This window comes from Apium graveolens, chromosome 7, assembly GCF_009905375.1.
Source record: "Apium graveolens cultivar Ventura chromosome 7, ASM990537v1, whole genome shotgun sequence".
Taxonomy (NCBI): domain Eukaryota; kingdom Viridiplantae; phylum Streptophyta; class Magnoliopsida; order Apiales; family Apiaceae; genus Apium; species Apium graveolens.
The window spans coordinates 94,030,824-94,102,912 of record NC_133653.1 but is presented as its reverse complement, the minus strand read 5'-3'; the positions used below and the strand labels follow the sequence as shown (position 1 = coordinate 94,102,912).

The 72,089-nt window shown below is 34.3% G+C and overlaps 2 protein-coding genes across 4 annotated transcripts in view; both read right to left on the bottom strand.

Moving 5' to 3' along the window:
* Positions 1–1,191, bottom strand: part of LOC141672923 (uncharacterized) — a 2,047-nt gene extending 856 nt beyond the window's left edge. Inside the window, exon 1 of the mRNA XM_074479623.1 lies at positions 1,055–1,191. The gene's annotated coding sequence lies outside the window, so the exon portion shown is untranslated. The remainder of the gene's footprint in view (positions 1–1,054) is intronic.
* A 44,886-nt stretch (positions 1,192–46,077) lies between these two features.
* On the bottom strand, positions 46,078–64,850 carry LOC141673021 (protein NAP1). Of its 3 annotated transcripts, none has more exons than XM_074479754.1 (24): positions 64,635–64,850; positions 63,634–64,059; positions 63,468–63,542; positions 62,674–62,754; positions 62,340–62,420; positions 62,140–62,222; positions 61,412–61,496; positions 60,528–60,653; positions 60,184–60,291; positions 60,050–60,094; positions 59,780–59,922; positions 56,048–56,180; positions 54,962–55,072; positions 54,750–54,828; positions 54,044–54,237; positions 53,257–53,402; positions 51,250–51,331; positions 51,025–51,135; positions 50,580–50,705; positions 50,348–50,490; positions 50,144–50,240; positions 48,661–49,652; positions 47,622–47,834; positions 46,078–46,707 (listed from the first exon to the last, which is right to left on the bottom strand). In XM_074479754.1, the coding sequence occupies exons 2-24, from the start codon at positions 64,024–64,026 to the stop codon at positions 46,218–46,220; spliced, it is 4,137 nt and encodes a 1,378-aa protein (XP_074335855.1). In that variant the 5' UTR covers positions 64,027–64,059; positions 64,635–64,850; the 3' UTR covers positions 46,078–46,217. The 3 variants fall into 3 exon arrangements, with proteins under 3 accessions (XP_074335855.1, XP_074335854.1, XP_074335856.1); XM_074479753.1 differs by having other exon boundaries at positions 63,634–64,030; positions 64,635–64,849; XM_074479755.1 differs by lacking the exons at positions 63,468–63,542; positions 63,634–64,059; positions 64,635–64,850 and having other exon boundaries at positions 62,340–62,436; positions 62,674–62,728.
* Positions 64,851–72,089: the final 7,239 nt, after the last annotated feature.

The window sequence follows — 72,089 nt, the reverse complement described above, 5'->3', positions numbered from 1 at the left end:
TGATCGAAAAACTAGGTGAGATAAAAATGTTCCATGTTCCCTAAGATAGTGCAAAAATATTTTGCTAGCTTTTGTGACTGAAAAGCTAGGAAAGATTTTCAAACAATCAAAAGAATGGAATCCTATGGGAAAGCTTCAATGACCGCATACAGTGTAGAACCTCCTAATTAACAGATTTTAACATGGAAAAATGTCAATTTTCAAATTGCCCGCAGTACTCCACACCCATAGATCACAAAATCTACAGTTTTCAGAAGTTGGTTTAAGGGATTAGCCTCAATAAAAAGCCTTTGGAAATCATTAAACTCTAGCCAAGAAGAAACACGTACAGAAGGGTACAATGCTTACAAAAGGAGTAAAAGCATATAGGAATGATCAGTAAGCTAAACGTAATTAGGCCACCCCATAACTACAATTGCAGACCACATAAAACCAAGTTCATAAGAAAAACAAGACAATTTATAACAGTAGAATATTGATACGAGACAACAGACAATGAGCCAATTACATCACTGTTTTTTGCTCACTTCACTCATTTTCCCGACTTATCTCCAATCTCCTTCATCAACACCCCCCCCCCCTACTTAAAACACAAACTCTCAGTCTAAATTAAAATTTCTAAAATTTCTGATAATGTAATCTCTGCAATTTCTGAACTATACTTCATATTAAATTCCCGACATTTCAAGAAAATTTCCACTCAAAACTCAGCAATTTCTCAAACATAGTTTGAACTAATATCACGATTCCATTCCTAAAAAATCTCGTAAAAAGTACACACAAGTACTCATTTAGACATAACATCAAACAGACAGAGTACCAACATAAAAAGGCTTAATTTCAACCAACAATCTTCATCATATAATGTATAAATATATAGATGAATATAATAACTTGTTATTAACATCTACAAAACCTAAAAATCAAGAAAAGAAACTAAACAATCAATACAAATTTACGAGAAAACTGAGCGAAGCAAACCAAAATACAAACCAAGAAATATTAAATTAAAACTAAATATAAACACAGACATATACGATTATGTACAAAATACCTGGCGGTGAGTGTAGGCAAAGAAAGTTTGAGGAGGCAGAGGCTGTTGTATTTATATATGTGTGTATATAATGTCTTAAGCCCCTCCCCAAAACCCCAAACCCTAATAACTACACCCCTTCTATTATTGTTTATTTATTTATTCTTACTTTTTAACATCCTTAAAAAAAACCTTCTTTATTTACTTATTCTTACTTTTTAACATCCTCAAAAAAATCTTACTTATTAACATTATTACTCACTTTACATTGTATTTTATTTTAATAAATTTGGGAAGTTATTCCAAAATAACTTTATTTTAAAATTTAAAAAATACCGACGATTCCAAAGTTAACTTCATAAATATTGTAATACCTATTACGCAATTTAATTTTAATTTTTGAAATTTTTTATTATGAGATTGTATTTATGTTTTAAGGTTACAACCGAATTAATTTTAAAATCAATTTTTGAAAAAAGAAATTTATTTCATAAATTGGATATTTTAAATTTTAAGACAATTATAAATTATAGTCCTATAATTAATTTTTATTTTTTTTCATTAAAATTTTTTAACATTATATATTTAGTTATAAAGTAAAATATGAAACTATACTTTAAGGAGCATTTCAATGCGTTTTGAATCCCCGCCTCTGAATATAAAAAAAATTAGAGGAAGTACAATTTAGTTAGTATAAGTTGCAAAGGTCTAGTCAAGTTGTAAACTCTATTTTTGAAAATAAAACTTACATGTTACTTATAATTATCCTCTCATAATACTTTTTGTTTACTATTTATAATTATTTGTTCAGTAGCTATTTGAGAAGCCAGCAGAATGAAATAATTTTGAAAATGAACTTCTGGAAAATTTAAGGATAATATTAAAAATAAGATTTGGTATCAATTTTACAAGTTAGTTGTTGAACCGCAATTAAATTGCATCAGCCGCAAATTTAAGGTTGAAAATGTCGCAAATAATTGTAACCACAATCACCATTTTGACTGGGATTTTTTTACTAGGGTTGCAATTGAACAGATTCAATCGAATCCGAACAAAACTCGGGATCAGTTTATTTAAGTGAATTTGATTCGTAGTTTACTCAATCTTGAACATGAAAATGAGTTTTGATAAGTAAACGAGTCGAGTCGAGTAAAGCCGAACTTTTAGTCTATTTGGCTCTAACTCAGCTTATTTTGTTTAAAATTGACTAACTTGACATGAATCGGACGAAATTTATATGAATGTGTATTATAAATAATAAATTATTACTAATCATATTTTTAATACATTTTTCTTATCATTTATTAATAAATTGTCATTTATTAATAAGTTAAGAATAGTGCATTATGTGTACGTGTATAATATATGTACCTCTTGAAATACTAAAATTTAAAAACTCTTATTTTATATACTTCAAATTCAATCATTCTTGCAATTTACGTATTTCCGTCAAATATATCTAATCCCATTAACTTTTTCTAATGTCATTTCATTCGCTATAATTTCCTAACCGTTGTTTTTTATTCGGTGTTTAATTAATATTCCACGGTTGATATGAATCATGGATGTAACGCCCCCAAATCCGGGGTAAAGGGATTTGGTCGTCACTATGAAACCTCAATCCAAATTAACCTGTTAAATCAATAAATAAATGTCAACGAAAGATATTTAATATAAATGACCCCAACTAATCCAAGATCTTTTAAGGTTACATTTCTAAAAACAAGATATCCAAATTCCCCAAATAAATTTTTCACTTTCTTTTAAAACTCTTTGCAACAATTCTTAATCTCAAAACTTAACCCACTAGTATAACTTCGAAAAGAAGTATACTAGGCCCAACTATAAAATACACAATTATAATATAATATAATATAAACAACTTTATACAATAAAACTTACACTAGTTCGCAAACCCTGGACCAACCACCTTCCAAAAACTTCTTCTTTGCTTCCTCGTATTACGAAGCTAAACAACGCAAGCTAATCCTCACTGGAGGTTAAATTTAAAAACAGGCAAGTATGAGCGAAAGAAATGCGCAGCAAGATCATTATGACATATATAGGGTCTTTTGATATAAAACCGACATCTGCATTAGAGCAGAACATTTAAAGTCATAATTGTTGTATCATAAAATTTTAGTTGAGGAATCCCAGAATTGATTCCTTAATTGTATTCAAAACCATTTTGATATTTTTTTAGCGAAATGCTTCAACAATACTTTGAATCTTGACGAGAATAAAACTCGTAAAACAGTGTTTACAGAAATATCGTAAACAACACTAACATGAAACAATGATTATGGATTGAATTACTTTTCTCAAAACCGAACTCTTCAAATTAATACTTATTTTGTTGTCATATCAAATTAAATATCAATACGAACTTTGATGCTCACAACATCCATACTGAAGCCAACATCAATCATCTATACTAATACCACCTTTGATATTTAACAACAACGTAAGTATCAGCATAAATTAGAATCTGAATCAAAATCGCAATTCACTTTTAATCCAAAACAGAATTATTTGATAAATCATTTATTCTATGAATATCAAAAATGATATGATAATTTAGATTAGGATCATCCTCCAACGGACGTACTATCACATGCTGATTAGCCCGTGTGATAGCACAAGGTCATGATTCGTAGAAACGTGACCCCAGAAAAACACGAGTACTCAAACAAAAGGCAATATACCTTCCTGTGGCAAAAATTGTGTCATAATATTCCAGATGGCACTTAGAAATAGCCCTCCGCTGGACCGTCTGTCCCGGTCATTTACGCAATTATGATCCAATCTTAAAACCTTTTATTGAAATGGGGTCATAATAACCGACATCCGAAATAATTTTATTCCCCCAATTATTGGGTAGGAATATTCGCAACCAAATCACTTTTCTCAAAATCCAAAACATTTATAAATCCGATAATTGGATAAGTAAAATCACTTGACTATTCTGAACATAATAGCAGATGAGTGTTTGCATAAACAGAATTATTTAATTCAGCGATATGTAAAACATTTATCTATTTTGAACAGAGAATAAGAAAAGTAATACTTGCATAATAGGAATCAAGATGAATATCACTTGAACAATAAGTGATGATAGGGATACCTGCCTTTGGGATTTAGTAGTTAGTCACACTCGCAAAGACGCATCTAGTCTGACATTCTGTCTCAAAACATCACCGCCTTTATTCTACTAATCCTTTGGCCTGCTGCTTATGCAGTGCTGCAACTTAACATTCCATACTATTCAACTCTAGCCTTTATCCACTTCATCTGGCCCTGATCGTCTGGAAAGACTCGTATCTATAATTAGAAAATAACATTTTAATCGTCTACGCGATAATTACTCGACGAACTGCGCGTCAAAACCCTATCGTCTACTCATACGATAGCCCGCACATAAGAAAATAGCCAAACACATGACTCTTGACCCATGTACGCACGTAATTCACATAACATATAAACATGTAACTCACATATGTTATTTCCAGTGGACTTACAATGAGATTTACAGAAGGGGGGTTGAATGTAAATCTCAAAAAATTTTCAAGTTTTGAGCAGTTTCTAAGGCTAAGTGTTTTAGTAAGCAAATGTGTGTGAATTGCTTAAAGCTAATACAGACAGATATATATATTCAAACACAAATATAAAGAACACAAAGAACTTAAAAACTTTTCTGGTGGATTTGTTGTTACACCAGAGATGTGTTATTTCAGAAAATCTGTGATTCAAGGAATTAAATCACAGCTGCGTCCTAGTACAAACTAGATGATTTTCTCTCTGGATTTTTCTAAACAGCTCTGGAAAATTCACCATCTAATTACTAGCTGCTACTTGGTTTATATATCACCAAGTTTACAAGTGAAGACAAAACTGTAAAATATAATTAAAAGATTCTTCACATGTTTCTTCTTTATTTCTCTATCCAATGCAATTTAGGTTTAGCTGTGAATCTTTGAATACTTCCTTGTTTGCACCAGAATGGAAATGCTGCATTTTCTTAATTCCTCCTAGAGGCTGCCACATTCCAGTTTGTCTCTATCAACCCATGTGTCTCTGTCAGCTTATGAATTGTCACTATCAACTACTATTGAACTAAGCATCCGTTGAAGCTTTTATCCGTTGATGACTTTATCCGTTGAAGCTTTATCCGTTGATGCATTAGCAATTGAAGCTTTATCCGTTGAAGCACTCATCTGTTGATGGATGTTATCCGTTGAAGATTTAGAGACATCCGTTGAAGCTTTGTTTCTCATCCGTTGAAGGCCTTTAATATCAGTTGATACTACTTCACTTATACAAAATTACAAGGCATGAAATATTTACAATTAGCCCTCCTATTTGCATATCCATTAGTAGTCAACATGACTGATAATTTCCCACAACATCTAAGAATTATAACTTAAATACAGAGAATGAAATGTGCTACTATACTAAACTTATTTCTAAGTAAAGCTACTCCTTCAACGGATAGCCAAAATGGTCTTATCCGTTGAGGCTACTATCACTAGATTTCTACTTAAGTGTTTTGTTTAACTTATCATCAAACTAATATACATATTCCTAACAATCTCCCCCTATTTATGTCTACTAGAACTGTAGGCATAAATTTGGGTTTAACTTGATGATAACAAAACACTTATCAAACATATGAACTAAAATAAAGTAGAAATTCAAAAGTGCTGCAAAAGTGTGCATACTGAGATAGAATTGAAGAATTACATTGTTTCCAAGGGTGCTCCTTTAGCCTGAGTAGATTAATTTCTTTTCCTTTGATCCCTTGATTTCTTCCCTAGCCTCCTCTCATTCTCCTCTATTTGGAGTTGGAGTTGTCTGTAGAATTCAGCTTCATCTTCTTCATTGATGTCCAACTTAGATTACATATCCTTGAGAGTTTCATTACTGGCAATCTTGAGCTGATCTTCAAGTCTGAAAAATCTTCTGACTCCTTTATTGTCTCTGAACTCCATCAACCAATGAGGTGATTTATGAACTGTAATTCCTCTCTCTGGGATGAGTAATGTTCTAGGCAAGGCATTGGGCTCCCACCAAGTTTTCCTTATACTGGCAATCTTGTTGAGAATCTCAGTTTTGGCAGTCCTGGTAAAGCCAGAATCCCTTTTTATAGCTGAGTAGATTCTAACCAAGGTAGAATAGCCTTCATTCAGAATTCTGTAAAGAGGCCAAGTCATTTCCCCACTTCCTTTATATTTGAACACTAGTCTTTCTGGAAGCTGTCTGTAGGCATCTATTCCCCTTACTTCCTCCAGCTCATTCAGATAGAGTTCAATGTCTGTAAATTCCTTTATGTCACAAATGTGAACATAATCATCCTTTGAGGCTTGTGGTTTAGGCTTAGGCTTCTGAGTGAATTTGATTGAGGTTAGAGGAGGTGTTGATTTGATTTTTCTTTTCTGTTTCTTTGATGGTGGAGAAGTGGTTAAGAAAGTGGGCAATTTGATGGTATCCCAATCAATTGGTTCCTCTTTAGGAGTGATTGTTTCATCATGGATGTTTATGAAGGGGTCAGGCACAATGGGTTCAAGAATAGAAGGTAGTGGTTTGGATTTTGATTGGGTTTCATCAGTTTCATCTACAGTCTTCCTTTTTGCATTGGCCTTCTTTCTGTTCCCTTTCTGCCATTCCTTTCTTTCCTTACTGCTTTCTTCCACATCCTCACTAAGCATGTCCCCCATACCTACATCTTCACCCTTGTCTTCAATTTCTTTCTTTTCTTCAGCTTGACTTGACTTTAGATGTTTTTCAAGCTTTGCTTGTGCTCTTTTGTCATCCTTTAGCTTTTTAGCTTCTTCCTTCAACCTTCTGGCTTCTTCCCTCTTGGCTATTGAGAATTTGGGATGTCCTTATATCACACATATACTATTTCCCTCTCTAAAGATAATAGCCATGTTCATTCTTTCAACCACATCCTTGGTCTCCTTGTGCTTCATGATATTACCACCCAAAACCTTGTCTTCATCAGGCTTTGAAAGAGGAAAATCTACTCTTTTCAACTGAGAAAGGCTTAGAGGGTTCTTTGTAGAGTCCTTATTGGATCTGTTGTTGGGCTTGAAAACCATAGGTTTCAGATTCTTGGAAGAAGTCTCTCCAACCTTATTCCTCCTTTCTGGCTTGAGCTCCATAATGATTGGCTCCACCTTTGTGCTATGCTTCACAGATTGTGATTTTGAAGTTGTAGAACCAAAAATTTGTTGCATCCTTTCATCAAATCTCCTCCTTTGCTCTTTGACTTTCATCTCAGCTGCTGCCATCTGGATTAGATCAATTCCATCAAGCTTTCCTTTGATTTGAAGTGTTGGAGAAGTGGTGATGGCAGGAACTAGCACTTTAGATATTTGAACTTTTGGTGATGGCTCTCCTTCCCCTTCCCCTTTATTCTCCCCCTTTTTGTTATCATCAAGGATAGGGGTCAAGCCTTGTGCTTTTTCCAGCTGCAATAGTAGATTTGTCTGAGATTGTTGATTTTGAAGAATGGTGACCACAGAGGCTTCAATGACTTGAACTCTGTTTTCCAACTTGGCCAGCCTCTTGTCAGCATCAGATTCTCTCCTCGATCTCAGCAACAAATCTTGCGTTGTACCATAAGGCATGACTGAATTCAACTTCTCAGAATTGTAGGATTTCAGATCAGCAATATCCTTTTTGAGTTCATCCACACTCAAATTCTGTCTGATGTGCTGCAACTGCAAGAGATGCAGAGAGTCTAGATGAGCTTGAAGAATAGCCTTGGTACCAGCATCTGTAGTCTCCTGAAGGGCCTTTTGAATAGCCATAACTTGCTTGACCAAAGCTACACTAAACTGTCCTGGTGTAGATTTCTTTGTCCATGCCCATTCAGGTAAATCTGGAACAGAATTTGGGCCTGCATCTCCCCCTAAGTTCATGCTCCCATCCAAAGAAATAGAGTCATCATCATTAGAATTTACTTCAAATTCTTCAGATGGCTCACCAGCTTGAGAAGGCATCCTATTAACAACAGTTTTATCTCTTTGAAGAGATTCTGAAGTGTGCACTATGTTCAAAGTCTGCTCTACCTCCACATTGCCCTGAGCAGCCAACAGTTGATAGGCTGAAACAGGATGAGTAAAAGTGTCAGCATCCAAGGAAATGTTATCAATTTCAGCTTTCTAATGTTACTGAAATTGTCTTCCCTTTTCAGCATCATCCACAATCATTGACTCACTAGCAATGGCTGGATCCACCCTTATAGCTTCTGTACCTATTTTTCTCTCATTTTCTCTATATTCTTGCATCAGGGGCTCCCCCTGGCTCACACACACCCTTACACCCTCACCCTCACCTACTAAGGTGGCACTCCCCTCACTCACTTTTGCCATGCTGGACGAAATAACACGCATATTTTGACTCTCAACCTCTCCTTTTGCCTGGGAGCAACCCAGCCTCTCACTCAAATTATCACTCCCTTCCCTCAATCCTAGAAGTGATTGTACAGTAACTGTAAGTCATATGTCATAGACCTATTTGTATATTCGAGGATTCAACTCAACTCAAATAAGAATGTAATAAGTAAATAGTGGATCGACCGTCAGAGAGATCTCGCAAAGTAATATCTGTCAAAGAATTCAGAAACAAGGTTCATCTACAGACTTGAGGAGTTAATTCACTGGAAGAAGTTCAAGAAGTTGATCATGCCTCAGTGATATAAATCAAGATCGTGGATTTAATCAAGTGACAGAGATCTCGTCAGAGTATCATTAATTACAAGGATTTAATCTGAAGAAAATCAAAGCGTCAAAGTCAAGACATGAAGAAACGTCACGGAAGTTAGTCACTCATGAACCAGACAGTACATCGAGTGTCAACGTTGAAGTGGTGGAATTGATTCATAATTTTCAGTGATTTTCAGAAGATTTGCAGAAGAATGGTTGCTGCTCAAGACTAGAATTAATTCTCTATTAATTAATTAAGTCATCTAGTTTAATTAAGAAAATAAATTATATCTGTGAAGAATAATTTATTTATTAATTGAATTAATTGATTAATTAATTCTGAATTAATTTTAGGAATTTTCAGAATTTAAATTGGATTAAAATCTGCATTAAATCAACAAGACAATTGAAAATGAACTAGCATGACAATCAGGATTGTCATACCGATTGTCATGCTAGGCCATTTTTAATAGTCTCACCGAAAGTTACACTAGGAGGAGGATTGTCTTGCTAGTTCATTCTGATTGTCATGCTAGTTCATTCTGATTGTCATGCTAGTTCATTCAGATTGTCTTGCTAGTTCAATCCATTGTCCTACCGATTGTCTTGCTGAGCTCAGGATTGTCTTGCCAGTTCAATTCTATTCTGTTGATTAAAAAGAAGCAGACAAGCAGCAGATCTTTTTATCCATCCAATACACAAGTCAAAAAAACAAGAACAGAGCAGCCGCAACAAATATTTTATTCTTCTCTGCAAAACTTCAAGATCAATTTCTAGATTGTAAAGTTAAATCCAATCAACTAGAAATCTTTATCTTGTTCTTGTGTAACAATCTAGCGGATCAAAATCCCTAGAACTTAATCTCAAATCGCGTTTAGCATTTGATTCTAATTATTGTAAAAATAGAAAAAGTTCATGTCGAATTTATTCTAGATTTGTGATAATTGATTTGAGATTAATTCCTTGTAATCGATACAGTTGTTGTAACACCTTTCAAGTTTAATAATATTTTTATTTAACTTGAATTTTGTTTCACATTTTTTATTCCGCATTTATTCGATTATTTGGTACTGTTTGTATTCAACCCCCCTTCTACAAACACATTGGGACCCAACAATTGGTATCAGAGCCTTCTGATTAACGAACAAATCAAGATCCTAGACTTTTGTGATTTTTCAACTCCTTGAATTTTTATTTATTCAAAAATTCATAATGACTTCACATAAAGTTGGAACCGTTAAAATTCCACAATTTGATAAAGAGAATTATATCATGTGGAAGAAGAAGATGCTATTATTTTTACAAGTTGCAAATCCCAAATATTCAAACTTGTTAAAGAAGGGTATAAAAACTCCGATGGTTATTGAACCGGAGGTAATAATAGATGGTGTGGTGACTACTGAAGCTAGAACCTATCCAAAAGAGCCTGAAGATTTTACTCCTGCTGAGAAGGAAGAAGCCTCCTTGGATGCCAGCCTTCAATTAATATTAATTGATTCCCTTGATCCCTTGATGAACAGACATGTGATGAACTGTAAAAATTCCAAACACATGTGGGAAACTATTGAGGTGATTAATGAAGGCACAGAGGAAGTTAGGGAGAACAAGTTGGAAATCCTTACCTCTGAATATGAACATTTCAAATCAAATCCAGGAGAAGGAATTACTGAAGTGTTTGAGAGGTACAATGCGTTGATCAACAACCTGAACATCAATGGAAAGTATTATTCAATCAGGGAGGTCAACAAAAAGTTCCTTTTAACACTGCCAGCTCATCTTGAACATAGAATCACTGCCATTAGAGAAGCTAGAGATCTGAGTGAGATTTCTTTGGACAGGCTCTATGGAGTGTTAAAAACTTATGAGTTGGAGCAGATTCAACAGAAGGAAGTCTACGGGAAGGATAGAATGGTCAGCACATCTAATGCACTTGTAGCTGAAGGTCAACAACAACAACAATCTCAACAGTTAGAAAGAATGGTACAGTTTTCCAAGGGTGAGGAAAATGAGTTAGTAGCAGAATATGATCCTCCTACTACAAATCAATCAAGTGATGATTTTTATTCCTTGGAAGAGCTGGAGCAATTGGAAGATGAATCAATGGCCCAAATTGTCAAGAGATTCTCCCATGTCAGATTCAGGAGGAATCCCAAGCTTAAGTACAAGTCCAACTACAACAAATTCCAGAAAGGTGGATCTTCATCCTCTAACACCAGCAGTGGTGGGTACAAAACAGGGATGGTTGATCGAAGCACCATTAGATGCTATAACTGCAATGAGTTGGGACACTTTGCCACAGAATGTAGGAAGCCAAAGCAAGTAAGAAAGAACTCTGAAAGGGCTTATCTGGCAAAGGGAAGAAGCTGGGATGATACTGACAGTGAAGATGAAGATGAAGGAAATCTTGCTCTTATGGCTATTGATGGAAAAGCTTCATCGTCAAGAATAGAAGTAAAACTTTCTGATGCTGAAATGGTTTATCATCTAAGAGGTAACTTAGATTGTGCACGTCGTGATAATGAACTGTTAAGTTTACAGATCACAGACCTTGAGAAAGAGGTCAATGAATTAAGACTTGTGCACATTAATCAAGACAAATTAAAAGAACAGGTATCTTTTCTAGAGAATAGAGTTGACTGTTATAGAAAACTCGAAACTATTCTCAAAGACAAGATCACCGGTCTTGAGACTAAGGTTAGAGCCTACTTCAATTCTTGTTCGAAGGCTAAAGAGTTCTACAGTAAGCAAGCTGTTAATCAAACATCTGGAATAGGTTATGATTACAATGCTGCTATTGGAGAATTAGGCATAAACTCCCCTCCTCATGTCTGTGCTAAAGGGAGGGAAGTACCACATGTGCTTAAGGGTGTTGATGAACCCCTCTATAAAGCATCAATTGCTGAACCATTTGATGCGACCTCTTCTGTTATTCATGAAGAAATACGTGCTGAAGATCATGCTAATGAGAAGATTGTTTCCAAGTTAAGTGAGTCGAAAGTTCCAGTCAAAGTTGTGAAAGCAACTGAGACTAACTCAGACACACATGAGTTGGATAACAATAATTCCATGTCTACCATGCATAAATTACCTGCTGTTAATCACTCTCATAAAGCATGTAGTGTTGCTAATTGTATGTCTTGTGCTTTTAATATGATGTATGTTTATTTTAATGGTAAGCATGTGTCTAATGATAAGAGTACTACTCGTCAGCATGTGAATAACAAGAAGCATGATAGGTCTAAGACTGCTAGTCCTTCTAAGGCTAGAAAGGAGACATTTGTGCCTAAGCTTAAACAGAAATTTGTTAAGGTTGTTTACAAGGTCAAATGTTCAGTCATTGAGGATGTTGAGATCGTTAAAATTAAAAATGTTGTTTTGCCTGACAAAGGACAATTCTACAAGTATGCCGGGCCCAACCAAGTTTGGGTTCCGAAGAAGGTCTAATCCATTTGAAGTGCAGGGCAGTATACAGGTGTAACCGGTAGTGTGGATTCTTGACAGTGGATCATCAAGACATATGACCGGAGATAGAGCCCTGCTATCAAATGAGGATTGAGAAAGCTGGCTCCCTGATTACCTTTGGAGATAACAGCAAAGGTTTATCTGAGGGATATGGCTGTTTGCAAGCTGGGAATGTTATCATTGTAATTTTGTATATTGTGCTAGGTTATTATCAGGAAGCAGTATCTAACATATAGCACCAGTGACGAGATTTGAGAATATTACGACATATCAGACACCTGCTGCACATTACACTTGGAATTGTACTCTAGTAAGATGTGTACAAGTGTACTCCTGGTTGGTAAGTCAAAAGAGGAAGTCAATGCACCACAGTTCATGGACTTTGCAGCTGCAAATCTATTAGACTATGCAATTTCTTCTTCACAATCTCACTTCAGGTTGGTATGAACTAGTATATTGCTCAAGCAATCGTCAAGGACATGGTATGGCACTCTAACAGAAGTTATAATTTTATATGAATAAGTAGAGTCGTCATATTAATAACTATTTTATCACTAGGCACAATCATATTGTTTTATATGTGCAGTGGTATATTGATAATGCAACATAACAATTAGTATCTAAAGTACTTGACAAGTATCGGTCAATGATATGTTGTTAACATTATGTTGCAGATATTTGTAAGCTTTTGACATGAATGAGAATTACTTAGACTTTACCCTAAGTGATCAATGTTTTATCAAAAACTCATTCATAGTGAAAAATAAAAATTAAACTTCTTTCTACATTAGTGATTTCTTATTTCATGTAAAATCTTTTGAAATCACTATTGTAAATCATTTTCTCTCTATTACCATATATTCTGTGTTACAGGTTCAGTCTCCAATGACTTTCTTTCATTAACAGTCATGAGGTTGAAAACCCACAACGTCTATCCCAGACTGTAAAGACAAACACAAAAACAGAACCAACCAACACTCTCTTACCACTAAATGTAGTATGAATGAGCGTGAGGGAGATAGTGCCTAGTGCACCACATAAGGAAGGTTCTGTAGTCAACCCAGCAGCTCTGTCTCCTACATAGATGAGTAGTATTTAAACCGAGACAACTGCTAGCCCCCATACATCTTCTCAAAAAGATGTAATGGCTGAAAAGGCACAAAAACAGTTACTAGATTCATTCTCTCAACAGGGTGCGTCTATTGAATTTTGCCTGTCGGTCAAGGTATCTGATGTAGTGTCACCACTTCAAACATAATCAATTCTTGATGCACAAGGAGAGGTTACACACACAAAGGATGAGTTGACGGAAACAAGAGTTTCGACCATTTTAAGGTCAGATTCGATTGTTCAAGGTTTGTTAGTGGACCAATTGCCTTTACAGGTGTTAGGAGAGGATACTGATCCAAAAGCCATATGTCAGTGGTCAGTGTCTACCTCCCCAGGCTTAAATCCCATGGATGCATCTGCGGATAGTGGATCTGACATAGGTGCAGATCGGCAACTTGTTGACAATGATTCAGATATTACCTGATAAGTCACAAGGAAATGTCTTCACAGACATTAGAAGGGAACTTTGATCTTTATGCTAAAATCGTTGGATCATTGTTTACCTTCCCAGAATTCAAATCTGGAACCCTAAAAGGGAAACTAGCAACTTGTAGATTATGACTCAGATTTATCTGACGAGTTTAACAAGGATGGGGATTTGTGAACTCCCATTGCACCACCTGTGACCTCCTTAAGGATGGCTAAGGTGATTTTCCTTGCAGGTACAGCTGGATTATGGAGCTATGAGAGAAGAGTGATACACTTGTGAGAAAGAGTGTAAACACGAGTGGAGAGAAGAGTGAAACACATGTGAGGTACACTAAACAGAATCACACACTCACAGTGAGGTAGAAAAAGAAACTACTTGTTATTTCTTTTCCAACCAAGTGAAATATGAGAACTCCTTCAGACGACGGCATACATTCCTTCTTTAAGGGGGAGATAAAAGCTTAAGTAATAGTTTGGAGGATTCCTCAACTAAGGGGGAGAAATAGCAGGGAGGAAGAAAAAGATCCTACATGTACACTACACCACACCATTGTTGTTTCTAACTACGGATCCTATTGTACGGGAGAGGTGGTAAAACGAAGGTGATCTTCTTTAATCAGTTGATTCTCATAGGGGGAGAAGCAAGAGATATGGGCTTCTCAACAGGAAATGTGGTTGTACAAATGAAGATGGAACTACTTGAAGATATGTTCAGTCTAGAGGAACATCTACCTGGAATCTGGAAAATGTTAAATCTCATCCAGAACTTTTCTGCTATTTACTTTACATGTATGTTTATATCTTTTTCTTATTTGTTAGTTGAGTTATCCTCTAGGTATTTGTGTGTTATTGTCTAACAAACAAATAGGGGGAGATTGTAAGTCATATGTCATAGACCTATTTGTATATTCGAGGATTCAACTCAACTCAAATAAGAATGTAATAAGTAAATAGTGGATCGACCGTCAGAGAGATCTCGCAAAGTAATATCTGTCAAAGGATTCAGAAACAAGGTCCATCTACAGACTTGAGGAGTTAATTCACTGGAAGAAGTTCAAGAAGTTGATCATGCCTCAGTGATATAAATCAAGATCGTGGATTTAATCAAGTGACAGAGATCTCGTCAGAGTATCATTAATTACAAGGATTTAATCTGAAGAAAATCAAAGCGTCAAAGTCAAGACATGAAGAAACGTCACGGAAGTTAGTCACTCATGAACCAGACAGTACATCGAGTGTCAACGTTGAAGTGGTGGAATTGATTCATAATTTTCAGTGATTTTCAGAAGATTTGCAGAAGAATGGTTGCTGCTCAAGACTAGAATTAATTCTCTATTAATTAATTAAGTCATCTAGTTTAATTAAGAAAATAAATTATATCTGCGAAGAATAATTTATTTATTAATTGAATTAATTGATTAATTAATTCTGAATTAATTTTAGGAATTTTCAGAATTTAAATTGGATTAAAATCTGGATTAAATCAGCAAGACAATTGAAAATGAACTAGCATGACAATCAGGATTGTCATACCGATTGTCATGCTAGGCCATTTTCAATAGTCTCACCGAAAGTTACACTAGGAGGAGGATTGTCTTGCTAGTTCATTCTGATTGTCATGCTAGTTCATTCTGATTGTCATGCTAGTTCATTCAGATTGTCTTGCTAGTTCAATCCATTGTCCTACCGATTGTCTTGCTGAGCTCAGGATTGTCTTGCCAGTTCAATTCTATTCTGTTGATTAAAAAGAAGCAGACAAGCAGCAGATCTTTTTATCCATCCAATACACAAGTCAAAAAAACAAGAACAGAGCAGCCGCAACAAATATTTTATTCTTCTCTGCAAAACTTCAAGATCAATTTCTAGATTGTAAAGTTAAATCCAATCAACTAGAAATCTTTATCTTGTTCTTGTGTAACAATCTAGCGGATCAAAATCCCTAGAACTTAATCTCAAATCGCGTTTAGCATTTGATTCTAATTATTGCAAAAATAGAAAAAGTTCATGTCGAATTTATTCTAGATTTGTGATAATTGATTTGAGATTAATTCCTTGTAATCGATACAGTTGTTGTAACACCTTTCAAGTTTAATAATATTTTTATTTAACTTGAATTTTGTTTCACATTTTTTATTCCGCATTTATTCGATTATTTGGTACTGTTTGTATTCAACCCCCCTTCTACAAACACATTGGGACCCAACAGTAACCATGTCTTATACACTTGGAATTGATTCAGTTATATGTGTAGAGACCATCAACGGATAGGGAGTATCCGTTGAAGTGGAAACTGATGATATCAACGGATAACTGCTGTTAAACTTATCCGTCGAAGAACAACCACTTGTCAACGGATGAGAGATATCCGTTGAAGAAGGAAAAGATGTAGATTTTGAAAGTGACATAATTGTTAAATCTGTGTGAATTGATTTTAAGTGAGGTGACACAGATTCTTCAACTAAGTCTGAAAGAATTTGCTAATGATCCAACAAATCATCTAAAAGATGATGATCACCAGGATTTGAGTGGGGCTCCTCCCTGAGTTTTAAAGAGGGAGAATCAAGAATTGATGTGAATATCATATCCACATCCAGAGATGGTGATGGAGAATTTGGTGATTGATGTGTGTCTATTATGAGAGAATGGGGTTGTGACTCCACATTTGCTGGAGCCACATCAAGCTAAATTTGAGAAGGCAAAGATACAGGTGGATGTATCTGTACAGTGTGTGCCCCCTGTGTTGAAACTAGGGTTTTAGCCTTCTTTCTTCTTGAAAAGGCTTTGATAGGTGAATGTGTGGCTTCAGTGTCCCTCCCTCTTTTGTTCTGTGTCCCTGGTTGGGGACTATTTTTAATAGCTGCATCCTTTTGGGAGGATGCAACTAGGGATGTGTTTGACTCCTTTTGAACCACCACAGTCTTTTGAGAAACTGTGGCTTGGCTGGCTAGGGTACCACTCACCTCTCCCACCTTATCCTGGGGGGTTTCTTGATGTTCACCCCTCCCCTCACCACTCACACCCTGTTCACTCCCTTCAGGGTTTATGGTAGTTGTTACAACTGTTGTCTTTTGAGAAACAACAGAGGTGATTTTCTTTGACTTGTGTTTTGGAATTTTAGGTTTGGTGGCTTTGGTAGGAATCTGTTAGGACAAAGACACAGATTCCATTGCCACACTAGAAGGTAAAGAAACAATGGGGTTGGAAGAGGTAGGAGTTGCAGAAGTATTTACCTCACTTACTTGAGGTGCATTCATTATTGGTAAATATACCAATGGCACCTGGCTGTTGAGGTTAATTCTCAAAAGGTCTGCAAGGACCCTTTTCTCGTGCCCAACATTTGAGTTTATTGCTCTCATTAGTTATGACCAAATCTTCAGCAACATGGTTAGCCAATAACATAAAAAATCTAGCATAGTAGATGTTATGAGGTATATTAGCTTTGTTACCTAACCTGGAACCTAATTCTAGCATGACATAGTTGCTAAAATTAAAGTACCTATCAGAAACTAGCATATAGAGCATATTAACAAGAGATGAAGTTATGGCATCAAAATTGTTAATATTCCCATAGAAAACCTTGATAAAGGCATCTCCAAGAAAACTCCATTCTTTCCTAAGGCCCTTCCTTCTAATGCTCCCTAAACTAGCAGAATCAAAAGAATAGCCTATGGAATCTAACATAGCAGATACATCATTATCAGTGTGTGGTGTCATGGCATTATTCTCGGGTAGCTTAAAGCAAGACTGTATATCATCACAGTTAATACAGTAATCCTTACCTTTGAGAGAGAAAGCAATGGTCATATCTGTGGAGTTGAACTCTGCAGTTGTCCAAATCTCCTCAATTACCTTACAATAGATAGTTGGGGCTTCCAGCATTGCATAGCTTAGTTTGCAGTTCTTGATGAAGTCCATCATCTTGTGATAATCTGAGTGGGCTTCATTCTTTTCCACCAAAGCTAAGAAATTGTTCTTTTCATAAACAAAGCCAGACTGAGACATAATCTTGACTACTGGTGCCATTGTTGTGAGTAGAGGTTGCAGAGAAAAGATTGAGAGTTTTGGGAGAGAAAGAGAGTAAAAATTACAAGAAAGCGTAAAGTGAAAATAAGAATTCAATGGGCTTTTATACTTTCTCGAATTAAAACGTAAATAAAATGATTAAATGATACTTTTAAGTAAATTACAGCCGTTTAAGAATAAAGAAAACTGTAAAAATTCTGAAAACTGCCTTTAATACAAATACATACAACTGTGTATATATGTATCAACGGTTAAGTAAACGAATCAACGGCTGTGACTCACTTAAAGTAACTGATGTGACACTTCAACGGATGAGGTAAATAGTTATCCGTTGAAGATTAACACTGTTTTTATCCGTTGAAGGATAAAATTACCAGAAATATATTTTTCTTTCAACGGATAATGAACATCTGTTGATAGAACAATTTTGGCTTTCAACGGATAGGGAATATCCATTGATAGAATAAACTTTACTTAAAGCCAACTTTGTTCTTGCCACAAATTCATTTCAGGCTTCAAAGCAGATTATAATGAGGACGTGAATTTATGAATAATTAAGCATACCTAGCTCACTTACTAATCTTGTGAATGTTGATTCATCAAGTGGCTTGGTAAATATGTCTGCAATCTGCTTTTCACTTGGAACAAAATGAAGTTCCACTGTACCTTTCATTACATATTCCCTTATGAAGTGGTACTTGATGTCAATGTGCTTGGTTCTTGAGTGTTGCACTGAATTTTCAGTAATGGCAATGGCACTTGTGTTGTCACAGAATATAGGAATTTTGTCAACAGTTAGACCATAGTCAAATAGTTGATTCCTCATCCACAGTATCTGTGCACAGCAACTACGAGCAACAATGTACTCAACTTCAGCTGTTGATTTTGAAACAGAATTTTGCTTCTTGCTGAACCATGACACAAGCTTATTCCCTAGAAATTGACAGGTGCCAGTTGTGCTTTTCCTGTCTATTTTGCAACCTGCATAATTTGCATCTGAGTAGCCAATTAGATCAAAACCAGACTCTCTAGGGTACCAAATTCCTAGATTTGGAGTCCCTTTGAGATATCTGAAAATCCTTTAAATAGCCACTAAGTGAGACTCTTTAGGGTCAGCTTGAAATCTAGCACAGAGACATGTAGAAAACATTATATCAGGTCTACTAGCAGTTAAATATAAAAGTGAGCCAACCATGCCTCTATAACTTGAAATGTCTACAGACATTTCAGCCTTGTTTAATTCAAGCTTGGTGGCAGTGGCCATGGGAGTTTTTGCAGATGAACAATCCATTAAGTCAAACTTCTTTAAAAGATCATAAATGTATTTAGTTTGACTAATGAAAATTCCACCACTAACTTGTTTGACTTGTAAACCAAGAAAATAAGTTAGCTCTCCCATCATGCTCATTTCATATTTACTTTGCATTAACTTAGCAAATTTTTTACAAAGCTTATCATCTGTAGAACCAAATATAATATCATCTACATAAATTTGAACAAGTATTGTAGAGCCATTAACATTTCTAAAGAAAAGAGTTTTGTCAACAGTACCTCTTGTGAAGTGATTATCTAGAAGAAATTTTGACAAAGTCTCATACCAGGCTCTAGGTGCTTGCTTTAGTCCATAGAGTGCTTTCAATAGATAATACACATAGTCTGGAAAATTTGGATCTTCAAATCCTGGAGGTTGGCTTACATAAACTTCTTCCTCCAATTCCCCATTCAGAAATGCACTCTTGACATCCATTTGATAGACCTTGAAATTGGCATGGGCTAGAAAGATTCTGATGGCTTCAAGTCTGGCAACTGGAGCAAATATCTCATCAAAATATATTCCCTCTTGTTGAGAATAGCCTTTAGCAACCAATCCGGCTTTATTCCTTATGACAATGCCATTTTCATCCATCTTATTTCTGAATACCCATTTTGTGTCAATAAAACTCTTGTTCTTTGGCTTGGGTACCAGCTTCCATACTTTGATCTTTTCAAATTGGTTTAGCTCATCTTGCATTGCTAAAATCCAATCTGGATCCAATAGAGCTTCTTCCACTCTCTTAGGTTCCTCCTGTGATAGAAAGCTACTATACAGACATTCATCTTGAGTAGCCCTTCTAGTTTGCACTTTAGATGTAGCATCACCAATGATCAGTTCAAAAGGGTGATTCTTGGTCCATTTCCTTTGAGGTGGTAGATTAGCTCTAGATGAGGTTGCCTCAGTATTGTCATGATGTGAGATAGAATATTGATTGGTTGAAACTCCCCCTGAGTTGCTGATCCTTTGAAAGGAATTGGGAGTTCTATCAACTGATGAAGTGAAATGATTATCCGTTGACAGACTGTGATCAACGGATGCTTCATTATGAACTTCAACGGATGATGCACTTTGCCTTTCAACGGATGCTGCATTGCTTCTATCAACGGAAGCTGAATTATGACTTTCAACGGATGCAGCATTTTGTGCATTATCCAAAGGCAGATTTTGAATTCTTTTCGAGGTGCCTTCTCCATCATTCTTATCTTCACTATCATCACAATATATTTCAATGTTGTCAAATTTGAGTCCTTCATGATTTCCCTCATCTGTTAGTCTATCAATCTTTTTATCATCAAACACAACATGCACATATTCCATGACAATGCTGGTTCCGAGATTGTAGACTCTATATGATTTTCCAGCAGAATAACCAACAAATATTCCTTCATCAGCCTTTTCATCAAACTTCCCTTTGTGATCAGGTTGATTCCTTATAATGTAGCATTTGCAACCAAAGACATGCAGAAAGTTTAAAGTTGGTTTTCTTCTCTTGAACAATTGATAGGGAGTCATGCCTTTTGCCTGATTAATTAGAGAAATATTCTGAGTGTAACATGCACAGTTAACAGCCTCAGCCCAAAAGTATGTTGGGAGTTTTGACTCTTCAAGCATTGTTCTTGCAGCTTCAATTAGTGATCTATTCTTCCTTTCCACCACACCATTTTGTTGTGGAGTCCTTGGAGCTGAGAACTCATGCATGATCCCATTTTCTTCACGGAACAACTTCATGGTTGTATTCTTGAACTCAGTTCCATTGTCACTCCTGATATTCCTTACTTTGAAATCTGGATGATTGTTGACTTGCTTGATATGATTGATAATGATTTCACTAGCTTCATCCTTTGATCCAAGGAAATAAGCCCATGAAAACTTTGAGAAATCATCTACAATCACTAGGCAATATCTTTTCCTTGAAATTGACAATACATTGTCTGGTCCAAAAAGATCCATGTGTAGCAGTTGTAGTGGTTCATCAATTGCTGATTCAAGCTTCTTACTGGATGATGTTTTCTTTAATTTTCCTTTCAGACAAGCATCACACAGTCCATCCCTTGTGAATTCCACTAGAGGGATTCCTCTAACTAAGTCCTTTTTGACTAGATCATTCATTGTCTTGAAATTCAAATGGGACAGCTTCTTGTGCCATAGCCAACTTTCATCTGGACTTGCTTTGCTGAGAAGACAAGTAATTGATTCTGAATCTGTAGAGTTGAAGTCAGCTAAGTACACATTCCCTTTTCTAACTCCAGTTAGAACCACTTTGTTGTCCTTCTTACTTGTGACAACACAGGCATCAGAATTGAAGGAAACAGTATTCCCTCTGTCACATAGTTGACTGATGCTCAATAGATTGTGTTTGAGACCATCAACTAATGCAACTTCATCAATGATGACATTTTCTTTTGAAATCAAGCCATATCCCATAGTGAACCCTTTGCTGTCATCTCCAAAGGTTATGCTAGGGCCAGCTCTCTCCTTGAACTCTGTGAGCAGGGTGAAATCTCCTGTCATGTGTCTTGAACAGCCACTGTCCAAGTACCATAGATTCCTTCTTTTTCCCTGCACACAACAAAATCAATCAAGTTGATTTTGGTACCCAAGTTTCCTTGGGTCCAGCCTTGTTAGTCTTTTTCCTAGACTTCATTCCTCCTGCATCTTTTGACTTAGGTAACTTTGGGTCAACCTTGGTCTCAGATGTAGTTGGTTGAAGTGTAGGGTTAGTCACAGAATCATTTAGCACATTTGGTTGAATTTGATAAGGCATGGATTGTGCAAACATATTATTCCACATAGGCATGTTGTATGGCATCTGAGGCATACTAAATGTAGTAAAATAAGGATTATTAACATATGGCATGTTTGCAAAATGTGCATGAGGATTCTGATGAGACATAACAGGCATAGCATGCAGAGGTGACATAGACATGTTAGGCATAGAGGGAGTTAAAGGCATGGGAGCATTCTTAACAGATTTGCAGTTATCAGATAGATGATTAACACTTTTATAATGCACACAGCTTTTTCTAGGAGCATACTTATCAGGTGTGTAATTGTTGTGTTTGTTAATCCCTACCTTCCCATTTCTATTAGATTTTCTTTTAGTTTCCTTTTTATCCTCAACCAACTTAAGCCTATTTTTCAACTAATCTAAAGTCATGTGTCCTATATTCACCTTACTGGCAGCTTTGGATGTGCTAGCTCCTTCTTTGACAAAGTTCTTGAAAGTTGAACCAACCTTCTTATTGAGATTTTTCTTTTTAGAATCACTTGCCTGTTTTAATTGATGAGCCTTCAACGGATGCTCTTTTTCTTCCTTCAACAGATAACTTTCATCATCTGTTGATTCCACATCCGTTAACAATCCATCAATTAATTCTAACTCCTTTTTGTTTTTCTTCCAGGCATTCTCACAGAATGATTCAATTCCCTGAACCTTGACAATCTGAGCACTAACATCCCTAGATATTTTCCAGGCCTTGATTACCTCTTGCTCACTTTTTAATTGTTTAGAAAGAATTTTTACTTTTTTAACAGCTTCTTCTAGTTCACTCTCAACAGTCAAGCATTTAATTTTAATCTATTCAAGCTCAATTACCTGATCCTCTAACACAGCATTCCTATCACTTAAAAACACATTATTCTCTTTGATTCTTGTATTTTCTTTAGCTAGTGATTTAAGGGAAACACGCAAATGATATAATTCATTGGACATATCATTTATGGCTTCATTGCATTCAATCTTAGAAAGCTGAGAGAGATCAGTATTAATTACCTGGTTGCTTGATGAACTAGTTTCATTTTCATCAGAATTAGCCATCAGGGCTAGGTTGACATATTCCATATCATTATCTTCATTGACTCCATCTGCTGCCCAATCATCTTGAGTCAGAAAAGCTTTTTCCTTTTGTTTGAGCAAATCAAAATACTTCTTTTTGTAATCAACTTGCTCAAATTTCTTCTTATCAGAGGTTGGCTTCCTGCACTCATTTGCAAAGTGTCCACTAATGCCACAGTTATAACATTTGAACTAAGATTTGTCCACCATGTTTTTGTTTGACTTAGTGAATTTTGTATTTTTCCTGAATTTCATCTTTGCAAACCTCCTGAACAGAAAAGCCAGATGTTCATCAACATCATCAGAGTCATCTTGACTGGAATTGTCTTCATCCTCAGCTACTTGCTCCTTTCCCTTGCTTGATTCTGATTTGATTGTGCCGATTTTGAGACTTGGCATTATCTTTTCCTCATTCTTGGCTTCAATCTTCTCATTGTCAGCTACAAGTGCAACTGATCCTCCTTTTCTCTTTCCCTTTTCCAACAGCTCATCTTGCTCCATCTCAAGTTCATAGGTCTTCAAAATTCCATATAATCTTTCAAGTGTGAAGTCCTTATAATCTTGAGAATTTCTTAGAGAAACAGTCATAGGCTTCCATTCCTTTGGTAGAGACCTCAGTAATTTTAAATTGGAGTCCTTGACTTGGTACACTCTGTCATACAGCTTCAATCCATTCAACAGTTTCTGAAATCTGTTGAAGATGTCATTCAATGATTCTCCTTCTTCAAAATGAAAATATTCATACTGTTGAATGAGAAGCTGCATTTTGTTTTTTCTAACTTGCTCAGTACCTTCACAGATAAGTTGCACAGTATCCCAAATTTTCTTAGCAGTTTGGCTGTTAATGACATTGTCAAACATATCTTGATCTAGGCCATTAAACAGAATGTTCATGGCTTTCTTGTTCTTGTGAACCTCTTCAATATCTTCAACAGTCCATTCTGCTTTTGGCTTGGCAATAGACTGTTTAACAGCAACTGTTGCAGTAGCAGTTGTAGCCACCTTATGAGGGATGTGAGGACCATTTTCAATGCAGATGATGTGGCTTTCATCTTGAGAGAGAAGATGTAAATGCATCTTCACTTTCCAATGATGATAGTTATCTCTTTCCAGGATTGGAATCTTTACACCAATATCCTTCTTACACATGATGTTAGCAGAATAGATCTTTAAACTCTTTGTATGTTAAGAGCTTGCTCTGATACCAATTGTTATTCCCAGTGGACTAACAATGAGATCTACAGAAGGGGGGTTGAATGTAAATCTCAAAACTTTTTCAAGTTTTGAGCAGTTTCTAAGGCTAAGTATTTTAGTGAGCAAATGTGTGTGAATTGCTTGAAGCTAATACAGACAGATATATATATTCAAACACAAATGTAAAGAACACAAAGAACTTAAAAACTTTTCTGGTGGATTTGTTGTTCCACGAGAGATGTGTTATTTCAGAAAATCTGTGATTCAAGGAATTAAATCACAGCTGCGTCCTAGTACAAACTAGATGATTTTCTCTCTGGATTTTTCTGAACAGCTCTGGAAAATTCACCATCTAATTACTAGCTGCTACTTGATTTATATATCACCAAGTTTACAAGTGAAGACAAAACTGTAAAATACAATTAAAAGATTCTTCACATATTTCTTCTTCATTTCTCTATCCAATGCAATTTAGGTTTAGCTGTGAATCTTTGAATACTTCCTTGTTTGCACCAGAATGGAAATGCTGTATTTTCTTGATTCCTCCTAGAGGCTGCCACATTCCAGTTTGTCTCTGTCAACCCATGTGCCTCTGTCAGCTTATGAATTGTCACTATCAACTGCTATTGAACTAAGCATCCGTTGAAACTTTCATCCGTTGATGACTTTATCCGTTGAAGCTTTATCCGTTGATGCATTAGCAGTTGAAGCTTTATCCGTTGAAACACTCATCCGTTGATGGATGTTATCCGTTGAAGCTTTAGAGACATCCGTTGAAGCTTTGTTTCTCATCCGTTGAAGGCTTTTAATATCAGTTGATACTACTTCACTTATACAAAATTACAAGGCATGAAATATTTACAATTAACCATCCTATTTGCATATCCACTAGTAGTCAACATGACTGATAATTTCCCACAACATCTAAGAATTACAACTTAAATACAGAGAATGAAATGTGCTACTATACTAAACTTATTTCTAAGTAAAGCTACTCCTTCAACGGATAGCCAAAATGGTCTTATCTGTTGAGGCTACTATCACTAGATGTCTACTTAAGTGTTTTGTTTAACTTATCATCAAACTAATACACATATTCCTAACAACATATCATATAATTCATATAACACATGACTCAGTTCGCCAAAAGGTTCGACTCGGTACGTTTAAAACTGAAATCGGGTCAAAATATAACTTTTAGATAAATAAGCGACTCAAAACTGACTTGCAAAATAACCTTTCGAAACAAAAGAGTTTTGGTCTCGAAAGTATTTTTAATGAAAGCAGAATATTTTTCTGAGTCTATACGCGTTCGTTTCGTATTAAACGGACAAACGGTTTATTTATTACGATTAAAATAAGAATAAATAGGAATATATCAATTAATAATATTAATTTATTTTTAAATACCAAAATATAATTTTAAAAGCTCAAAAATAATTTTTAGGAATTATTTGAATTAATTATAAATAATTATATTTTATTTAATTATTTATAAACAAAATTAATTGATTAAATGAATTAATCAATCAATTAAATTCATAAATAATTAATTAAAATAAATTATAAATAATTAAATTAAATTTCAATTTTTGAAAATAATAAAAGAAAATGATTTTTGGAATTAAAATAATTCAGTTAACTATTAAAAATAATTAACCAAATTAAATTTTGAATTATAAAATGAATTTTGGAATAAAAATGAATTGTTTTGAATTATTTTTAAAACCAAAAATGCAGAAACAGTTTTGGAAAACAGAAAAGGGATTTTTCAGGATAAAAAGCGGGTCATTTCCGGGTTTTAAAAACAGGTCAGTTATCCCAACGGGGTCAATAAGAACTCGCTGTATTTCGGCCCAGAATCCGGCCGACCAGAAAATCCGGTGAGTTCCGATTTGCCCTCGTTTTCGATCATTTTTCAATCCGATTTTGAACAACATCACAACAGCAACTCAGAATCAACAACCAAGCATTTTAACAACCTGCATAACTCTAATTCCGATTAAAAAATGAAGAACTCCAGCCAACAATCCAAAATACGCAAAACTCAACCAAAAACCATGATTCTTATATTAAAATCACGTTCAAGATTAGTACAATCTTATACAATCATTGTAATCCACAACTAATTACCAGGAATCTCAGAATTTGAATATGAAACTATCGATTTATAAATCGAACTCAATCTATAATTTAAGCAACGAAACAATTCAACCAATTATACAAAATGACTCCCTAAAATCTCAGGAACCTAATTCTAGCATCAGAAACCATCGACAATCAACAGAAAATAAATACCCAATTCGAAACAAAAACGACGAACGTCCTTAATTCATAATACCGAACCTTAGTTCGAGTTCTTGGTGTTAAAAGATCGGCCTCTTCACGAGGATTGATTTGGCATCAAGATCATCATCAACGGATTAAAAACCAGGGCTCAATCGATCTTATTAGCCAAGAACAAACCCTAACCCCCAATTTAATTTCTGGATTTTTGTTAGATATATTTGATAATGTCATGGCTAATATGTTTTATGTTTAGATTTCAGATCTTATTTGAACAGAACAAATCAGTACTTAACTTATCAGTACTTATACTGGAAGTCAGAACTTAAGGGATATCAGTACTTATGTTGTCAGGAGATAGATATCAGAACTTAAGTGCTGAAGGATGATCAGATAAGGACAGTAGCTGATTAAAGTTAAGAAGATCAAGATAAACATAAGAAGAGATATGCATGAAGAAGGAATTCCGTGAAGAATGGAATACTTGGAATAGAAGATATCTGATTGATATATTTTAGGAAGCAGAATTATATTCCATATCAATTAGCGAATATCTTGTAACTGTGTAGTATATAAACACAGGAATAGAGTTTACACTAGAAGTGTTATCATTATTGAGAATATTATTGATTATAACTCTAGCAGCTCTCGTGATATTTTGTTCATCACTGAGAGATAACAGTTCCAGATTGTAACAGAGTTTATTATTTTAATAAAGTTTGTTTTCTGTTACATAAGTTCTTGAAGTTTGATTTGATTGTAATAAACACTGTATTCACCCCCTCTACAGTGAAAGTGTGACCTAACAAGTGGTATCAGAGCTATCTGTTAACACACATACAGTTAAAGATCCAAACACAATCATGTCTGACACAGAAACTCCAACTAAGCCTACCAAAACTGAGGAATCATCAAAGACATCAATTCAGAGTCGATATGAGACTATCAGAGTTCCCATATTGAGACCATCTGAATATCCCATATGGAAGGTAAGGATGACCATGTTTCTGGAAGCAACAGATCCAGAATACCTTGATAGAATCAGGGAAGGGCCTCACAAACCTACCAAGCTCGCTGTTGTAGTTCCAGGTGAAGCAGCAATGACCGTACCAAAGGAAAAGAATGATTACACTGCTGAAGATATAGCATCTATTGCTAAGGATGCCAAGGTACGTCACTTATTGCATAGTGCCATTGATAATGTAATGTCAAACAGGGTAATCAACTGCAAGACTGCTAAGGAGATATGGGATGCACTGGAGACAAGGTGTCAAGGAACTGAAACAGTTAAGAAGAACAGGAAGACAATACTCACTCAAGAGTATGAACACTTTGACTCTAGGACTAATGAGTCATTGACTGATGTATATGAAAGATTTGTCAAACTCTTGAATGACTTGTCATTGGTTAATAAGGAGTATGATCTTGAAGATACAAACCTCAAATTCCTGTTAGCTCTTCCTGAATGTTGGGATTTGAAGGCAACAACAATAAGAGACAACTACAATCTTGATGAAACAACTCTTGATGAAATCTATGGAATGCTCAAGACTCATGAACTTGAGATGGAACAAAGAAGAATTTCAGAAGATCTGAAGGAAAAGGAGGAAAGTCTGACAGAGGAGATTACGCTAATGTTAAATGTTATAATTGTGGTGAGAAAGGCCACATATCTCCTGAGTGCAAGAAGACCAAGAATGACAAAGGCAAAGCTCTTGTCACAAAGCAGAAAAGCTGGACAGACACCTCAGACTCTGAAAGTGAGGAGAACTATGCATTGATGGCAAATGCTGATAAATCAAGTTCTGAGAGCAGTTCTGAAGCTGCTGAAACAAAGGTACCTCAGACTACTTATGCTTTTCATACTGATGATATTAATGAGTTGAGAAGATATCTTAAAACCATGTTTATCAGTTATAGAGATCAAACTTTAACATGTGAAAGATTAACTTCTGAAAATCTTGCTTTTAAGAAAAGAAATAATTTCTTAGAAAAAGAGTTAGTCATGTTTCATCAAACTCAGAAGGATAGAGATGATGCTTTTTATGTTAGGGATGAAGTGCTAAAAATGAATGAATCTCTAAAAACTGAGTTAGAAAAGGAGAGAGAGATTATCAGAACTTGGACTAACTCTGGCAAAACAACTCAAAATTTGCTAAGCAGTGGAAACTGGAAAGAGGGCTTAGGTTATGGAGAAAATAATGAAAAAGGAACTGAAGTAACTAAGCCTGTTAATAAGCAAAAGCCGAAGTTAAAACCTGTTAAGTTTGTAACTGAAAAATCTGAAAATGAGAAATCAGAAGTTAAAAAGGAATTAGCTTCTGACAAACTAAAACAGGAAAAGACAGCTGAAGTTAACATAGGCTTAATGACGAAGAAGCAGCTTAAGCATAAGCTGAAAGATGTTAAGAATGCAAACAAGGCAAAATCACCTAGGAAAAACAGGAATGGAAAGGAAGGTGTGAATAAAAGCAATAACTATAAATCTGTTCCTGATGCTCCTAGGAAAGCATGTTATAACTGTGGAAGTTCTAACCATCTGGCTTCTTTTTGCAGGAAGAATAAGAATATTAACTCCTTATCTACAAAGTCAGGAGTTAAGAGTCAGTCTGTTAGATACAAACCACAAAATCCTTGTTTTCATTGTGGTAGTTTATGGCATTCCATTTATACTTGTAAGGAATATCATAGTTTGTACTATGATTATTATCAAATAAAACCTTCTTTAAAGAAAGTTTCTGTTGTTCCTTCTAGTATAAGTTCTGATAAGAAAACTGTTAACATAAACTCTGATGCTAAATCCGCTGCAAATGTTAACAAACCTAAAAAGGCCAAAGGATCCAAGCAAGTCTGGGTCCTTAAAACTAATAATTAGTGGTCTTTTTGATTGCAGGGCAACAGGAAAAATATTTTAGTTCTGGACAGTGGATGTTCAGGACACATGACTGGAAATAAGGCCCTGCTATCAGACTTTGTGGAGAAAGCTGGCCCAAGTGTTTCTTATGGAGATGGCAACATTGGAAAAACCTTGGGATATGGCAATATCAATCTTGGGAATGTCATCATTAAAGATGTAGCTCTGGTCTCAGGACTTAAACACAACTTACTGAGTATAAGTCAAATCTGTGACAGAGGTTATCATGTTGATTTCTTTGCAGAACATTGTGAAATAGTTAGTAAATCTAAAGGAAAAATTGTTCTGAAGGGATTCAGGCGTGGTAACATTTATGAAGCTAAGCTTTCAACAAGTTCTGATGGTTCTGCAATCTGTTTAGTGAGTAGAGCCTCAACTGAAGAAAGCTGGAATTGGCACAAGAAACTCTCTCATTTAAACTTCAACAAGATAAATGAACTGATCAAGAAAGATCTTGTGAGAGGACTGCCAAAATCAGTATTTGTTCCTGATGGTCTTTGTGACTCATGTCAGAAGGCTAAACAAAGAAAATCTTCGTTCAAGAGCAAGACTGAATCATCAATTCTTGAGCCTTATTATCTGCTTCATGTTGATCTATTTGGTCCAGTGAATGTCATGTCTATTGCAAAGAAGAAATATGCGTTGGTCATAGTAGATGAGTTCACCAGATACACATGGGTGTATTTCTTGCACACAAAAAGTGAAACTGCATCTATCCTGATTGATCATGTCAAACATCTGGATAAATTGATCAAAGATTCTGTGAAAATTTTGAGGAGTGATAATGGCACTGAATTCAAGAATTTGATAATGGAAGAGTTCTGCAAAAATCATGGAATAAAGCAGGAATTTTCTGCTCCTGGAACTCCACAGCAAAATGGAGTTGTTGAAAGGAAGAATAGAACTCTAATTGAAGCTGCACGAACAATGCTTGAAGAAGCAAAGCTTCCAACCTATTTCTGGGCTGAAGCTGTGCAGACTGCTTGTTTTACTCAAAATGCAACACTCATTAACAAGCATGGAAAAACACCATATGAGATGGTGAAGAACAAGAAGCCAAATCTCAAATACTTTCATGTATTTGGATGTAAGTGTTTTGTTCTCAAGACTCATCCTGAACAGCTATCCAAGTTTGATCTAAAAGCTGATGAGGGAATCTTTGTAGGATATCCACTTTCTACAAAAGCCTTCAGAGTCTATAATTTGAGAACAAAAGTGGTCATGGAATCTATCAATGTCTCTTTTGATGACAAGAAGATCACTGGACTTGAAGATTGCATTGATCATGATCAGCTGAGATTTGAAAATGAAGATTCATATTCTGATACCTCAAGTCCTGACAGTCTAAGTCCTGATACTGTAAATTCTGATGGATTAAACTCTGATGTTATTGAAACTGTGGTGACTACGTCAAAGGAAGATGCACCAATGCAGGGGGAGCATACTCAAGATATTATCACATCTCAAGAAGCATCAGAACATACATCTGGCTCTTCAAATTCTGATTCGTCAAGTTCTGATAAGCCAAGTACTGACAGTGCTGAAAATCTAAATACTGAAGGATCCAACTCAGAGAGCATAGTTTCAGGGGGAGCATCAGAAAATGAAACCGAAGACAGCATGAATCATGGGGGAGCATCCAGTTCTAGAGAAAATCTTCCATCTGCAAGGAAGTGGACAAAATCACATACACCTGATTTAATAATTGGAAATCCTGAGGCAGGTGTCAGAACTAGAACAGGTACTTCTAATGAATGTCTTTACAATTCTTTTCTCTCTCAGTCTGAGCCAAAGAAAGTGGAAGAAGCTCTTCAAGATGCTGATTGGGTGCAAGCAATGCAGGAAGAGTTGAATGAATTTGAAAGAAACAAAGTCTGGACCTTAGTGCCAAGACCCAAGAATAGATCGGTTGTTGGTACAAAGTGGGTATTCAGAAACAAAACTGACAGTGATGGCATAATTGTAAGGAACAAGGCAAGGCTGGTTGCAAAAGGATATTCTCAACAGGAGGGAATTGACTATGATGAAACATTTGCTCCAGTTGCTAGGTTAGAAGCCATAAGGATATTCATGGCTTATGCTGCTCACAAACAGTTTACTGTCTTTCAAATGGATGTGAAAAGTGCTTTTCTCAATGGAGAATTGGAAGAGGAAGTATATGTTGAACAACCTCCAGGCTTTGTAGATTCCAAACATCCAGATTATGTCTACAGGCTTGATAAAGCACTTTATGGACTTAAGCAAGCTCCTAGAGCATGGTATGAGACTTTAGCTCAGTTTCTTCTGGAAAGTGGATTCAACAGAGGAACTATTGACAAAACATTGTTCTATCTCAACCATGGCAAGGACTTACTTCTGATCCAGATTTATGTTGATGATATTATTTTTGGGTCTCCAAATGACAAACTTTGCAAAAAGTTTGCCAACCTAATGCAGTCAAGATATCAGATGAGTATGATGGGAGAACTTAGTTATTTTCTGGGCCTTCAAGTCAAGCAGAGTGAAGAAGGAACTTTTATTTGTCAATCTAAGTACACCAGAAATTTGCTGAAGAAATTTGGAATGCAAGACTGTTCAAGTGCATCCACTCCCATGGCCACTGCAACAAAACTGGATAAGGATACTGGTAATTCAGTAGATATTACTGATTACAGAGGTATGATTGGCTCACTTCTCTATCTAACTGCTAGTAGACCAGATATCATGTTTGCTACCTGTCTTTGTGCAAGATTTCAAGCAGATCCAAGAGAACCTCACTTAACAGCTGTAAAAAGAATCTTTAAGTATCTTAAAGGAACAGCTGATCTAGGATTATGGTATCCTAGAGAATCAGATTTTAAATTAATAGGTTACTCAGATGCAGATTTTGCAGGTTGCAAAATTGACAGGAAAAGCACAAGTGGAAGCTGCCAATTTCTTGGAGGCAGGTTGGTTTCTTGGTATAGCAAGAAACAAAAGTCAATTTCCACATCAACTGCAGAAGCAGAGTATATTGCTGCAGGAAGCTGCTGTGCACAGATTCTCTGGATGAAGAATCAGTTACTGGATTATGGGTTAACATATTTCAAAATCCCTATTTACTGTGATAATCAAAGTGCTATTGCTATGACAGGTAATCCAGTTCAACACTCTATGACAAAGCACATCAGCATAAGGTACCATTTCATCAGGGAACATGTGGATGAAGGTACAGTGGAATTGTATTTTGTTCCCACAGATCAACAAGTAGCAGATATCTTCACAAAACCACTGTGTGAAGCTACCTTTTCAAAATTGGTAAATGAACTTGGAATGATTTCAGGTTCTTTCTCTAAATCTGCTTAAACTTGTTCTATGTTATCAGACTTTATGATCAGTATTTACAGAATTAATCTCTTTGTATATTCTGTGCATTAATTGATAAATGTCTTTAAGTACTGACTGTTGTCTGATATATGTTTCTAAACTCTGATAAGTGATATGTCTGTTTCAGTAACTATTCAATCCCATGAGGATAACTGTGCTAGATACTGACCTACTAGTCTTAAATAAACAAATGATCCCATGAAAGAAGTAATTATTTCTGTGGAAATCTTATGACACAAGCAAATTCTGATAACTGAGCTTAGTTAAGTTTACTTTGTATATCTTATTACTAAGTCACAAATTAGAATAATGCTACTCATCTGTTTAAGTTCTGATTCTAGTAAAACTGTTGAATGTACTAAGTGCTGATAAACCTCACTTATCAAAAGAAAAAGAAAAGAATCAAAGAATAATATCAGGTACTCCTTTGAGATCTAGAGTAAAAATGTGAATGGGACGACCCAAGTGCATTGCTGGTATTAAGTAAATATGCATTAGAAAAGCAAAATATTTTCTTGGTGACTTTTCACACTCTATGATTACTGGAGAAATACTCTGATAATAGCATAAATTCTAATAAACAGTCGTGACTCACTTACACTGAGAAGCCTCTGTAAAATAGAATTTCAAAAGATGCATAAAATTAGCACAAAAACAGTAGAGGTGAACTCATGCATGAACTCATTTATCAGTAGGTTTCAGGATAATGACAGCTCTTTAGCAAAATTTTAATTATGACTTATTTCTAAGATGTACTGAAGTAGATCAGACTTTACTCTTTGTCTGTTATTTCGCTTAATGCACACACACATCACTCCATATGAATGATGAAATTTCTGTGGTGGTCTATGTTATTTTAGATAAACAGTCATTGTGTCACTTCTGCACAAATTCTGAGGACAAGTTCTAGTTACACGTTCTGATGATTAAGTTCTGACGTTCATAACTAAGAACTTGTATGAGTATTTACTAAGATAGATATTCCTTGTTCGAGTTAAGACATTATGTTCTGATGACTGTTAAGTTCTGGTATAGGTCTAAGTTCTGATTTTTCAGTCTAACCCTTTACTTGACTTATCTGTGAACAAAATTTGGTAACAGTCTCATTTCGAAATGTTGAAGTGGAAGATTAATAGTCTATGGTTAAAACATAATGGCACTCGTCCTTGAACAGTTCACTCTTGTTACATGTGCACATTCCTTTTCCAATGACTGTTATTCTTTTTCAAAGTCTAGGGAGACGAGGTAGAATTACTTCTACCTGTCAGCATTCAATTTCTTTGCGTCTCTTGGCATTCTCTTGCCTATATATGCAGCCACTTCACATTAGTCTTCTCATCCCACTTGTATCACAAATTCAGTCTTGTTTTTCATTTACTATCACAAATGGCTGAACTTGGCTGGTTCTACAATTACGGTGATGAGACTGTGCATGTCTTTTTGAATGGAATACCAACTCCCTACCATATCACCAATATCCCTCACAATCTCTGGATTCAATTTCCAGAGGTTATCAAACGTGATCTGGTGGCCGTTCGAAGAGACCTTCACCTTCGTCGTATCCGTCAGCAAGAGCGAATCATTCGACTCGCTATCTTGTTTGTCGAAGATAGGAAGAGGAAGATGACTTAATCTCGTCTTCTTCCTGTTCTTCTTCATCCTCAGCTTTGTCAGGCTTCTTAGCTAGGACTAAAGCTGTTGATGTTAGGATTAGAAGCTTAGGGAAAATCTTGTATTGATGTAATTTCTATTTCATATATGTATTGACTTGATATATTAATGAAAACTGTCTTTACTTCACGATTTTGTCTCTGAGTTATTTTATCTTGTGTTGATAAATCCTGATTGATATTCTGATGACCATTTAAATTATTGTTTTTATTTAAGTTCTGATTCTCCGTCAGTACTTATTCATAGAAATTATCTCGGTCATTTTTAACATGATTCATTTTCAGAATATTAATGTTGCAGTGAAAAACAATCCAATCAGTGATAACGGGTTAAAATTTAAATTGTTTCCCGTGATAAAAGGAACAGTTTTTTTCTTGAAACTCGGCAAATGGGTAAGTCATGATTACTGTTTTCTCGAGCCCAGTAACTATCCGTTATTACTGCATGTCTGACAGGTGTCCAACGGTAACATTTTTTTTGTATAAGTACAGCAGAGAGAAGATTTCTTTAATCTTTTTCATTTCTTCATCTTCTATCTCTCTTCTTACTTTTACTCTCTTTCACTTTACTATTTCCGTTGTTTACTTACAGATATTATATCAAACACCTATCAGGCATACTTAACTCTAAATTTTTCACATGGCACCAAAGGATTTAATCATTGATGGAGCAAAGTTCGTTCCAAACAACTATGCTGCAATTCTTGATCATACTGAAGCTCCATCTGAATTGCATTTTGTGCAAGATCTTCTTGCACATAGTGAGGTTGGGTACGCCTTAACTCAGCCTGAATTCTTTTCAAGTCAACAAGTTCTGAGGTTCTGGAGGACTGGCGTTTTTGATGATGGTGGTAACCGTGGAACTCCCAGTATTATCTTCCAAGTGGGTGATTCATCTTTTGTAGTCACTCCTGGTACAGTACGCAGGGCTTTACATCTTCCAGAGGATTGTACTTTCTCAGTTCCAGAGGACTCAGCCCTTCGGGAGTTAATGGCTGAATTGGGATATGAAAAGAGTCTGACGAAACTTGGACAATTGAAACGGGCTAATATCAGAAGAGAATGGAGTTTCTTCTTCGATTGCATCACCAAGGCCTTTGGCAACAAGTGTTCAAATTTTGATGCCATCCCAATTCTGAGTCAGCACATCGGGTATGCTATTATCCATCAAACTCATTTTGATTTTGCAACTGGAATAATTGGTTTTATTGGGGATAGGATGACAGAGGATCGAGATGTTGTTTATTTTGCTAGATTCTGTCAACTTATTTATACGTATTGTACTGCTGAACCCCAGTTAGTCAGCACTCAAACCCCACCTTTTAAGGTTGCAAAAAGGTACTTTAACGACCTGATAAATGCTGACACAAAGAAATCAATGGTGAGAAAATTACAGATTCCTCAGTCTGTGAAACAGATTCTAGTAAATGCTGATCCAGCTACTTACAAATCTGTTTACTCAAATGTTCAACCAACTCACCATAACCAAAATCCATCAACCTCAGTCCCTACCTCTCATTCTACTCAACCTACCCTCAGAACTTATCTCAAATCCTATCTCTCCACTTCACAGAATGCTCAACCTTCTTCTTCAGCACCTACTGTGAAGCCTACATCCTCTAAGCCAAAGAGAACAAAGACTGTTCCTCAAACATCTCAGAAGAAGCGGAGGATTACTTTGAGAGATGAATCAGATTCTGAGGATCAGATTCCATCTTCAGAACCTATGATAGATGAAGCTGAGAAGGCAACTTCTCAGAAGGATTCTGCAATTGGGGGTTCCAGGCTTCTCAAGAGGCTTAGACGTATGACGGTTCCTGCAACTCCCAAGGAATCCAAATCAACAAGGAAGTACAAGAAACAGAGGGCACAGAGGCCAGTTTCAGATGATGAGGAGGAAGCAGCTAAGGAAGGGGATCAGGAATCTCTGATCTCACAAGACAAGGAATTTGCTCCAGTCACTTCTTCTCCATCAATTCCATCTCAGGAACCTGTATCTGACAAGGCTAATTCACCTTCTATATCTCTTGTTGATCCAGGCACAAGTGCTGAAATTGATATTCAGAACTTGGTTGTGCCTGAAATACTTTTGTTAGAAGCTCCAACAGCAAATAATCCTTCCACAACACCTGTTACTGATGCTGTTCAAACTCCTGAGTTATCACTAACACCTTCTCTGCATCAAGATGATGATCAGATTTTAGGTGAGCATCAGGATATGGCTGTTGATCAGAACTTAGTATCAGATCAGCAATTAGAGGATGTTGAAGCCTCCATTGCTACTCATACAGTTGTCTTATCAGAAGATACTGATTCTTTAAGTTCTGATGCTGCAAATGTTGGAGATACTGGTGAAGCTGCTACAACTGTAGATGCTGATGCAGCAGGTCCTTCAGGACATACTCCTCCACTGACTCTTCCTAAGTCTGAACTGCTAAAGGAGTTTGTTATCAGGGATGCACCAGTACCTTGGAGTGAAACTCCTGCAGGTCAGGAGTGGACTAAGGAATGGAACTCAGTTTCATGTGTTCCAAATGCTTTACATCTTGCTGAGCACTTGACTAAAGCTGATGAAATGTTAAATTCTGATGATTTTAAAACCCAGCTTAGAGTCACTGCATTGAGTACTAAACATCTACAAGGTCTTCATTCCAATACTCATGCAGAGCTACACAAGATTCAGGAGAACTTTATTAAACAGGAACAAGTTTGGAAACTTGATAAGAAAAAGTTCTTCCAACCTACCATTGACAGGGTTGCTTATATTGAGAAAACTCAAGAGAAGCAACAAGCTCAGATTGATCAAATTCTGACAAATCAAGCTTCTCAGCAATCGCAACTTACTGAAATCCAGACCTCAGTGGAATTACTTATCTCTCTTTTATTACCTGCTGATGCCAAAAAGGGGGAGAAGGTAATTAAGTCCAAATGCAAGACCAACAAGTCACTGCAAGGAAAGGATGATGGAAAAGATGACCAAGGAAACTCTGGAATGGGTAGTGGTCATAGTCAAGGTAGAAGGTTTACATCAAGACAAGCTAGTCACAGAACAAGTTCTGATACTGGGAAAAGAATAAGTTCTGCTGCTGGTAAAAGGATAAGCTCTGATGAACTTCTAGATCTTGATGAGGAAATGTCAAGACAGTTATTTCTTCAAGAAAATCCAGGGATGGACTTGGAAAGTTTAAAGGAAGAAGAAGCCAGACTTAAATCAGAGAAAGTCACATCTAAATCTGAAGCTTCTGGTAAAAAGTTACTTCCAAAACCTAAAGGCATTGTGATCAAAGAGAGGATACATACTGAAGAAACTTTGGCTAGATCACAACCACAGATAGATCCAAGATCCAAGGGTAAAGAAAAGGTTGGTGAACCTATCAAGCCTTATGTACCTCCTGAGGAAGAAGAAATTACTGTTGGAAAAGATAATCTTGCTCTGACTTCAAGAAAAGTTCTTAAAACAACCTCTGACATGGCTCAAGTTGTTCAGAGTCAAGAAATTGTAAGTTCTGATATTCAGAAGAAGCAAGTAACCTCTGACACAGCTCAAGTTAACTTGATATCAGAAGGAAGATCAAATACACTCCTACCAGGATTCACTAAAGCAAAACAGACTCAACCTTTGAAGACTACTGCAAGTGGTTTTGAAGCAAGAGTAGTTACTGGAAAGGAAGCTAGAGATAAAACTGGATTGGGAAGTGCTGATGAAAGAAGAGTACACAACACTACTGATGATCCAACTTCCTTGTGTGAACCAGGTATTGGAGCAACTCCTGAAAGATTGAATCGACTAGAATCTGTACAGATGGTTTACCATACCTACTTGAAAGAATACATCATGTTGTATTTCATGACAGATGGTAGGGTTTATCATATAAGACAAAATGCCATTCCGTTGAAGTATTTTGAAGAATTGGAGCATGTATTGTTCTTACTTCAAGTGGATGACAGAATAACAGAGACTGCTGCAAACTACTTAAAGGAACAGATTCAGAGACAGAAAAGACTTTATTCTGTTAAGTCTGACAGCAGATATGTTCCAAAGTACAGAAATCACAATGGTGATATTGTTGATATGAAGCCTAATACTGCACAGATCAGAACATATCTTGGTATTAAGGGGCTTGAATTCAATCTAGAGTCTAATAAAGCTTATGTTATAAGACTAGATCGGGAGTTGGGAAAAGCAAAGATTAATGATCTCAGAGCTGCAATATTTCAAACTGGTGAAGATACTGCAGAGCTTAAAGATGTTAAACGGAGAATGATTGATGAACTCAGATATGCTGAGAAATGTTTGTTGAAGAATTATCTCAGAACAACTCCTGACATCAGAGAGATCAGAAAATGATGAAGCCAAGTCGAAGATCTACAACTGCTTAAATTCTGATGTTTATACAGATTGAAGTTGTTATCAGAAGTTGAATTGGTAAAAACTTTAAGGACTGTAAGTTGTAGTTATCTTGTCTATTTCTCATGCATTTGTACTTAATGTTTTTGACATCATCAAATATCTGTTAAACTTGTATATTTTGTTAATTTACAAGTTGGGGGAGATTGTTAGATATATTTGATAATGTCATGGCTAATATGTTTTATGTTTAGATTTCAGATCTTATTTGAACAGAACAAATCAGTACTTAACTGATCAGTACTTATACTGGAAGTCAGAACTTAAGGGATATCAGTACTTATGTTGTCAGGAGATAGATATCAGAACTTAAGTGCTGAAGGATGATCAGATAAGGACAGTAGCTGATTAAAGTTAAGAAGATCAAGATAAACATAAGAAGAGATATGCATGAAGAAGGAATTCCGTGAAGAATGGAATACTTGGAATAGAAGATATCTGATTGATATATTTTAGGAAGCAGAATTATATTCCATATCAATTAGCGAATATCTTGTAACTGTGTAGTATATAAACACAGGAATAGAGTTTACACTAGAAGTGTTATCATTATTGAGAATATTATTGATTATAACTCTAGCAGCTCTCGTGATATTTTGTTCATCACTGAGAGATAACAGTTCCAGATTGTAACAGAGTTTATTGTTTTAATAAAGTTTGTTTTCTGTTACATAAGTTCTTGAAGTTTGATTTGATTGTAATAAACACTGTATTCACCCCCTCTACAGTGAAAGTGTGACCTAACAATTTTTATAAATTTTATACTATTTTTCTGTAAAATCTGAAAATAAAATAATTAAAACCTGATATTTATATTAACAGAAAAGAAATACCCCCAAAGTCAAATAAGGGAGTTTTTATCCCCTAAATTAAAATAAATAGGCCCCAAAATAATAATTACGGGGAATAATTTCAAAATAATAAAATATAAAATTTATATCAAAATTCCCCGAAAATTACAAATAATTTAAAAATATAAAAGTACTGGGTATTTGAAATACGAATGATTCTATAAAAATAAAAACACGAGTTTTGTGGACTTTAACGTCCCGGTGGGGTCCCGGTCCGTTTATTTTTAAAAAACAGAAACGCTTCCTAAATTAACATAAAATCTCGAAAACACATAAAATGCATTCAAACGCACATAAACTGAGATAAAACGAGTAACGCAAATAAACATGCGTCCAAATAACAGATCGATTCATATAAATGCATCTCAAACACGTAACGAGTATCATATTGGTTCATATCGGATCTGAAAATAGATTACTTAATCGCTAAGTAACTATACAACGATACAATTTAATACCAGATTTGGATAATTATCAAAACCGGGCTTCTTATAAAATATTTTATACGAAAATAATATAAAAATATCCCGTCTCTCGAGAATACGGGTTTTATTAATTTATCGAAATGGTTATCGTATCGAAAATTTTGCGTCGGGACGCGCACGGGTCAAACCGTAATCCGGATCGAAAAAGTCAAAATACGGAAAATGTCCGGAATTACCAGATTAGGTTAGGAAGGAGTTTTCGGAAGAGTTTCGGGTTGTAAAAACGCAAAAACGATTGAAGTTGGATGATTCTCGGCTTTATACAACAGTTTTGTAATTATTCAGAAAATAATTAATAATTCATAAATCATTATAAAATCATATAACAATCCAAAAATTACCAGAAAAATATCACAATTATCTATATTTTATTCTGGACATATAATAATTAGAATACTCAAAGAATATCACATATAAACATCCAAAACATCAACTCCAATTACCAGATAATTCACCAAAATTCACATAAAATCACATAAATAATTCAAATAATTATAATAATAATATTTGAAAATACGAAATATTACAGTGGAGATGTTAAACTAGAACTTGCAGTTTAATACTAACTAGTAAATAAAGCCGTGCTTCACGGCGGCGTTTAAATTTTATATAAATTTTAATATTAATTAATATTATAATTTAGATAAAAATTAATTTGATCCGACATTCCGTCAAATATAATACTAATTAGCAATTGTCTGCTTCGAATACCCTTGTCTGTTATAAACTCGAAAACCTAATTTTATATAGATATGAATGTGTTTTCTTGTTTGAATAGAACGTTACCTAGTCTCTTGCATATCGTCCTTGTTAAATAATGATAAATTATTTGTTATAAATCCAAACTACCCTCCTTTGATTATACAGGGATTTTTAGGATTATAATTTGTTAAAAATGATCTGAACCCCTTATAAATAATGATATATTTTCGTCAAAATCCAAACTCTTCTCCTTTATAAATTAGAATACATGTGAATTTTTATAATTACATGAATAAAATAAAAAGAGCGAATCATCATTTATACATGAATTTCAACTTGTGCATATTATTTGTAAGCCACTCACTCTATTCTAATAACACATCTTCAACTTTTCACAGATCAAGATCTTCCATATCTCATGTTTTTTTATAAAATCTGACATAAATTAATATTACAAGTAGCTCCTTAACTAGTGCAAGGCACGGGTTTGTGATAAATAGGTTACATGATTATTGATCTTGGCGAAAATATATATTGTAAGATTAATTATTTCTGAGGAGTTTTTGTCATATGATTACTAATCCTACAAATTTACTCAACTATTTTTTTTGTATACATAAAAATTCGATATTTGTTATATATAAATACGTTTAAAACTTTTAGCATTATATCACATATATCTTTTGATCTAGTATTTGTGTACATCTGGTTTCAGTCATATGATAACAACTATACTTCTTATAATAGTTTCTTATAACATTCACATAAAAATAATTTGTACTCGTCACCCTGAAATCTTCGTATTGTGGGATTAATAATCTCTAAGGAGTATGTGTCGTTAGATTAATGATCCATAAATTTGCTCAACTGTTTTTCATATATACATTAAAGTTCGATACTTGTTACATTTATATACGTTTAAAATTTTCAGCATTATATAACGTATATCTTTCGATCTAATATTTGTGTGCGTTTAGTTTTGGTCATATGATGACAACTATACTTATTTATAATAGTTCCTTATACCATTCATATAAAAATAATTTGCGATTTTAACGCTGAAGTCTTAGTACACTAACCTATTTTTTTCTTAAAAAATAATCTTTGTATTCAATATATTTACTCAAAATAATAAATTTTTAAAATTGTGTTAAAATTATGTTCAGTTTTAAAATATATTAAAATAGATGTAATCTATATAGAAAGTTATACATTATTTTAAATGATGAAATAGTAATAAATATATGTCATAATGAGTTAGACTAATTAATATATTCGCATTAGTTGTAATTAATACGTGTATATTAAATAAAAAGTTATTAACATATTTAATTATGCGGGTATTTTAGTAATTTAACAAGGAATAAAATGTCTCAATGAACCTCATAGTTGCTCTATTATATATATAACTAGCGTAATAGCCCGTGCCTGTAATTATTTTTAAATAATTTCTTGCATATAATTAAGAGTATATATCATTATAAGTTTATAACAAAAATATAATTTATAGTGATTTTTCTATTTTATGATTTATTTATATTATATTTTCTAAGATTACATATCGTTTTAATAAATAATTTTTTTATTAGTTTGACTAAATTTTATATATTTTGGATACATATATTTTGATGACAAACTTGAGTAGGTTAATGTTCGATTTTATCTCATTCTACATCCCTATCAAAATCTGACTAACTTAAAAGTATAAAAAGAAAAAAAATTATTATACAAAAAATAAAAATATAATATAATTAATATTTATTTAATCATAAAAAATCAAATACAATAAAAATTATCAAGATGATTGATATATAATTACAAGTAAAACTAAGAAAACTGAAAAATGGGAGTTACATAAATAATTTAAAGTAACATTTTACCTACTCAAAAGTTAAAATAATAATAAAAAGTATGATACAAGTGGTGTAACTTTTTTATAGAATTGATAGCTAGTGGAAAATTCAAAAAATTCATATTAATGTTTATCTATGTAGTCTAATTAAAGATGGTACTATATATATATTAGTTGATCATACTCGACCCAGGTGAAAAGGATCACAAACTATCAAGTTAGACAAAAGTAATAAGATATGGACTCATATTTATATCCGAATAAAACAGAACTAAACCTAATATGAATATTAAAAATATTTTGATGACAAACTTGAGTAGAAGAGTGTTCGATTTTACCTCATTCTACCTCCCTATCAAAATTTGATTAATTCAAAAGTATAAAAAGAAAAAAATTATTATACAAAATATAAAAATATAATTAATATCTATTTAATCATAAAAAGTCAAGTGCAATAAAAATTATCAAGATGATTGATATTTAATTATATGTAAAACTAAGGAAACTGAAAAATTGGAGTTACATAAATAATATAAAGTAACATTTTACTTACTCAAAATTAAAATAATAAAAAAATATAATACAAAGAGATAATGTAGCTTATATAATAAGATTTTAAAAGTGAACTCAGTGATCTATGTAGCAGTGGTAGAGACATCGAGGTTATCAATTGGAGGGTAAAGGTTCAATTCTTGGTGTACACAATTTCTTCTTATTAATAAAGTAAATTATATAAGGGTGGCGTTTGTGTAATTTGTATAAAATAGTCTAACCCACTCTTGTTTATAAAAAAAATGATACATTTTATTTAAAATTCGAACTCTTCTCCTTTTTTTAAATTAGGATACATGTGAACTTTATTTGAATACATGAATGTTATAAAAAGAGCAATCTATGACTTGCAAGTGAATTTTAGCTCGTACATGGTATTTTGTAAACCACTAACACTAATCTATTGGCTCACCTTCAGCATTTCACATATCTTGTTTTTCACATATTAAGATCTTCCCTATTTCATGAATTTTTTATAAATTCTGACATGAATTAATAGTATAATTTAGATAAAAAAAAAAAAAAATTGAGCCGCACTCCCGTTATTGATCAGAAATTGTCTGTTTATAACTTTTTCTACTTCGAATATCCTTGTCTAATATAAAATCAAAAACCCAATTTAATATAAATATAAATGTGTTTTCTAGTTCGAATAGTCGTTATCGCATATTTGTTAAGTAATAATACATTCTTCTTACAAATTCAAAGTACTTTTACTTTGATTATACAAGTAGTTTTAGACTTATAATTTGATAAAAAATGATCTGTACCCTCTTATTTATAAATAATGATAACTTTTCTTTAACATTCGAACTTTTCTTATGTTATAAGTTAGTATATATGTAAATTTTACTTGAATACATGAATTTTAAAACAAAGGTGATTCATGACTTATATATGAATTTCAACGTGATTTTTATGAGCAACTAACTCTAATCTATTCATCTACATTTACCTTTGTGCATATCAAGATCTTCTGTATCTCGCGATTTTTTTATATAAATTTTGATATAAAGTAGTATTATAATTTAGAAAAAAAAAATTAATTTGAGCCTAATTAGAATACATATTTTACTAACAATATGTACGTTACAAAATAATTCTAATCCACATTTTTTGTAAATTAGCAAACCTTCTTTATTTTAAATCCGAATCATTATCTTTTTGAAATTTGGATACACATACTAATTCCAACTTCCAATATTTAAAAAATATTTAAATTATCAATATTAAAATTTTTAAAATTTTAAAAAAATTAAAAGAGAGAGACCATATTAGAGCTTCCATTAATCTCCCGTATCCTCCCATCAATAGTGCAATCTATTTGCATTTTTCGAACGGGTAAATTTGTAATTTGTGTTTGTTTGAGAATTTTATAATCATGTAGATACATATATTTATTAACTTTTCTTCCTGCAGGTTTTACTTTTTAGAATATTCTTTCTTGTTGAGTTAAAATATAATTTGAACGATTCTCTTTGTGAATGAGAGATTATGATATAGAAATTACATAAAAGTATATTATATTTTTAATAAAAATTCCGTAAAGAAGTTACCTTTGTTTATATATATCATGTACAGTATGCATTTTTTACTTAAAATATGCTTAAATATATTTTACTATTAGTATTTAAAATTATGAAACTGAAATACAAATAAAATTCAAACATTGGTTGAGACAATCCAACGTGTACACAACTCGTACTAAGAATCACAAAATAGTTTAATGGAGTTTACGAATCCAAAATTATGAATTAAAATTAAAAAAAATAAAATTAAAACTCGAAAGAGTCTGGTTTTGAATTCTAGTACTCCCAGATCTGAGGTGTTGGTTAATATATTAATCCAAAAATTTTCAAACGATGGTGTGAACATCCATCGCCTATCTGAATTAGGAAACTGTTTCTTAAAAGATAATTCGAACTTCTCTTTTCCATAAATTAGAATATTTTTTATAATTATAATATAAAAAATATTAAAATAATGAATGTAAAATATTATTAAATTTTTATAGAACTACACGAAAAGTGCTTGTGCTCTATGAACACAAAAAACCATATGTCAAATATAAACTTTAAAATTTTTGTAATTATTGAATAATACATGTAACTTACTCGGTGGGTTATATCACCGTTTACTTATAAAAGATTATCAAAAAAATGGGAAAATTTTCTTTGCGCAACTCAAGATTTCACTTCTTAATTGACCCATGAACATTACTCAACCCAGAAATATAATTGATTGTCAGTCAAATCCTGCCAAGAAAAATCATATTAATTTAATTATTATTAACAATTAAACGTACTTCACATAATATAAAAGATCGTAACTATTTTAGAAAAAGATCATACATAATATAATATATATAGATATTGATGATTCTATTTTACACATATGCGAACCGTCTTATAGATTTATGCGTAGATCCTCTTGATTAAGATTAACATATCATGTCATACAAATATCTGGATTTGTATCCGCCAACGCCAAGGATTTACTCCAAATAATTACTCTAAAGTTATATAATATAAATAGAAAAAAATTTCTTTACATGAGTTAAATCTCGAAATGCCCTTAAAATCAAAAAAAAAATTGTACATTAATCAATGATTATTCATTTATCAAAACCAATAATCTATTATCTCTATTATATTATATCCGAAAAAAATATTTATTTAATGAGATTAATTATTTATCAAATATTTATTCATCCAGTTGTACTATAATTTCTTTATTATGTGAGTAGAATTTAACTTTAGAAAAAGTCTAATTTAATTACTGGCTGATTTGATACACAACGTTTTTTAGTAGCCTCAATTCCGTCGTGGACATCTGTCTTCTACAAACATATACACATATGATTTTATGGTAGAAATGTTGGTTTTCTCCGTAAATACAGTCGGGCAGCAAGACAGACTACTAGTATAAATACGGTCACCGTGTACAGAACCATATAGGCAATTAGTGTACGACAAAAAATATGCTATATGTGATGCACAGATATTTTTATAATATACATCACCTACTTACATTGCCATATCTCTACTTGTATGCTAGAGGACCAGACCTCGAAACAACAAATCTTGGCAACGGACTGGGGCCCCTGCTACTGCTACCTGATGTCGAACCTTCTGTGAACTTCACCTTGCGGCTTGTACTATAATCTAACGGGCCAGACCGCCTTCTGGCTCGGTTTTTACTGCTTCCACCGTCAGCATCATAATAAGCTTGATCCTGGCTATGGATTGATGATCCCTTGAAATGCCCCGAGTCATTAACACTCGACTGAGGAGTTGAATCTCCTCGAGGATACCTGACTGCAGGAGATGAATGTGACAGAGATACGGCAGGTGAATGGCTCGGTGATGCACCTACTAATGCCAGTGGGGTGGAAGGAGAAGTAGTGTAGTACTGGCTATATATTGAACGCAGAATGGCATAAGGGACGTAGGGTTCAAGAGAGCTCCTCGGTAGGTATGGGGAAATTTCACAGAATTGGTCCAGGAATATTAGCTTTGCTACAAGATGAGACCTGTGAGAAGATCAAAAGAACGATTTGTGTTATAATCCGTTCTACTTGCAGTCACTAGAAAGCCGTGGGGAAGCAATTTTTGAACGACGCACTGCAGCGTGCAAAACAGAGTGATATATGGACACCAACTTAAATTAGCACCAAGTCTATATCACCTCTAATATTCTCTACCACCAAATTCACAGATTTAGCAGACTTCTGAACTTGGAAACTTGTCATGAAGTAGTTCAGACTAAATGGCTGATCTTAGATAAATTTTATGGCAGTATTGAGCGATGCTACACTTAAAGCTATGTCTAGAAGAATGCTAGCATGGAAGAGCTCTTACAACATAATACATAACTCATACATGCAGAGTGTTTCCTAGTACACCTTTTAGCTTCTTAGACATCCTGGGATGCAAATGCTCTAGTACAACTTTTAGCTTCTGAACTTTCGATGCTTTTTTGCAAGATAAAGCCTGCTACGCCACAGTAGCAAAGCTTGCAGCCACAATTTAGTGATGGTTACTTTATTTCATAGTTTATTCTTATACAGGTTCGACCTTAACCTAGAAGACAGAGTAATAACAGACTTGAAATGTTGCGCCAAGGAAACACTTCTTTGATGATCAATAGATAAACAAGGCAATTTGGTGGATTTTATGTTGAAAGACATCTGAGATTCTAAGCTTGCTAATATTACAAGATAACCTAGGACTTTCTATCGCATATTAGTTTTGCAGTTGCATAAGTGTCCAACTGGCTAGACTTGTATCGACTTGACTTCAGTAAGAGTCAAAATTGAAATTGTAGGAATTACTTGTACATGCAAATAGGCTTGAGATAATTCATAATTACCTCGTGTATGCTAAAATAACTCTCTCAACAAACTATACATATTACAGCATGGTCAAATTAAAAGATATATTTTACCTGTCAGTTTCATTCCAACCATCTAGGGTGATCCCAGCAGATACCTTAACAAAGAGCTGCATTAAGGATTTGATGCTTGTTTCAGCAGATAAACCATTATGTACATCAGAATCTAATGTTTCGTCGACGTGGCCATTTGAAAAAGAATGCTTATGATGATTTTCTCTTTCCAGCCTAACGAATTCACTTCCTGCAATTACAGCACAAATGCACCTGCCAAATCAAAAGCAATGCAAGTTTATAACACTATTCAGGTTTTATAAAATAAAGAAGCTGGGCCTATTTGTTCTCTTAGCAGTCAAGAGAAAGCTGGGAAAAGATGAGATATGAAAAAGGTCATTAGCTAGCTGCATATTCACATACTATATAAGACCACTTTGCCCACTTTCGGAATGTGTAGTATTCAATACAACCCTGCCAACATATTTCTTGTTTTATTAGTACAAACCACCAATCACTTTCATTTCGTAAGTTTGGTCTTTCAGTCAATAGGCCATTACTGTAAAATTGAGAACTTCCATGTTACTTGAGCATCTTTCTAAAACTTACAGTCAGTAGTTCGTCATGTGTTTGGTCTGCACATGCAAGGTAGTCCGACTGCAAGTGAGGGTGAAAATTCATGACCAAACTATACATGTTCATCAATCCCTGATAAGACTCTCCACTTGTAAAATGGATTTGGTTGGTCTACAACACATTATGAGATAAAGTATGAAGGCTCAAAGTTTTCTAAACAGCACGATGCTGTTAGTGTGGTACGAGTTGGTTTTAACAAAAATCCAGAAAATTGTCCAAATAGTCCTAGCAAGCTAAGGGATTATCTGGTAAACATTACATTACCTTCAGAGCCAAGAATAATTGAAAATTGGTAATTATCCATAAATAATGCTGAAGGCTTACTTCAACACTAATCGATAGTTAAAACAATTAAGGTTCTCTTAAGGCGACGGGATTCACAGGGAATTCAAAAGAATCAAAACTTTGGCACCACAAATTCAGCGCAAACAGGTTTTAAAAAAATAAATAAATTAGTGTGTACCTAGCCAGGCAGTGAATGTTGTTGTTGAATCCACCTGTGTCTACATTAAAGGCCGTAGTATTCCAGATGCTAGATGTCATAAAACTGGCAAACAAATAAGGCAATAAACTCCAAGAACCATCATCTGCACCACCGACATCCTCCAGAATCGCCCTCACCCACTCTGAATCATGATCAGCAACAACATCTATACTGTTTGCCACTCTTCTGACTCTCCTATTTTCCTTCTTCTCAGGAAGGTCATCTGGTAATTGCTTCATGACACCGGATAATAATGAATATATCAAAGGTGCACCATCTTCCAGAGCAGTTCCAGCAGCTTTTGCTAGAAGAAAATCGAATGAAATAGCTTGACCAGCTTGAATACAGAATCCAATCACTGTGTCCATATCTATAATCTGCTTCATATTTGCCTCTCTTTCTATCCTGTCACCAGCATGAATGCTACCAACAATAGCCTCCAACACCTCATGATTTGCTCGTAGTGAAGTGTCAATGCAATTCAAAAGTGCAGCTGTATGCTCTTTCATCATTCTGTCCAACCTGTCAACTCCATAGCCCCCAAAAATACGAACAAAGGCTTCCAATTCCCTAAGATCAGTTACTGACTCAGCAAAATATCCTCCAACTGGTCTAGCACTCTTGAAGCATCTATGGAGTGGAGAGAACAAGATCCCAGCACCAGAGACGTCTTTGACAATGTTCTCTATGTACCAACTGCACACGGCTTCAGTAGCCGATCCACTAAGTTGCTCAGCAGGCTTCTCAAATAAGTGTAATGCAGAAACCGGGCCACAGAAAGCCTCTGTCAACAGAACTTCCCGGATACCCTGTGTGAGGTCCATGCTGATGTGTTGTTCTGCTAGATGAATTATAGATACATGTCGACGAATCAGTGATTCTAGAACTGAAGGACGTTGAAGATCATTATCAGTTTTTAGTACTGCAAGTAGTCTTCTCCTAAAGTTTCCAAGGATGCATTCTCTCATGTACTACAAATCACAAGTGCAAAGTTAGGATATAAGTCGATTATTAGCGAGTAGAAATGCCTAAATTACAAACCTTATAGATGAATTTTCATGTATTATAGAAAATAATAAGCATGCTCAAATAAGATATAGTATTATAGTATTATATTTATATAGTAATAAATGGCTATGTAACATCTTACATGACAACTTCTGTAGTTTCACTCAATTGAGGTACTTAAGTTTAATAACTTAAGTCAAATAAACTTGAAATAAAAGAAAGCATAAAAAAAAGAGAAACAATCTGATTAGTTTTACGGGAAGTTTTTTAATTTTGGGAATGGGTGGAGAAGTACATATTTAATCAGGATCAAGTAAACATTCGAATTAATAATTGAGAAAAATATATAAATAATTCAGATTTCACATGGATGACATTAAAGGAAAAACTTTTGTGAAGTATTTCAACATCACTACAGATGAAGCCATCAGAAGGAACGTATTAGCATGCATACCTCCCTTAGAACAAATACATGATTTAAAACACATATAGGCTCCATGTCATTTAAAACTGAACAAAGATTAGTCAACCTCTGCATTGCAGCTTCTAACCTGGCATCAGAAAAACACAAGAAATGCAAAATTATGTTGGAAAACATTCCAGTGGACCAAACGACATCATAACAAAAAAAAAATATGACACAACTTCAATGTCTTACATCTTGATGGAGCTATTACTTTCAGGATAGCTTTCATAGCCCGGGAAATGAAAACCAGATGCACCCTTCGGAGATTTTGATGAAGGCATAGAAGACATTTGAGATGTTAAATTCATGAGAATAGCTGCCTGATCCGGGTAAAGCTAATATTGAACCTCAAATTAGTCAACATAAAATACTACATTAACGTAGAAAACTTCCTCAAGTTGATAACATGACAAAAAGTGACAACCTGCATTTCAAGGGAACCAAATCCTCCTTCAGAATCAAGGATGTTGATTAACCCTTCCAATCCTCCCATAATGGATTCAATAAGGGACTCGACATATTGAACAGAATCACGGCCAATTTTAGCAATCTGTTGAAATGAAATAACCATCAAAACGATTTAGCAAAAAAGAAAAAGAAATAACTACCAAAATGCAGTATTTTAGGTCTAGGAAACTAAAATTAACATGGGGGCAGGTAGATCTTTAATTGAATAGAGATCATTAGGCATGCATAGAGAAGACACAATTTCGTCACAAGTATATGGCCAAAAAGTATATTTGTTGAAATGTATATGAATTTCTACAAGTATGTTTCATATACGAATTTAGCGAGTCATGATAACTCAAGCATTATTCACATACAAATAATAAACTTGTTACACGGAGTTATAACGACAAATTGATAACCTCTTCTGGAACAACTGCAGAAGCACACTCTGGAAAACTGCTAGCAACCCCAAGCCAAGCACAACAGTGTTGAGGACGCCCCTCTGGTCCAAACATGGTGTTCCTGAAAACCTGTAGAAATAAGTTACAAGTGACTACGATTAGTAATTATTACAATCAAATACTGTGACGTAACTACAGAGCTAAACTCTTAAATCCGTACACATAAAGATAGACAGAGCTTACTGCAGTAAGATGCTGATGATAGAAGTACAGCTTCTTCAGACTTCCATGTTTTGATAGCTGAGATTCAAGTTCGTCGACACATCTGCCTCGGAAGAGATAAAAGTCAGTAGATATAGTTTGTAAATATAACCCCTTCAATTTAAAAAAGGTACTGCATCAAAAGTAAAAATACAAGAAGAATTTATCATGAATTCATAATTTAAATGTGTGCTAGTATTCCATCACGAAATAATATTGGGCAAAAGTAAATCCTCAAATAATCTCCTCCGGGAGCTCATGGGTAAAAATAAATAGAAAATGCATTAAGATTAGAAACTTCACAGTGAACTTGTTAAATCTCTTTTTATAGCAACATGCCAACAACTATATTGGTGGTAACTGATGATTGTATTTTTTTTTCAAATTTCATCAATAACAAAAATATTATACTGTTTGCATAACGTGGTCTGTGTCATCCTGATGCATTGTTAACGATTGCATATTTGAATATATTATAATTCCTCAAACCAAATTATTGCTAAGAGTGCCCCTCAACCAAAAAATAAAGTTTACTCTCTGATGCAGGACAAGGGTTAAAAACAAGTAAGAGGATAGATAAATGTGGATTAACTGCAGAAAACCCACGCCTAAGGTGATCCAACCCAAGAAGAATCACTACCCCTAGGATTTCTCAACCGCAGAAGAAAGGTTTGTTAGGATCACAACCCATAACAAGAGAGAAACAATTTTCAATTCAATAATCAATCAATTCTGCTTATAATAAAAGATTACATTAGCTTATATAGCCACATACGAGTAAATGCCGAAACTTAGTCACCAAGTAACAATCTTCTAATAAAGAAAACAAATCCTTTCTTATTCTCTATCATAATCTAGAATATCTCTAGATCTATAATATAATATTAAAACAAATTACATTAAATCTAATCCTAACTAATAACATAAAATATATACAAACTAATACTTTAATTCTTTGTTCTGCATCACTCTGCACAAATATGAAACTCAGCTGTAGGAATAAATCTAGATATCATTTATACTCTAGTAGTGTAATATTTTTAATTGTGTAAAAGTTCTATCATTCTTTAATAGAGAGAAGGATTGATAACTAATACCCACGCTCCATATTATGCATACACAGATACCCAAAAAACTATGATAAACTAATTGGATTGTTATTTGACATGTATCAATTTGATCAACTCGCAGTGGTATCTGTACGATAGATCATATATAAAAGCAGCTCATCTATTCCCTATAAAAAAGTTCAGGTACTGGCGAAATATGGAAATGTAACAGTGCTGAACACACACTGTGTACTGTGTAGAGAAGTCTAGAATAAAAAAGCAATAAATCAAATTCCCGAGATAGTATGATGATCAAATTTGTTGAAATCAATACAAATAGAAAAACTCATTGAAAATTAGAAGTATCTGAAACTAGAAGCTGAAAAGTCATGCCAGCCAGTGTGCTTTGCAGAACCTCACAGACATATAATCAGGAAACCTCATCGCATTGGCTGTTCGTGGGATTCCAAAACTCCTTCATACATATCAGAAGTCAAGTCCTTATAAGTTGGCTCTTCACTTAAATATCGACTCCATGCACATGACCATAAGTTATGAAGAAACGTCCAGACTCATGTTCTCTCTAAACAAAATATTCCAAGACTAGCCTAATTAAGGTACAAGGTGGACACATTCTGTACCCAATAGCCAAAAGAAGCCAAAATTATCTAATGTGTAATGCATGTCTTGGTGCACTTTTTCTCATCAGAACAACATATAGAAGTGATAGATAAATTCACTAATATCCCAAAGAATTTTCCAGTATTATTAGAGTAATGTCATGTGCAGCACTTCCTACTGAAAACCCAATAACTATGAAAAACACAAATTTAGAAGAAGAAAATACAAGGAAAAAGGGTATATTCGATGTGTAAGATTTGCCCTGTTATATAGGTAGATAAAGACTAATTGGCATTTCCAGATCAAAGCATTAGTGCACCTGGACCAATTGTATGCAGCATTTCCTTCTGATAATAAGCCTTCTTTCCCAGTAGATACTGTAGCTTTCTCCAAATGTCTAATGTTAATGGATGATCGAGCAGAAGTGACAATCATCAATACAGATACCCAGTCCTTGCGCAACTCCTGATAAACAAATGTGTTTAGAATTAGTAGCTGGAGTAAAAGAAAACTGTTCTGTGGAAGTTGCAAAACATTTATAAGAATATGGTATATATTGATGTATAGTCTATACCCACCTTCATTTACAAAAGAAAAGAAAGTGTAAGACATAGATTCTTCTTTTGTTACCTAAGTTCCAAATCTGTCACCACTACTCCATCTCTAGTTAGTCAACAAATATTCAGGAAAAGAGATTTACCAATTACCCTTCTATATTCTAGAAATGTTTCCAATTTTGGGAAATAAGGATTTTTTTCCTTTCATGAAGTTCTCTCCAACGATGGTTTAGAAACTACAAAATACATGATTACGCCTCAAAAATTTATTAGATCCATATTACAGAAAGTGTGATATTGAGCCAGTGCAAATGTAATGTACTTGATTCCTAAAAAGGAAACAGTGCCTTTTTTACTAATTTTATATTAAAAGTCCCCACTAATAATAATTAGACAACTCCTAACGCCGATTTACGGTTTGCATTTTCCGTTACTATAGGACACAAATTTTAAATAGAAGGCCCTTAGCTTGAATGTAACGAGTTTGAGCATAGATTTATCATTTGTTCCTACACATAGGAATTGGATGTGCATATTGCAAACTCTTACAGATAGATCACATGTGATGGCAGATATATTTTCGCCTTGTGGTTTTGGTATGCTTTCAAGATGCTGTACAATCTTCTGAAAAAGTCCTTTTAAACTGGCATCAAGATCAAGAGCCACCATTCCTGGAGTACCAAGCAAAAATCGGATTCTTCCAGCACAAGATGAGAGGTATGACAACGCATATCCTCGAATTGCTGCACAAACAATTGATTAATACATTGACAGACATATTAATATTCAACTCTGTCAAAACATAAGTATTAGGTGCAGTTTAAATCCATGAGACACATCTATATTTTTCTGCATCCATGAGACGCATGTAATGAATTCAAAAATCTTCTTTCAAATACTATTTGTTGGTTAATAGGAGGATGAAAAGCGAATCCACATTCTCATATACTGTATTACCCCTGCTATGCTGTCTGAATGAGAAAACCACAGTCTAGTAGACAAATAACTAGATTAGTTGGCATACATTGCGTCCCCTCTGGGTGTTAATAAACAATTAAACATCATTAAACAACCACTGGAATTTAGACAAAGATATAGAAGAATCTATTACTACAGATTTGCAAGGTGAAAATAAGAAAATATATGAAAAGTGAAAACACTGGAATAATCATTCTAAGAGCCACGAACCTATAAAATAAAAAAGAGTGACCAACAATAAAAATTAAAATACTGCATCATTTCGCAGTAAGCTAACCTGCAATATACTTGCGGACTAAACAACAAAGCCGGTCCATCCCATCCAACAAGAACCCAATAGTTGGATCATTTGGATCCTGCAATTATGATAAAGCATGTTAGTCAACTAAACACAGCATGCTCCAATTGGGCAAAGCTAAATTACAGAGCAATAGTTATATACTCAGTTGAGAGTTTTAGATAAAAATATGATATAAATTAACTACTTACAACGGCCACAGGCACCAGTCTAGCTGCTCTAGATTTTGACGATGCAATGCCTACATGCTGGAAATACCATATAACCTCACTTTGAGCTAAAGCCAAGGCAGAAAATACCATCTGCATAAACAGCATACCAGTGTCAGCAAAAAGGTACTTCATAAACGGGTGACCAATTATAGGTGCCTTCGGCCTTATCAGAGTACATTTACAGCATTATGCCATGGAGGAAATATTTCAGCCCTTAAGCCTCGTGCGGTCTATTATTGATGTTCATAGTAAGGCCTATAGATGGAATCTTGACCACAAATTCAATAATGGATGCAAATGAAGGAGGTTTGCCCAATTTTTAGCTGTACCTTCCATAATAAAAGTTCTACATATATATTATGGTCCTCGGACTCTTCAATGACCTTGGATGCTTGAAAACAACATTTGCTATCCTTAGATAGTTAGATGAAATTTGGACACTTCCCACTAACTGACAGAGATATAAAATTAGGTCTATTTAGAATTTTCCATGGACAAATGTTTTTGAGAAACCTCAAGAAACCACTAGTATCTCCTAGCACACTTGACATTTTCTATTTTATAGGGTCTTCTACGGGCATGAGGAATCAATCCAAGCTCGATAAAAGGCATTTTACTTGTCTAGAAATTCCTTTTCCACCAAAGGACTCGAGACTTTAGCTTGGGAATATCAACCACGTAATACTATATATGAGGGAACTTGTTTGGCTTTTTGTGAGAACCTTCTTGCAAAATGCCCAATTCTCTTGTTCCTTTTTTAAATAAAAATTGTAATTTCTCCATGAAACCTACTGAAAGGCTTGCAGCTACAATCATGAAATCATCCCATCATATCATCTGTCTCATCTTATTTCTAACAAAAAGACAAATACAGTTGCACCCAAATTCAGTTTCAAAAAGGCCTTCTTCGCGAACAATTATCTGATAAATCTAAGACTTTCCCAGTAAAACTATTCAAGACACCAGACAGTGTCAAATAAAAAGACAACAGTTTTTGAGGATGAAAAGAAATTATAAGAATAATCTGAAAACAAATTATCAGGACAGTTTTTAAACACAGTGTACCTGAATATTAGGAGCCAGTAAACTCGGCTGGTCAGTAAAGAAAAGAACCATTCTTCCAGTTTCTTGCTTCAACAACGTTCTCCTTTCTCGGTGGATGGCATCACAGGATGATAGCGCTTGGTCATGGACCTCACTGCAGTTAATAAGATCAACTACGTCAACTCCAATCGGGTATGGTACAACAGTACACGAAACGAAAACTTGATCACAACTACTAAAGTGCTGTGTAGCTCAGACTTGGGTACGGAACGTCGGATACGACACATATCCGGGTGTCGGACTCGGCATCTTAAAAAATATAGGACACGGGGACACCGTCCGAATTTTAGACACAGGTACGGGGACACGGCATAATTTAAATTATATTTATTATTTTATATTATAAAAATAAATAATAAATAATTAAATATATAATATAATTAGTTTTGGTAAAATTCATAATTATAAAATAAAGTAAGGCAGTCATTTAAAATGGACAAGACTCAGGAGTCAAGGTTGGTAGATGACACTTAATTCTTACTATTACTTTATAAGTCAATATGTAATAATAAAATACAAATATTTAAACATGTTGTGTTGTTAGTGGAAGACAGCTGGTCAGCTCATTCTTATCTCAAAAAACGTGGACAAAGCATCGTCCAGATACATCCATTATTTATTGCTTCTGTTTATACATATATAATATACATACATATATACCGTCTCTACTTTTTTACTTTTCTTCGGTTTCTTTTCATCTTCTTCTTCTTCTCTGGTCTTCAATTCTTCAATATATCCTCATCTCTTTCAGGCCTTCTGTCTCCATCATATTCTTCCCCTTTTTATTTGATATCAGTAAAAGTAAATATCCAAGGAACCACATACAAATACAACGTTTCCGACAACAAGGATGACGACGAAGGGTCGGTTTTCGGGATGGCGAATCCGCCCCGTATCCCGCGTCGTGTCCCGTGTCGGGTCGGGTCGGGTCGGGTCGACACGGGTACGACGACCGGAAGTGACGGGTCGGAGTAACACAGCTAAAGTGATAAATCCCAGGAGTGAACAACCATCCACATTCCACAATCAAACATAAATTTTATCTATTTATGAACTTTATGGCCAGACCAGAATAAGCTGTTGCAACTTCCTCAAAGTATTTAGTCAATATTTTACAGAAATTATGACAAGTCTTTTAGTTCCAACAGAAGAGTACAGAAATTAACTTGAAACTTGGAACAAGGAACAATTCAGCAAGGAAATAGAGAAATTGTGACCAGGGAAATTGATATGAGATCGAATAAGCTATAGTGAACGTATCCTTGCTACATATTTTAATAAATAAATTTCAGTATAACTTGTTGAAGGAAACTTGTTTCAGGGAAACCATCTAATAAAGTCATATACACACCTCCCTCTCCCCCATTTAACACGTGGAAACTCTTTAAGAAATACTCTAAATCTTAATCATGAATCATCAGAAACCTTCGGGACAACTGGTCCTTTGAGCGATACATCCTGTGAATAAATTTTGTCCAACATACACAAATCTGGACAGAACTTCTGACAAATATTCAACAGTGTTACTCAATTATGCAAACTATGCACTTTCTGACCAAACATTACCAAATTCCTTACCACTACTACCACATATCAAAATTGTATGCAAGTTCCGGGTCAAACGAGTTTTTGAACAGGTCTATAATCACTTTCTTAACATTTAACGCAAACAGTCAACATTTTCAGCTTTCTAATTAATTATTTTAATCAGCCTTTGGTCCAATGGCATGACCTGTACTTGTGTTTCACAAGGTTAAGGATTCAATTTCCCTCCAATGCATATTTCATATAGAGTGGGATTACCCCTTATTGGGTGCGGTCTTTGTGCCATTGCAGGTTTGGAAGTTCGTGAGTATTTCCTCTATCCAATCCTAGTTAAAAAGCTCCCATAATCGCCTTGTCAGTAAATATCATTCTGATAGATCCTAGAGTTCCAAGTGAAAGGTAAAACAATGTCACAGTTCCATGCATAAATTCAACCACCATCACAAAATGTCGGAACAATGAATGGAATGGTCCCAGAAATATCTTTTACCAGTAGTTATAAGCACATCACCATCGTTTCACCTATAACACCCCTATTCTTATTTACCTAAATAACTCCAACTTATTATTCTACACATAGAATTTGATTTAAAAGATCAGATGAGCTTTAGAAAACTAATAAAACAAAGCTAATAACACAAATGAACAAAAAAATGTCCACATTTTACAAAGACAGAGCCATATAAAATTTCAGTTTAGGTTTCTCCCACTAGCACTCTTTCTTGAAAAACTTCTCTTGATCCTTATTTTTTGAGAAGAGAAGGGTCGAGTATGTTGACTTGAGTAGGGACATTTATAATGTAGTACTTATGTTTAGACTTGAAACTTTGAGATGATTGTCATATGAGTTCCTAATCACAGGACATGGCTAAAGCGATATGAATTGAAGCCTAGTGTCTATCATTTTTGGACCATATTGCGTGAATTAAAAAATATCAAGAGAGGAGTTGACCTAAACTCAGGCATATTATAAGTCTATGAAATAGATGATGGTTGTCAAACAAAATAGGATTTATTATAGCAATTCTTACGTAGAAAGATGCAGACGTCGTGAGTGTGCACGGGGAATAAGTGCCAATCAACTCTGTGTTTAGAATGTTGGTAACACTCCCCAGGGATGAAAGATTAAGGATGTAGATTTTACAATTAGAGCAGGATGCAATGTGCATTATGGTATTTGACAGTAATAATATTTTGAACTAATTTGAAGTTAAAGCTCCATAAGACGACAGTGAGGATATATTATTTGCGAAAATACTTGATGCAAAAACAAGTAGTAAAGTCTCATAAAATGGACATTTATGAATTAATATTTTGGCATGATTGTATGGTCATGGCAAGCTGGATAGGATCAAGAGAACCTATTATTAGTAAGGTTTGATAAAATTCCACAAGGAAACATTTACAAGAATCTTAGAAAATTACACATAGACCTATATATCGGTGCATGATCATTTGTAATGAAGATAAAAATAATTAACATACAAGACAGCAGAGAGTCTAAACATGGTCCAACACCTTTACTTACTCCACCACCCCTCCCCCTTCTTTTCCACATATTTTAATATGTTTCTATTATGGTTTATTTTCATGTGCAATTTTGTTAGACATATTTATAGTACTATAGTATGCACGTTTCAATTTATGGGCGATCTTATTTCAGTCTTTTTATAATTCAAATCAATATTTTGATACTTGTGGTATTTTGCTTCAGTTGTTTCTTATTCTCCTCCATTTTTAGACTTATTATTTATTTCTGCTCATCTTACCTAGTTTGGTATAGTAGGCAATGTTGAGTTATTTAATTTTAACGAATTTTACAGCTCAGCCACACCCATAATTCATGACATTTACATGCTGTCAGGATTGCTACTCCGGATGATATTGCAACAAAATACGACAAAGAATTCATATATGATATATATTAACAATCAACTTTAAGTGATTAAGATGGAGTAGTAACATCCACTGCCAACATACATGCTTGAAATATTTATATATATTAAAAAAAAGAGAGAGCCTCATCTTGCTTATAAAAAGCTCTGTCAGATATACCACCAAATATGCAAAGTTACTACAACCTATGACAAAGTGCGCCAATGTAATGATAAAATTGCACAATTAGGATCATATAACTTCAATCTGTACCTGATCATTTTCTCGACCTGCTTTGCAACACTGTACTCCAGATCTGCTTCTTTTTGTTTTGTACGTCCAGATTTGGCCATCTTCTTTGATTCCAATATCCTTGGCAAAACATACATGTGATATTCCTCGTGCAACAGTATATACTACATTTTTTAAGAACAAACAGGAATTAGCCTGGCCCTGTTTAATATTGTGACTCTAAAGTAACCAATAGAACTTACCCTGACCCGGATTTAATATTGTGATTCTAAAGTAACCAGTAGAACTTACCTCATCTCTAAATAAACTAAGGACTAGATTTTCTTTTAGAACCACCTGAAAGAAGCAAGCAAAAACAGAAATAAGTATGTTTAGTACAAATATTAACCATTCATAAAGGGGATTACATAGAACTGCTAACTTACCAAAGCAATATCAATGCTGGTCACCCGCAGAAGTTCATCCGGACAACAAAGATAGCCAATTAATACCCATTCCCGATAGGATGTTACATTTGCCAAGTCTTGTGCCCTCTGCAAGAGCATCCACCAAAAAAAACCCTTGCGATTTAGTTACTGAAGTACGAGTACATGAGTAAAGGTATAGATAGAGAGGTGGCACCAAATTGTAACTGTTAGTTTTTTTTTCTTCGGTAATATGTTCAATATAATGCCTACAAGTATTAGCCGGCACAAGTATACAAAGTACTACTATAAAATCCTTTTAAATATTTCACCAACAATTAGGATAAGGGGCTAAGGGCATATACCATCGGATGTGCTGAATTTGTAAGGATGTCAGGAAATCGAGGATGAAATGGACTTAGAAAGCCCTCGTTTCTGAGCTTTCTTGTGTCAGTCGATAAGAAAACGATGGGTCCAACTGCTTCTAAAACCTGATAAGAATACAAGGTTGCTTGTTATAGTTGTCAGCAAAACTACTCACAGCACCTAATTTAAAAGATCTGAGCAGTCAAAGAGAAAACCAAGATACTAATGACACATGATTGTAATACTAATGATATATGATTATACAGAGCAACAACTCTAATATAGTACTCAGAAAAAAATTAAGAAACGAAGTTTAATACACAAACATCATTGTCAAATTGACACGAGAATTATGCCAAGTTATCAGTTTGCCACCACCTGATTAGCCGTAATGCGTGTATATGATATCTGCTACTTCATATTATTAATTATTTTGTTATAGATCAAGCCCTTGATCCATAAAACGTCGCAATAAGCTTCCGAGTTGATCACTGGAGAAATGTTACTAACAAGTAAAACTGAGCTGTTTACCTCCAATCAAATTGAAAAATAACATATTCCAATAATTTAATAGATAATAAAATATCTTATTTTGTTCACATTCTTTTAGCAGGCTCACTACCAGTTTCATTACTTTCAGCAAAAGCACACTTCGCTGCTGGTATCAGTAACTCCTAACAAAAATCCGAATGGCTATCCCAATAGAGAATAACAAAAACATCAAGTTTCAGTTTGTATATACGATAGAAAATTAAGCAAATGTATGCAAATAGCCGAAACGTCTGCTAGGTGGTCAGCAAGAAGAAAAAGGCAAGAAATTTAAAATGCACGATATTGCATAAATAGTAATAACAATTTATAAACAAATAATTAGATACCATACCTCCCCAATACGAGGACTGACAAAATTCAGATCTTCATGTAACCCTTTTAATGGTGGATCGTAGGCGTCTATAAATTGGACCAAGCTGTATCCAGAATAATAAAACATTTAAGCTTAATTTGATAATTATGCAGTAGGATATCAAATAAAACCACTGCTGATATGCTGGAAATATATTTTCAACATAAAATCAAATTAGAACAGCTCTGTGTTAATTTGTGCAATGTATACTAAGTATTATCTTCAGTTCATTACTCACATTTTAGTTAACTTCATAAGTTTATGGTTCTTCATCCAATCAACATGAACTTGTCTTTACAAAATAGGATTTTTCAGAATGCTGTACTAATATCATAAAAGAGCCTGTAAAAATTTGGATTTAAAGCTTCTAAATAGGATATGCAGAGTAGCTGAAAAAAGAGGTAATGGATGATTGTTTCAGCTTTTCTTCCTCTTATAATCTTATAAGAGGAAAAAAGGGGATGATAAGTTCAAAAAAACAGGCCCAATATAATAATCTGGTCCTATCGAGTTAAAAGGTATTCAAATAAGAATAGGTTGTAGGGCGTACTTTTCATTAGATCAGCTTAAATTACTTTCAACATATGCCATTTCCTTACTAAATAATTATATGATCTCTATCCATCAGTACCGAAATGGCAATATGAAAGTTCAAAGTAGAATTGTAATAAAGAACACGGAACAAAATGCAAAAAGGATGGCCTCACCGATGATAAAAATCACAATCTCGGTCACTTCTTAATATGGCATGCAGAAGGTTGTACACCTGTAGCATCATCTTCCTAGGTATCTGTGGTGAAAGTACCGGAATAAATAAGTTAGTGAGTGAACCACCGGACTGAATAAGTTATTATTGTAGGGATCCCCGCCACTAACAAACAAGTACATGCATAGAGCGTATTCTTACCTTCTCAGCAAGGAGATTAACCTTTACAAAGGAACAAAAAAGGTCCATAAATGCGTGTAGTATAAGGGAGTTCTGATGGGGCTGCAAGAGAAGTGACCTAGAAATTAGAGAAATACCTTAGAAACGTAGAAGGCTATGGAAGTTTAAGATGATCCAATTAGTTTTCACATGTATACATTAATTGATAAAGATTTATTTATTAGTGAAGAGGAAAATTGGCGTCTGGAACCATGATATGTAATAAAATTTAAGTTCAAGCACCAAATTAACCCTTAAGAAAATAAGCCTCCATGATCTACATTACGTGCGGTAATACAACGGACTAGTAACTCACCAACAATGTAATTACAGTGCTGCTTAGATCCAAAATGAGTCGCAAAGCTTGTTCCCGAAATGCCATTAGGTCAAGAAGCAGCTAGTCCAGTCAATTACAGCAAAATATAAGAGTTTTGAAAGTGTACATGCCAATAAAGAACTGCCTTAGCTCAATGAAAAATTAGTATAAATGTATGCAAAAGTAAGGAATGTACAGCAAGCCAACATCAACCTAACGAGCCTTTCTATCCAAAAAAAAAAGAATTTGCAAACAATAACATTTTGTTTATAAGGTTGCCCACGGTCATGCTTGTGAACGAATTTATTATGCTTTGAAGTATTTAAATGAAGCAAAAGTTTATGAGATAATTTAATTCATATAAAGAAAAACACTAAAGTAATTAATTCCTCAAATCTTTATCCTGGTGGTTGTTTCACTTTAACAGTATAGTAGATATGCTCCTACTCATATTATGAAATTTTCAACTTTTATAATCTTCTTAAGGTTTAGCAACCTGTCATCGCAAGTTCAGTCTAATCCGCTACTTTCTTGCACATAATTTCAACTAAATTAAAAAATTCAAATAAACATCTTCCTCTAGAATCGACTTGTCCAAAGAGTACCATTTTCTAAATTTGAAGGCACTTAAACTTGCTCTCGACAATTCTAGAACTAGGAAATCTCTAGTCTTGTAGCTTAATAAGTCGATTATGTTTTAGGTTCTATTAATGAAAAAAAAAAAATCAAACAGCAGTATTCATACAGCAATTATATGTAAGCAAGATTATAGTTAACAAGCATCAACTACGCACCTGAACCCATGGCTCCAAGCTTTGTGAGTAAACTTCCGCATGGTCATTTAAAGCATCGATTGCAACCTTATCAACCTAAAGGAATTTTTTATTAAAAAAGACTTGCAGGATGCATTTAGTAGATTTCCAAAAAACATTCAACATCGGAAAAAAGATCAACTCTTACTCGTTCAAGTTGTAATTTGCTGTGATGCTCCGGAAACTTCTTGGAGAGAAGGGTACAAATTTTAGGAAGATTTGGGAAGACCCCGGATTTCCAAAATGCTTCTGAGAAATTGTGACCCGCTGAATCTGGGTAGTCCAAAATTTGATTTAATCTATATATTTTGGCCATCAACCCTTCGGCAACTTGTGTAAGTTGATACACCCACTGCATATTTAACCCCTTATGAGATCCAACAGAACTCTGTGCCGGTCCTTCAGAGCGAACATTCCTAAAAGTCCTCGGTTCAACTTGAAACATGACATCTTGACTTAAATACTCATTCCACCTCGAAGGACCTTCATATTCTCTTGATCTCGGTGACACATCTTGTGCTGGAAAATGTTGTCTAGCCATCGCTCTTCAAATATCAAACAACATACAATATCTCTGTAAACAAACAATTGCCTAAAACACTAAAACTTACGCAAATTAAACATTTCCTCAAATCTAAAGGTAAAGAAGCAACCACATTATTTGTTTTGTCGGTCAGAATTCTGTAATTGGTTAGTAAGTACCACTTTATATAATTTAATGTCCAACCAAGCTTCCCAATTATGTGTATCATGCATATCTTCGTAATAAAACCAATTAATACAGACATTTAAACTTCATAAAATCCTCTTTTGATTAATAATTTATTAAAACACGATAAACAGTTTAAAACCCCATAAATGTCTATATAGCCGCTCGAAATTCCCATATTCACAAAATTTGTAGCTATTAGTATAAAATTTACAAATATTCTAGTTCTAAATTAAGTTAACCTAATCATAAATGAAACATAAAAATTTGCCTAAAACAGTAAAAGAACTTTGCATTGTACTAAATTATAGTAGAGCATTAATTTTGTATAATTCAGATTAGTTGATAAATGTGACCATAATTACACAAATACAAATGCATACACCAGAGTAGAAGTTTACAGAGAGAGGGAGGGAGAGAGAGATAGAGAGAGAGATTACTGGAGAGGGTTTAGAAGAGAAGTTGAAAATGGTAGTGTAGGTGGAAATAAGATGAAATTAAAGCTTGGGACTCCAGATCTGACTTCAGGGGTTAATATGCGTATGTATTGTGTGTGTGTGTATAGAAGAGGGAGTAGGAGAGTGGTGGAGCTGGTGATGGTGCTATGGGTGTGTGTATAATTAAAACGTTGGTGCCTAGTTGTAATGATGAATGATGATGGTGGTAGAGTCGTTAAGCTTAAGAGTAAGATTTCAGAGGATTACTACCCAAATATTTTTCCAAAATATTTGTTAACAAATGACGATATTTTCCCAAAATATTTACCAAATGACGTTGTTGACATGTGAATGATTTTGTTTCGTGCACACATATAAATGTACGTAGTGTCCCATATTATTATTAGAAATATTGTCAACTATTTATATGAGATATTAGATTTGGGGAAAAAAATTGAAATATCTAGTATTTTCCAAGATTTTATCATTAACAAATTAAAATAAACTAGTATAATAGTAATGTTTGGGAATACATAATGTATAAATTTTGCGAGGATTTTGTTAGGAAATAAAGTGTATATTTTCCAATAATTTAATTAAATGGTTAGTTATCAAATAGGTTACTTAGTATATCCAAATATATTAAGTGAGTCATTAATTACAAAATTGTCTCAAATGAGTCATTCATTTAAAATTTTATATCAAAAATATCACTATATCTTTAGACGGAATTCTTAAAAGTATTAAATATTGAGTTTCACGCATATAACATTTTATATGAATGATATTACATCCAAATGAAAGGTTCCGAGTTCTACTACTTTTGATATTTTTAAAATTTTATCAACTATTTATTTTTTTATTTTTTGTTTGTTTTATTTGATTTAAATAAAAATAAATAGTAGATAATTTTTTTAAAAATCTAAAAATATTATCTAAAATACTAGAACTCAGAATCTTTCATTTAAATGTAATATCATTCATAAAAAATGTGCAAAACTCAATATATAATACTTTTGTATATTTCGACTAACGATATGGTGATATTTTTTATACAAATTTTTAAATAAGTGACTCATTTGAGTCAGTTTTGTAATCAGTAACTCACTTGTTACATTTGGACGGAGCAAGTGACCTACTTGATAATTAACCCTTTAATTAAAGTATACGAAAAAAAAAGTTATTGAGAGCATATGATGATATATCGTGTCATGTTTTGCAGTTTGTTATTTTCGAGACTTCGATGATCATGATGATGTCAAATATTATTGTAGTACGTGATATTTGAGTTAAATATATGTTGATATTTATTGTAATTTGTGTATGTTTATTAGGTATGGGTGTAAGGTGTAGTTCGAAAGACGAAAATAACCTGTTTTGCGTTGAACATTAACGAAAATAGTTGTTCTTGATTTTCTGGCCATTTTTAGCTGATGGGTTACCCATTTTGCGCTGGAGTAATTTATGATACGCATTTCGTGGTAATGTAACTTGTTTAATTTATTTCTTTTTTTAAAAAAATTATGAATTTGGCAATGGGTATTCCTGGATACGTAAACCAGGTCCAAGTATTGTGCGACCTGGGTATGGGCAATGAAATAAAGGGTATACTCCCTCCGTCCCACTGGATTGTTTACCTTACTTTTTGACACGCTTTTCAATGCTCGTTTAAAGTATACTTTCATAATATTTTATTTTTTAAAAAAAAGTTTCATGTTTAAACTTTTATTCAAAATTATTTTTTTTAAAAAAATATTATAAAACTATACTTTATTGAAGCCTCGAAATACGTGCAAACAGTGTACGTAAACAATCCAGCGGGACGGAGGTAGTATTTTTTTTTAAAAAATGGGGAATTCTGAGATATTATTTTTATGATAAATTTGAAAAAAAAAAGACTTATACGCAAGTGATAATGGGGCATTGTTGATATGCAAGTCAGGATGGGATAGTATGAGATGATACGCAAGCGTAAACGGAGCAATCTAAGGTATTATTTTAATGATTATTTTATGAAAAAAAAACTAATACGTAAGTGAGAATGAGGAATTTTTGATACGCAAGCGCACATGGGCCTCATGTATTATTTTACTGATCATTTTATATTAAATAAAGAGTAATACGCACGTGAAAATGGGAGATTGTTGATACGCAAGTCTGGATTCTGCGTTGATACGCATATGGCGGTCAGGTATTGCTGATGATTACGCAACTGGGGTTGGAGTATCTTTCTGAGTGTATCTACAACATATACACTACAAACAAAAAAAATCTCAAACGAACCGCAACCCTAATTTTTCACTTCTTATGCACTCTATGAAATTGCTCTGGGGACTTTTTAGCGCTACTAAGGGGACTCTGATATTATTTCTCTCATACAAGGTACACACTGCAACTTAATTACTTCAAATGGCTACACAATCAAACTCTATCTATGTCTGGATATATTATAATGGTAATATTGAAAATGATGTTGTGGAAGGTGTTAAATATGATAAAAAATGACAAGATTAGTGAAATTAGATGTTAGTTTAAAATATCAAAACCTGTTCAATTTGTTATATGCAAAGTTATGGATATATAGATTCTGTTGTGCATAAGCTGAATATATATCGAAGATTTTTGAAACCTACAACAAACCAGTTTGAACTTGTACCAATGTATGATGATGATGTTGAATTTATGTTTGAAGTAGTATTAGATAGTGAAAGTCAAATTTTTTTATTAAAGTTTATGTTGAAAATGTAACAATTAGTTTGGGATAAAGTTTGAATGAAGTAGTTCAGATTTCGACGAGTCACTATAAAAGTACAAGCTCCCAAAGTTCAAAAAGGTTGAAAATTAGTGGAAGTGGAGATTTTTTAAGTGCAAGTTTAAGTAGACCGCTATGCATGACTCGTGTAGATAGTGATGAAAACTCAAAAGGAAGTAGTGAATATCAAGTTGAAGATATTCTGCTTTATAGATCGTTAGATGGATCATCCATGTTTGCTTAATTTGATAAGTTGGTTATGCAAAAAGTTAAAAACATTCTTAATCCTATGGCACTTGAAAATGGAATGGTATTTGAAAATAAAGAAGAGTTGTTGAACGTACTAAAAGATGTTGTTAGGAATATGTTGTGTAATTAGTGATAAGTTAAACAAAACAACTTAGTAGATTTAACTTAGTGATTTTGTAGCTTTCAATGGATAATCACTTTAACATCCATTGAAAGGGTAGCTTATGTAATAATAAGTTTAGTAACACATTTCTGCATTATAATGCCTTAGAGAACTAGATGTTGAAGAATGTTTTAAGTCATGTTGACTACTAGATTGATATGCAAGATAGGTTGTCTAATTGTAAATTTTAGATGCCTTGTAATCTTGTATAAGTGAAATGGAGTTAACTGCTTTGAAGATACTCTCAAGGGGTGTTCCACAAGGTTTCAGCAAATGATCAACTAAAGCTTCAACGGATGATCAACCAGACTCCCAACAGATGATCCAACAAAGTCTCAACGGATGATCCCACAGAGTTTAAACGAGTGATCAAATTCAAAAGCAGTAAATAGTGACTTGACAGTCACATGCATTGATTGTATGCAAATGGAATGTGGCAGCCTATTTACAGATTTTAGAGAACAAAGAAGCATTTTCATTTTCATGCTAAACTGAAGATATTCAAAGATGCTGAATAGAGAAATGAAGCAACATGAAATTAGATTAGAAATATTTTGTCTTATTTGTTTGTCTTTTTATCATGTAACTTGGTTATATATAAACCAAGGGTAACAAGTAGAACATTATCGAAGTTAGTAAGCAATTACCAGAGAAATAGATAAAGCCATATTTATAAAAGAATTTCTCTGTTCTTGTAAGTTCAATTTGTAAGCAGCTGTGTGCAAATCTTGCATCACAGAGTTCTCATATTAATATATATCTCTGGTGAAAAAGTTCAATCCACCAGAAAGTTTTTAAATACTTGTATTTGATTACTTTGTGTTTGATTTCTTCAATACTTTCATTCCGCACTTTAGCTAAATTAAACACAGTTATATATTTAAAGTAGAACAATTCTTAAAATTGAAAAAGTAGCCAGAATTACATTCAACCCCCCTTCTGTAATTCTTTGTTAGATTTTTTGGGAATAAAAATTGGTATCAGAGGAAGCTCTTGAAGTACAAAGAGTTTAAAGATCACAACAACTAACAAGATAAACATAAAAGATGTGGGAGTAAAGATTCTATTTCTGGACAAAGACAATTATCACCACTGGAAGGTGAAAATACACCCGCATCTTCTTTCTCAAGATGAAGGATATGTGGACTGCATTGAGAAAGGTCCACATGTTCCTATGAGAGCTGCTACAGGAAATGAGCCATCAATCCCAAAGCCTAGAGTAGAATGGTCTGATCCAGATATTGAGAAAGTTCATAAGGATAAGAAGGCCATGAATATTTTGTTTAATGGTGTTGATGGTGACATGTTTGACAACATCATAAACTGCAAAACTGCTAAGGATGTTTGGGATACAATTCAAGTTATATGTGATGGAACTGAGCAGGTAAGGGAAAATAAAATACAACTCTTGATTCAGCAATATGAGCATTTTTATAGTGAAGAAATTGAGTCTCTCACTGACATATTTAGTAGATTTCAAAAATTATTAAATGCTCTAAAGTTGCATGGAAGAGTCTACCAGACAAAAGACTCTCTGCCAAAGGAATGGAAGCATATGACAGTCTCATTGAGAAATTCTCAAGACTATAAGGAATTTACCTTGGACAGACTGTATGGGATTCTAAAAACCCAAGAGCTTGAAATAGAGCAAAATGAGAAGCTGGAGAAAGGAAGGAAGAAGGGAGGATCCATTGCATTCGTGGCTGAGCAAGAGAGAGAGAAAGAGATAAAGATTGAAGCTGTGGAATCTAAACCAAACCCTAGAGTTTGTGAAGGCAAAGGAAAAGGGCTAGTAGCTGAACATGAAGACCATCTTAGTCAAGATGATATGTGTTGAGAATATGTTGTGAACTTGATGATTACATTAACAAAACACCTTAGTAGATTGAACTTAGTGAAAAATGTAGCACTCGACGGATGATCAGATATAGTCCCGACGGATGACTCAATATAGTCCCGACGGATGATTATTTGACGTCCATCGAGTGAGTAGCTTATGTAACAATAAGTATTGTAACACTTTTCTGTGAACAACTTTGTATAGATCCTGTAGTAGCATATGAGTCATGTTGACTATTATTAGATATGCAGAATAAGCTGATTATTTGTAAATATAAGATGTCTTGTAATTCTGCATAAGTGAAATGAAGTCAAGTGTCAAATAGGTACTCGACGGATGATCAACAAAGCTACCCGACGGATGATCAACAAGGCTACCCGAAGGGTGATCAACAAGGCAACCTGACGGATGACAAGCATGTACCTGACGGATGATCAATTCAAACATATGTTGACAGTGACAAGACAGTCACATGCGTTGGGTGTTTACAAAAGGAATGTTGGAGCCTGTTTAACAGGAAATGAAGAACAAAGAAGCATTACCATTTCCATGCAAGTTAAGAAGATTTTCAAAGATGCTGGAATAGAGTAGTGAAGCAGCATGGAGTTTGACTTGATAGTTTTGTTTTATTATCCTGTCTTATTACCATGTAACCTTGGTGTTATATAAACCAAGTGTAGCTAGTGAAACAAACAACTAAGCAAACACTTTTAGAAGAGAAATAGAAAGGCTGTAACTGTTAAGAATTTCTCTGTAGTTTGTTTGTTCACTTGTAAAGCAGCTGTGAGATAATTTGTTCTTTATAGAGTTCTTAAATCGATATACATATATATATATATATATATATATATCTGGTGGATACTTTCAAATCCACCAGAAAGTTTTAAAAACTTGTGTTTTTATTATTTTGTGTTTTTGGTTTATTTAATTTGTAATTCCGCACCTTGCAAATCAAAACACTTTTAAATATATAGTTTGAATTAGAACATTTTATAGTTCAAGAAAACGTTTACGAGAATTACATTCAACCCCTCCCTTCTGTAATTCTTGCTGCATTGTTAGGGACTAACAATTGGTATCAGAGCAAGCTTTTGAAGTACAAAGAGTTTAAACATCACAACAAATAGCAAGATGAACAAGAAGGATGTTGGAGTCAAGATTCCTTTTCTGGACAAAGATAATTACCATCACTGGAAGGTAAAGATGCATCTTCATTTACTTTCTCAAGATGAGGCCTATGTGGATTGCATAGAGAGAGGTCCTCATGTACCAATGAGAGTTGCAACTGGAAATGAGCCATCAGTTCCCAAGCCAAGGCATGAATGGTCAGATCCTGATATTAAACAAGTCAGGAAAGACAAGAAGGCCATGAATATCTTATTCAATGGAGTTGATGGTGATATGTTTCATCAATTGCAATACAACCAAGGAGGTTTGGGACACCATTCAAATAATTTCTGATGGCACTGAACAAGTTAGAGAAAACAAGATGCAGTTACTGATTCAGCAATATGAGCATTTCCACTATGAAGAAGGTGAGACTCTCACTGATATCTTTAGTAGATTTCAAACGCTACTAAATGCTCCTAAGTTGCATGGAAAAGTCTACCAAATCAAAGATTTTAACCTCAAATTCCCTGAGATCCCTTCCAAAAGAATGGAAACCAATGACAGTCTCCTTGAGAGATTCACAAGAATACAAGGAGTTTACACTAGAGAGACTGTATGGCATTCTAAAGACTTATGAGCTTGAAATATAGCAAGATGAAAGAATGGAGAAAGGGAGAAAGAAAGGAGGGTCCATTGCACTGGTTGCTGAGTTAGAAAAAGAGAAGGAGATGAAGATAGAAGCTGTTGAGTCCACTTCAAAGGTCTGTGAAAACAAGGGCAAGGGGCTAGTAGCAGAAAATTAAGATTCTTTGAGCCAAGATGATATGGATGATATTGATGAACATCTTGAATTTCTTTCTAGAAGATTTGACAAGCTCAAGTTCAAGAAGAACTTTGGAGCAGCTAAGCCAAATAGAAACATGGTGGATAAATCAAAATTCAAGTGTTTCAAATGTGGCTTGGCAGGGCACTTTGCCAGTGAGTGTAGAAAGTCAGATTCCAGCAAGAAGAAATTTGAGCCTGTGGATTATAAACAGAAGTATTTTGAGTTGCTCTAACAAAAGGAAAGAGCTTTTATTACACAAGAAAGTGACTGGGCAGCAGATGGTTTGGATGAAGATGAAGATGTCAGCTATGTCAATCTAGCCCTAATGGCCAAGTCTGATGAAACAGAGATAAGTTCTTCAAGTAATCAAGTAATCACCACTAACCTTGCACATTTATCTAAAGCTCAGTGTAATGATGCAATAAATGATATGTCTACAGAATTATATCATTTGCGTGTTACACTTAAGTCCCTCACTAAGGAAAATGCTAAAATCAAAGAAAAAAATATATGTTTTT

Excerpts from the sequence above, each read along its gene's own strand:
- LOC141673021 (XM_074479754.1), bottom strand. The coding sequence starts at position 64,026 with ATGGCTAGACAACATTTTCCAGCACAAGATGTGTCACCGAGATCAAGA. Across the intron at positions 51,136-51,249 it reads ATCATCAGCATCTTACTGCA|GTTTTCAGGAACACCATGTT; the intron begins GTAAGCTCTGTC and ends TTATTTCTACAG. Across the intron at positions 46,708-47,621 it reads GGTTGGAATGAAACTGACAG|GTCTCATCTTGTAGCAAAGC; the intron begins GTAAAATATATC and ends ATCTTCTCACAG.